Genomic DNA, 72089 nt, shown 5'->3' with positions numbered 1-72089 from the left:
AAAGGTATTGCGTAACACGCAGGGAATTATTGGCGATTGTTCAGTTTGTGCAGTTGTATCGACCATACTTGTACGGGTGACAGTTTTTGGTCCGCACCGACCACGCGGCATTGCAGTACTCCTTGCGGATCGATCAACCCTCGGGCCAAATGGCCCGCTGGCTTGAGGTCCTGCAGGGATACTCATTTACGGTCCAGCACAGGAAGGGTACGCGTCACGTTAACGCGAATGCTCTGTCCTGGTTGCCTCAGGCATCGGGCTCGTGTCGGTGCTCCGAGGGATTGCCGCGTTGTGGGCCGCCGCTGCAGAGCGAGCCGAGAATGGCCGCTGCAGCTAATTCAAACCGGGTTGACGAGACACCGGATACTGAGCCTGGGTTGTTGGGTTTGTCACGGGGGCGTTGGGTGCGGTTGCAAATAGACGATCTATCGCTTACCAGGATGAGGCTACGGGCCTCTCGCTCCAAGCAGTCGGATGATCGGCCTTTTCTCCAACTCATTGACGACCTCCTGGTCAGATGGGATGTCGTCCTACAGAAATGTTGTATAGTGGTGCCGCTGTGTTTACGAGGGAAACTCATTTCCGACACGCACGCGCGGTTGATGCACTTTGGGGAGAAGAAAACCGCTTTGACTTTAAGTAATGATTTCTATTGTCCGGGGTTGCAGAATGACGTTCATTTGTACATTAAAGCTTGTCACGAGTGTGCACGGCGGAAGGTGCCAGCCCAACCATATCGGGTACCATTGCAATCGATACGTGTTTCGCGGGTTAACAAAATTGTGGCCTTTGATATTTTGGGACCGTTCCCCGTTACCCCGCGGGGTCACAAATACTTGCTCGTGGGGGTCGAATACTTAACTCTGTGGCCTATGGCATGGCCGTTAGTGGACCAATCAGCGGGATCAATTGTGGAGGCCGTTCTGCAGGGTTACGTTTTCGATAAAGGGGCCCCGGAGCACCTGCTTACAGACCAGGGAAAAAATTTTCGTCCCGCCTTTTGAAGGAGGTGTGTGACGCAGTGGGTAAGAGAAAAATCCGGACATCCCCATACCACCCGCAAACCGACGGGATGGTCGAGCGTCTTCATCGAACATTGACATCTATGTTGTGCCAGCAGGTTAATTCGGCTCAGACGGATTGGAATTTACATGTCCCGGCGGCTTTGGCCGCTTATAGATTGGCCCCACACGCTTCTACAGGATATTCGCCCTTTTATGTGATGTATGGGCGTGAACCAGAAGCCCCGGCCTTGGTCAGGCTGGGTGTGAAATCTAAGAGCAAGTCGCCAGTGGTGGCTGTCCCCATGCGCGATTCATTGGATCGGTTGAACGAGGCCAGGGAGGCCTCGCTGCGGAATACGGAACAAAGGCAAGCAGCTAATGAGCGTCTGCACGGGGGGCAGCCTCCACGGGAACCATGGCAAGTGGGGGACAAGGCTTGGTTACATTGTCCGATGGTGCCGGTGGGCACGTCACCAAAGTTCCACCGGCCCTGGCAGGGGCCCCTTGAGATTGTGGAAGTTCGTCGGGATCAAAGTGTAAGGATTCGCTACGGTCGACGGTTGTGGCACATTCACCCGTCACGGTTGAAAAGATATGTTGTGCCATATGATGCGTCATCTCCAATCCCGGAACGGCCTGTATTGGATGTGTCCAATGAGTGTCCTGGGGGGCGATGGGAAGATGCACCTCAGCGGTTTACCCCCCGTGTGCCTGCAGGAACACCATCTTTGAAGCGACGGACACGCCGGGACGCACAAGGCCGTGGGTGGCTCTCGTCGAGAGATGGACAGGGGGATGGAGATGGATGCACGGTTCGGGCAGAACGCTGCCCTGTGGCCATGGACGGGGATGCCCTAGCCCCTGTTCCATTGAGTCGGGGAGACGGACCGGCCGCGGGAATACGTTCACGACGATTAATTTTAACTTAAATTCCTGGGACTCGGGGTTGTATATATATTGTGCATCTGTTGAACTTTTCGTGACCCTGTGGGTTTCGCGTTTCGCGTTGTTTTAGCCGGGATGGCTAGTTTTTTTCACAGGGGGGGGGGGGGTGATGTAGGGCTTGAGTATAGAGCGCCACGCATCCCCCGCCTCTGTTGCTATGCAAGCAAGCACAGTACAGTGGGGTGATGTGAGTTAATGGTTGTTGTGACTTTAGGCGAAGTGGGTCGTTAAGGGTTGAAACAGGTGTAGTACCGTTGAGGACGCGTGGACACCCGAGTAGAGGCACACGTATTTATTTCACAACAGTCACTGGGGACATACAGTACTGGAGGGGGTATCGGCCCCCTCACCCGGATAGCTGGGAACACACGGCCTTCAAGAGTTTACTTAACCATTCTGCCCCGAGCCCTCTGACACATCCCCCTTTATACTCCACCCCCGCTGAGGGGTGGGGCCCCGGGCTGCCTGGTGCGGACGTCGTTGAGAGCACCCCCCCCGTGCACTCACGTAGCCCCGCCCACTGTGTTTGTTTCCCATAAGCTGCCATGCATAACGGCTCTCTCTCTAACACCCCTACACATACAGCTCCTCCGTAACACCCCTACACAGGTGTCAGGGTAGCCGGGAGGACTCAGGCCAGTGATTGGCTGGAAAGGTAATTGGGCATTAGCTGGCGTCGCTCCGGCGGCGAAAACAAGGCCATGTGACACGGGGGGCCAGGGGGCGAGCGATAAGCGGGGAGTAGAGATAATTAGGGAGATTAATTGGTGTGGGGATATAAGCCAGAGCGCAACAGAGAGAAGGGAGTCCTGTACGAGTCGGCGTCGTGGATGGAGCTGCAGTAACGGTGCCCGGAGAGTCGCAGAGCAAGTGATAGTAGAGTAAAGCGTAGAGACAGTGTTAGTAGAGTAAAGCACAGAGAGACAGTGGTAGCGAGAACGCAGTGAGTAACCAGGGTAGCCATGCATCGGAAGGATGCAGAGTAGGAGAAACCATAGAGACGACAAGCGTAGCGATAGTGAGGTAGAGGGCACGGAGAGACGCGGAGCGGTGGCGCAGCAGAGAGACGTGGAGCGGAGCGAGGCAGCGCCGAGACGCGGAACGGTGGCGTGGCGAAGGTGGACTCTAAGAGGAAAATAAAGAGGAGAGAAAGACAACCCTTGTACGAGTCCTACACATGGTTAATAACATATTTCCAATGATTACTCAGTTTGTACCCATCATCATGGTTGAAGTTATGTCTGTGTTTGTATATCTGGATGGCTTCGTGTACAAACCTTTGATGGTACGCCAGAAGGTTTGCAGAGCACCTTGGTCTCGGAAAAGACAATATCATGATAGCCCACAGCGTTATAGCAATGATCGGCAATGGTGGAAAACTCAATTTTGCCACGTTTCAGATCTGACTTGTGCTCGAGGACACGATCGGATACATGACGTTTCGTTTCCCCAATGTAACAATCACCACAGCTGCAACTCAGTTTATAGACTCCAGGGTATTGCAAGTCAGGAATGACATTTTGTACAGATGGGATTAGATCACGGATTTTATGTACTGTACTGAATCGGACTTAGATCTTATGTTTGTTTAGAATTTTGGAGATCTTTTTGGTCACGCCTGCTATGTATGGCAACGTGATAGTTTTGATCAGAGTTTCAAGTGGTTGTTTCTGTATGGTGGGAGAAACAGCTTGGTGGATAGTACTGTCAGAGTATCCGTTCATCTTGAGGGCCCGATGTATATGTTTTAATTCACTGGCCAGGTGGTGTTGGTCAGAGATGCCATGAGCTCTGTGGTATAGTGTTTTAATGAGAAAATTCTTTTGAGCCAGGTGGTGGTGGGAATCAGGTTTCAAGTAGGAATCTGTGTGGGTGGCTTTCCTGTAGACAGAATGTCCCAAGGATACATCAGGTCTCCTCTCAAACAGAACATCTAAGAATGGTAGTTTGACATCTTTCTCCACTTCCATGGTGAATCTGATGGATGGGTGTCTGGAATTGATGTGGTCCAGGAAATAGTTAAATGCTGGGAGGCCATGTGGCCAAATAACAAAAGTGTCATCCACATACTTCTTCCACAGGGAAGGACGCAGGGTGGACGTCTGGATGGCGTCTGATTCAAACTTTTCCATGAACACATTGGCTATCACTGGTGACAAGGGGGAGCCCATAGGGATACCTTCATTCTGTTTGTAGAAGGTGCTATTCCAGGTAAAATAAGTGTTGGTGAGGCAATGCCTAACCAGCGCAGGTACATCCGAATGCAATCCATGTTGGACCAAGTCCTCAATTATTGTTTGGGTGTCAGGCACTGGGACTTTGGTAAACAGAGATACCACATCAAAACTGACGAGGATATCGTCAGGAGATAGTATTATGTCCTAGACCATAGAGACCAATTGGGTTGAATTAAGTACTGCTGAAGAGATCTTGCCAGTGAAGGCAAGCAGAGTATCTGATAGAAAACGGGCTAGTTTGTAGGTAGGAGAGTTGATCGTGGACATGATGGGCCGTAGTGGGGTGCCTTCTTTAGGGAGGGACGTTTGGTTGGTTCGATTAGGGAAGTCGTACTCGTGATGATTTTGTTGGTTTTTGTCGTTAGGCTGTTAGTAGGATCGCTTTTTAATTGTTCTATTTTAGCCCCGCCCACCCCCCCCCAACACGTTCCATTCCCTGGCTACCACATTCAGATAAGCCCCCCCCCCCCCCCCCTTAACTTGTATTTAATAGCTTGTTTGTTGGAGTTTTGCCTCACTTGATACAGTAAATTTAGCTGTGACGGTCCCACCTGATGACGGTGACTTGTGTTGCCTCCGAAACGTCGTGATTTATTATTTTATTTCTATTATTATTTCTATTATTTTGTTATTTACTTTTTACCTACGTGACTTTACCGAAAAAACCTAAGAGTATGACATTTTGAGCATATTTTAATATTGGGGTGGGGGGGGGGGGTCCCGGCCTTGCAAGGGTGACGGTAGAAAAGGGAGGGCTGGCGAGGTTAGGAAGGGGAAGGGGGAGGATGGTGAAGGCTTTAAGGACAAGGACAGGAAGTCGTCGAGGGATACGCTATTGAAAGAAGATGAGTCTTAAGGGAGGAACGAAAAATGGTATGGGATATCATCTTTGATGCACGTACGGGGGAAGAACTTTTCCACCCACCCTGCCAAAGAGATGAATGTTCATCACAATCTTTTTTCACTTTAAGAAATGCTTTTTAGCCAAATTAAATTATGGAAACAAATATTATGAATTTGGTTGAATGTTCAGTCGCTGGTGGATGGGCTGAGACCATTAACTGAGGTCATCAGCACAGCATCGGTCACCGCATTGCACGCTTTCACATGCACGTCTGCGGCCGTCTGGAACCTTCTTCCTTCCGAAATTAGAGAGCCACTGAAGCTATGCACTTTTAAATCTCCATTGAAAACTAATTTATTTTGAACGGCATGTTGTTGTGTTTAGTTTGTTGTTCTTCCCCCACACATCCGATTATCACGGTTGGCTACTTACGGTGCGAAAAATAAGTCGAACATACACTGGAAATCCAGTTTACTCACAGGCCCGAATTCGAGCCCAGATTTAGGCAGTGCTAGCCCAGTATTCTGACCTTTGCGCCACCTAGCTCCATCAGAAAGTGAAGGGCTACATATGAGGTGTGTCAAACGATAACCGGTCAACCAGTAACTGCTTTCAGATTTGGTTACCAGTTAAAAAAGATACGAACCAGTAACCGATCCCAGTATAATTATTGCAATGAATACGCTGATTGGAAAGCGTGGACGTGCTGGGTGGACGCGCTGGGTGGACGTGTGAGGTGGACGTGCGGGGTGGATGTGTGGGGTGGACGTGTGGGGTGGACGTGCGGGGTGGACGTGCGGGGTGGACGTGCGGGGTGGACGTGCGGGGTGGACGTGCTGGGTGGATGTGCGGGGTGGATGGAGGGAAGGCTTTAAGACGTTTAATCCGCCGATGCGAGGTCATCTTCGCAGTAGCAACTTTTGGCTAACCATCGAACAAAGATGGTCATTGCATCGCGCGCGTTGAGATGCGGTTCTGCAGCCGTCTGGAACGCTCTTCCTTCCAATATTAGCAAGCCACCGGAGCCATGCACTTTTAAATGATCTACATTGAAAACTCATTCCTTTAGAACTGCTTTTATTTTTGCGTGTGTTTAGTCTGTTGTCCTTCCATCGCACCTCCGATTCGCACGGCTGGCTTCGTACGGTGCGAAAGAAGTCCAACCTACAGACACACGCGCGCGTGCGTGCATGCGCGCGTGCGTGCGAGATTGCGAGCGAGGCTCCCGTGGCCCGGGACGGCATCGGCGGTGGCAGCGAGCGGTTCTGGCCGCGCCGTTCCCCGCCGAGACGGCGCGCGTGAGAGGAGCCCCCCGCACGGGGATCGTCTGCCCAGCCGTGACAAAAGCCAGGAAATTAATGCGAGGCTCCCAGCAGCAGGACATGCTGTCATGCCATTTGTTTATGGGAACGGCTTTTATGAACTTCATCAATCATCTGTCAGGATGTGTCATTAATTATGCAAATGAGTTGCTGCACACTTTGCAAGTAACTTCATTTTCGGTTGTTATTTACCAAAGGGCTGCTGTCTGAAAGTGAAAAAAAAACGCTTCAGGACAATACAACTTCGCGCACATCTGCCGAGTTATTAATGCACAATTAAATTTTCATAAGTCAAAAGCAATGAACTGAAGTGCGTTCTAAATCATATCTGTCACACAGCGCTCGGCAGAAACTCTCGACGGCCACAGAGCGCGGAGCGCGCTCCGCGTGCGCGTGACGGAGTCAGAAGTTCACGAGAGGTGATACGAAGCACGCAGCTGAGTGGGTGGAGAGCACAACGATGATGATTATAATGATGACGACGATGATGGTGACAACGACGATGATGGTCATGACAATTATGATGACGATGATGATAGTGGCAGCGACGACGATGATGATGATGACAATAATGATGATGATAGTGACAACCATGATACTCATGACGATGATGACAGTGATTCACACTGGCGCGCCGCGGTGGCTAGGAGATGATAACTCTCTCGCCTCGTCTACAGGAGGCCGTGGGTTCGATCCCGGCCCTGACGCCTGCTGCTGCATATTGGGAGTTTGCATGTCTCTCTCTCCCCGTGGTCGCGTGGATTTTGCTCGGGTCCGGGTTTTACCTCCACAATTAGAATCAACATCACGCGTTTAGAGTATTTCGCTGCTCATCATTTCCACGTGATGAGTCACTTTGTTGAGCTGTCATTTGTGGTCAGGTTGCTTCTGAAAAAGAGCTACATAGTTTAGTGGGACTTAACTTGGGAAGAAATTGTTGAGTTTAGTGAATCATTGTTGCCCGAATACAATCAGGACATGGCCACCCACCGTCCCCGGGACCGTTGAGCGGGCGGTGTGGTTGTGTGGCAGTCTGGAGTGGGCTCTGCTTGAGGACACCCGAGTGGAGAGAGAGGGAAACCGAGGGAGATGATGCAGTAGAGATGTTTTTTTTACGGAGTATGGCACGTGGGCAAGGAATAACAAGATGGCGTTTCAACACGAGATTTGTTGTAATCCCAGGCCAAGAGAGTGGAAGTCATCATCATGGGCGATGTGGAGCAGAGATATAACTGCTCAGCCCGAGCTATAAATGCTCTGATACATGCATTGTATTTGTGCTGTTGGCCTTTTGGAGTTCTCTAGTCTGACACTGGTGAGACAAGGCCATAAAGAAGGCTGTCTCTGGTGTAGGTCAATCAGTTTCAAAGACAATGCCATATATTATCAGAGCATGTTTGTTTTCATGTTCACCACAAGTACATGTGGCTAATGCCGACTTGATTCCTTGCAAAATGTACCTATTTGGTGTTTGAACATCTTAACACCTGTTTTATTGCCAGAAAGGGTAAAACCTATTCTTATTTTTCATACAGAGATATCTTCATTTGAAGATATGTCTCCTGGACATCTAATGAAAAAGAGCTTTTTAGCTCATCGGATTCTCCCAGTATAAATATTCCGATTACATTTTTTTTACACAGTTGCTGAGCACAGGCTCAGAACCTCAAGGGGACAGTAACGACGAGCAATGGAGAAGTTGCAAGATCCCGGGAAAAAAAGAGGCTATGAGTTGAAACCTCTTCTTGTCTATGAGTAGTGTGCTCCTGTCAATGAGAAAGCACATTCACGGACGAGAGCAGTTTGAGCCCGTGTTCGAGTATCTGCTGTAATTGTCAATGGTGGATCAAACTGCCATATGATCCCTCGTTTCCACTCTTATTATGATTATTATGATTCTGCTTGTTTACCCAGGAGAGTCTCACCGAGTCTGAGGACTCCTTTCCCCGCACCTCCGATTAGCGCGGTTGGTTACGAATGGTGCGAAATAAGTTCGACATACAAACTTTCCAGGAAGGTTCTGACATATTTTCATAGTAGGAAAAACATTACCACGTGTAATCTTAATTTCAGCAGTGGGTGTTTGTCCGATATCGGAAAACCTGGAGGAAACCCGTGCAGAACACGGGGAGCTCATACAAAATTGGCAGAGAAAGGTGCCCGAGTCGGGAATCGTGTTAGACCAGAAGACGCAAAAATGCGAACTTTTGGCGTCCTCTGGTCTAAAACTGTTTGAGACGAGGCTCTAAAGAAAGCTGTCTCTGGTGTGGACCAATCAGTTTCAAAGACAATGCATATACTATCAGAGCATGTTTTTTGTTGTTTGCATGTTCAACACAAGTATATGTGGTTAATGCAGACATGATTCTTTGCAAAAGGTTTCAGTTTGGTGTTTAACATCTTAACACCATCTAGATTTGAAGCTTTCGTGACTGCAGGAATCCATACTCTCTGGTTTTGTCGGTAAAGTCACGTAGGTAGAAAATAAAATTATTTTTATTTAAAATAATTTTTATTTTACGTAGGTAGAAAATAAAATTATTTTTATTTAAAATATTTTTTATTTTGTACCTACGTGACTTTACCGAAAGAACCAGAGAGTATCTTAACACCTGTTTTATTGCCAAAAAAGGGTACAACCTATTCTTATAAGTTCTTACATCTTGGCGGCAGGGGTGGTGGCGCAGTGGGAACACTTCGATTCCCAATATCAGTTGCATAAAGTCTAACTCGTATTGGCCAAACATCCACATACCGAGACATTACCTGTAAATTACTCAGTTTGGATTACACACAGCAACAACAATTGCCCCGTGAAGAGGAAAAACAACCTTGGTCAGGACCCTCCTGAAAAAAAGTCTTGAGACTCAGTGAAACTTTGCTGGGTAAACAAGTGTAATAGTAATGATACACGATCATCATACCCATCATAAACACCGTCGTTGTATCTATTTTACAGGCTTAGAACGCCCTTGGAGCATGCTTTTAATCCAGTATTACGTTTGAAACACACATAGGCAAGGGCAATTAGTCGAGCATGTTTCACCTCAGTAGAAGAATATCTTTGGTTTAAAAGGTGCTCTTCCATCTTCCCTTCTATCTCAACCTGGCACCTCGTTTGATAAAATTAATCATGGGTGATTTGAATGCCTTGTATGAATGATGTTGCAATCCAAAAGAAGCAACTGACTTGGCCATAACACGTTCCAAATGTTGCGGAAAGGCTTGGTACAATGTCGTTCGTCTGCCACTTGAATTACAGTGGTTGCTGGCAGTTCGAAGGCGCGGCCAGAAAATGTGGATGATGACTTTTCAGCTATTACGCAGCTTAGGGCCACTGCTTTTGGCAAAAATTGTTTAAAAAAATTACGATGAGCGTCACCACCTTTTCCACTGTGGACCAGGCAGCCTAGGGAATATCGACACTGTGCAGCGGTCTGCTGCAATAAAGTTCAACGCAATTCCCGGTACCACATCTCAGTTAAAATCTACTCCTGCTGCCAAAACACAAACGCCAGTTCCTGGACTGTCCAGATCAAACCTAGAGATGTGGCAACCCTAGTGGGTGAGCGAGCGAGTGAGTGGTTTAGTGAGTGGGTTAGTTACTGAGTGACTTGGCAAATCAATGAGTGAATTAATGAGTGGGCAAGTGGCTAAGTAGGTGGCTGGTTGGGTTTGGGGGAGGTGGTGGCAGCGCGGTTAGTGCGCTGCGCTATGAATCTGACGACCAGAGATCAATTCCTGCTCATGGCCAACACCAATGACGATTATCTGAACCGGTCCTGGGCCTCCCCTAGGTCGACTCAGCTTCAAGTGGGTGCCTGGTGCGGTGAGTACCAAAACATTGCCACTGGGGAGACAAAGGCGGCCTGGCGTGGTGCTGGCCACCCATATCCTCGTGTGCCGTGCCGACCTTCATAGGTGCTTGCTAACAGCACTTGCTCCAACAGTCTGTTACAGGCTTAACGGGGAATCGTTGTCTTTGGGTGGGTGAGTGGGTGGGTAGGTGAGTGAACTGAGTGGGTGCGAGAATGGGTGAGTGGCAGTATGGGTAGGTGGGTGAGTGGTAGGGTGGGTTTCCACCTTTTCTACGGATCCACACTGGGACATATTTCCATGCCTATAAACGCCTTATCAGTGCCAACTTTATTACAGGCCAATTCAGACCTCATTGGTCACCCCTTGCTCTTATACATCTCAACGTTCATCCTACAAAGTCCCATCACAAGGGAGAAACACAAAGACAAAATAAATTGCCCGTATTGAAACGGCTCTACGTCGTATGGACCTGAAAACTCAATTTCCCTGTACAAGAAGACGGATGTAGTGACTAACTCGGAGACACTAAGAGTTGGAGTCACTTCTTTATTAACAAGCACCATCGGGGTTAACATTTTTCGAATAAGTCCGTCTATGGTTGGTGACGTTACTCAGTCAGGACAGTTGGTAGGCTTCCTGACTGGTGACGCCCCGAGATGGTGAAGAGGGAGACGACGACAAGAAGAATGGTGAATAACGACAAGAAGGATGGTGAAGAACGACAAGAAGGATGGTGAAGACTTGACCCACTCTATACGACAGCCCTGAGGTCCCCTAAAGGGGCACTTCCTATACTGTCAGCGTGGCCTGGCTCCGCCCCCGGCCACGCCCCCTTTCTAAAACCTACCAGCGGGTTCTTGGTGTATCCCTTCTATCACCGTTCCCCTTGATCCCCCTCTGGTGTATAACCTGGCCTGCTGACGTCAGAGCTGCTGTGAGCCGCAGATCCCCGCCAGCAGCCAGCGCTATGCTGCTACATTACTATTATTCTATGCCACTACACGAGTAAACCGTATGAGTTGACAGCTACGTGTTTCTCGGTCAGAAACTCCGTCTGTTATTAAAACTGCGTGGTAAAACTGCAAAAAAGTTCAACCCTATACAAGTACACCAGTTCTCGCTCCGCACAGAATCAATTCCTGCCACCCGACACACGGACGCCAATTTCCCGGACAGCCTGACTCGAACGCAGACACGTGGCAACCCTGGTTGACGTTGGCAATGGGCGATGGCGACCTTTATCAACCCACTCGCTTATCATTTCTCATTTGTGTTACGTTCATGATGATAACTTTTAAACGGGTATGATTTGGCCCTCAATTCGCATTCATCAAAACGAGAAAAATGTATTTGCGCGAACCGAAGGAAAAATAACGCAAATTTTCATGTAGTGTATATCAAAACAAAAAATGAATTGAACTTCATCACACGCATAGAAGCGGCCGTTAAACCGTCACGTGTGAAGTGCTGACATTTTCAAACCGAATGCAAGTTTTTTTTTGCCTAAGCACAGATGGTGAAGGAGGCTACCCCGAGGCGGTGGCGGCGTCTCTGCTGGGGAGTGCAGCAGTGCGACCGTGCGGACTGCAAATTAGCACCGCAAAGTGCAAAATAAAATAATTAAGTCTTTAAAAACAGAAAATGTAAATAACAACCCCCCCCCTCTATTTGATTGCACCTCATCCAAAGTACCAAACACCCGCGACGGCCATTCCAGCTCCTGCACCATCGTACAACGTTGACAAGTGCCTCCGTCAACCCCCAGACGGAAATTATCTCTGTCTGGTACCTGCCGCATTATCAGAGGCAGTGACCACGGCTCTAGGTCACTCAAAATATAAACAAACATTGAAAACCTGCCAGCCTGACAACGGTCGACGTTTCGCACCCAATGCCCAGATAAAATACACAGTTCTGCAACATATGTGACTGCAAGTTTAAGGAGTGCAGGATTGTCACATTGCTGAGGTGGTGCTGCGATTAGAGTGGTTCAAGTTTTGAAATAAACTTGGGCTGGCAATGATGGAGATGTGCCTCAGTGCTAACACGTGTGTGTACATCGCAGCAAAAAGCGCCTGGGTTCGAATCCCGACTCGGAAATCTTTATTAGCGGAGTTTGTAAGTTATCTCTCTCGTCTTGCTTTACAACGTAAAACCTGTATTTAGGACCAACATTCCAATGCTGAAAATAAAATCTGCAATTGCACTCGATTGGGATAACACATGGCAGCAACATCGCCCCCTACTGCCACAACTGAGTCTCCTGCCAAAAAGAGTTTGAGGCTTCCGAGGTAAACAGGCGTAGTAATAATACTGCACGTGTAGCAGTGCAGTACTGATAACGTGGAAACCGTAGGTCATAACAGGAGTCGACTGGCAGTGAGAACGCAACGAGTTAATATCCTGATTGGAAGTTGACTCGGCCGATGATTTTTTCTGTAGTAATTCAACTATTGTTTATCTTTGTGTAATGCGGGCGTAAACGGCCTTGCGGATATGACGTAACGGGGGGAGGGGTTAGGTCACGTGGGGGAGAGGGGTAAGCTCTTAAGGGCGGTAACCGGAAGAGACGGGGGGAGAGTGTAAGAATAAAGACGGGAGGAGGCCACGCAGGGCAGAGGGTGGAGAGTGGCGCGATCGCCACAGGACGGGACTCGGCACCGTTGGCCAGCGGTGTCCGGGCACGGGGGAGACGGAGAGCAGCGGTGGGGCTGCAGCGAGAGCAGCTGAGAGAATACACAAAGGCGGAGAGGCTAAGAGGGAAGCCAGCAGCGGAGCTGCATCGGGAGCGGGGAGAAAAGGCTACGTGAGCGACGGCAGCTGTCAAGCTGCCAAGCGGAAGGCTCTGAGCGAGGGCAGTGTGGGGCAAAGTTGTAAGAACCCAAATAAAGGACAACGGAGACAGACACAGTGAAAGAGTCCTTTATTACATTTGTATAGACATCGCAGGATGTCAATGTGTAGTGCCGGCCCTAGAGAGGCACGGTGTGCGCTGGATGGCACCACGCTTTGCGTGCAGTGCCAACCCTACAGGACAGGGTGTGTGGGTGGATGAGGTTACTCGAGGCCATGGCACTCTGGTTGACCTGGGAGGCACGTGACCAGTTAAGTCTACAAAGAGGCCCCAAGTGCGGGCTAGGGGTGGTCACGTGGTTAAGTTACAGATCCTTCCCGAGGATGGTGGTCATGGCCAAGGGTGGAGCTGGCAACGCCATAGGGAATATAAGCCGGGTCCCGAGAGGGACCGGGGTTGTTATTCATCCTGGAAGAAACCCTTCGTCTCCGTTCAACGAGTCTCCAACACGTGGACATCTTGAACCTCCGATGGACAGACAAAACACGGCAAGAAGAGCGATGGATGGACAGCAAACGGCAAGTCGAGTTTTGGATGGACAGCACACGGCAAGAAGAGCGATGGATGGACAGCACACGGCAAGAAGAGCGATGGATGGACAGCACACGGCAAGTAGAGCGATGGATGGACAGCACACGGCAAGTAGAGCGATGGATGGACAGCACACGGCAAGTAGAGCGATGGACGGACAGCACACGGCAAGTAGAGCGATGGATGGACAGCACACGGCAAGAAGAGCAATGGACGGACAGCACACGGCAAGAAGAGCGATGGACGGACAGCACACGGCAAGAAGAGCGATGGATGGACAGCACACGGCAAAAAGAGCGATGGATGGACAGCACACGGCAAGTAGAGAGATGGGTCCGTGTCGTACACCCCTCTCTCGCAATCTCTCTTATGAATTATTTTATGGTTTAGGAAGCATCCGACCAAGTGTGGGGCACGAGGAGTCAAAAACACGGAGCAGCCGATCGTCATCGTCGCTAGGCTGGGTGCTGCTATGCGGCAACAGGCTGTGAAGCGTCTTCGTGTTCAGCCGCTCATATAAACGTTCGTCTATTCGACTGCTTCGACATCACGAGAACTGATTCTGATTCGCACTACCACCACCACCACCACCCCGGAAATATTTTCTGACCCGGGTTGTGAATCGCGGGAAAATAATAATTATTGCGAATAATTTGATCGTTTTTACTATGCCATAGGTGTACCCCCGATACTGTTCATGTATAGCAGTAGCCAAAGACTCTAAACGCGTGATATTGATTATAAATGGGGAGGGAAACACCGGAGAAAAATCCACGCGACCACGGGGAAAGACACCGCAGACTACAAATATGCAGCAGGCGTCAGAGTTGGGATTGAACCCACGATCACCTGCATACGAGGCAAGGGAGTTAACATCTCGCCCCCGCGGCGCCCCGACAATCACACAGCCAAGGGAGGAGTGCATGCCTCTCGTGGCGTACTCCCCGTGTCGCGGCATGCAGAGCGGCAATGCAAGGAGGATGATAACGATGAGCCCGGGTTACCTCGAGACGATATCTCGGCGAGCGAAGAGCACCAGGGATCGTGCAAACGCCATTGCGGTCACGGTGCAACAAAGGAGGCGATGTGTGCATCATCATCATCGTCACCACCAGCAGCAGCAGCGCTCTCGAGATGCATCACTCCGTGTTGTTGCTATTGCTGTTGAACCCAGTGCCATGGGATGGGATGAATCTTAAGAATAAAACACCCTCGACCGACGCAGGATACGGTGACGTACGGTACAATACTTGACATACAAATTGTACAATAGAATGGCCGTGCCCTCAATGCGTATGTTCTCTTTTCTTTGCCGGAGTCTGTGTTGCTGATCTCCTGCTGGTTGAATACCTCCTCAAGGCGGTCGCCATCTCCTCGCGGTCTGGCGAGGGAGAAAGCCATTAAAAATTAATTTAAAAAAAAATAGAAATAATAATAAAAATAATAGAAATAAAATAATAAATCACGACGTTTCGGAGGCAACACAAGTCTCCGTCATCAGGTGGGACCGTCACAGCTAAATTTGCTTTATCAAGTGAGGCAAAATTCCAAGAGACAAGCTATTATTATTTTTATTTCTATTATTATTTATATTATTTTTATTATTTATTTTTACCTACGTGACTTTACCGAAAAAACCTAAGAGTATAAATCATTGCAGTCACGAAAGCTTCAAATCTAGAGGTAGAAAGCCGTCCAGCTCCTGCCCATGAGGTGAGAGCTCATCCCTCATCCGTGCAGCAGGCAACTCTTGGATCTATGACTTCCTTTGGCTGCTACCGTGATCTCAGTTTCAACCGTCGAACGCCACCATCTCACCCAGGCCCACTTTTCTTCACAGTCAACATGATATGTCTCTGACTTGCGTGTTGTTCTTTAATCCACGTGTTCCTCTGCCTGTCTCCAATGCGGCCCCTCACAGTGCTTCTTTGCACAATTTTAAACTTACGTTACATTTTATTTTCCAGAGCCAATAATTGCCATGTGTATCATCATCAGTCCTGATCTATCCACTGCTGGATCAACGTCTCCCAATTTTCCACAGTCTGGCAATGTAGCAGTCCATCTAGCACCGGCACACGAGCCAATTTCATCACTTCGCTCCATCTCCTGGGTGCGCGTATTTCAGGCGTGCTCCTTCCTTTGACTGCTTCCCTCATTTGGCTGGGGGTGTCGCCGTGGCTAGGAGATGTTAAGTACATCGCCTGGTACGCAGGAGTTCGTAGTTTTGATCCTAACCCTGACACTTGTATATTTGGAGTTTGCATGGCTCTCTCCCCGTAGTCGTGTGGATTTGTCTCTGTGTCCTCTGGTTTTACCCTCCACACTTAGAAACGTGCGTTTAAAGTATTTGCGATAAATGTCCACGCGATAAGCCACTTCGCTGCGCTATCATTTGTGGCCAAGTCGCTTCTAAAAAAACCCGGCTATATAGCTCAGTGGGCCTTACCAGTTAAAATAAAAATAGTTTAGTTTTATCTTGCTACTCTGTCGTTGGTTTTGACCACGTCCCGTCACGGATCCTTCCCAAGCCACTCTTGTTCACGATGTGAACGTCTCGTTCGTCTGTTTTCTGATCTACGTTGCTCCTCCTACCTCTCAATGTCGTTCCAAGCGCACAACAATATGTGTGTGTTCCTTTGGGCACCTGCTCGGTGCTTCTTCAATTTTTAAAATTCAGGTTTCGCTCGTGGTTTCTTGTCCTTATGCCATAGCGGGTAATACTCAATCGCACACTCCCTCATGGGTTTCACCAGGTGTACCTTTTTTTGCTCATCAATCTTTGTGTCGTTCTAATTCAAATTCAATAATTAACATCACTGTCGCCAGCGACACAAACAGAGAATGCTTTGTCTGAAAGCACAAACTAGGTGGAACTGAGGAGGAGAGATGCAGAGGGAGGAAATGCCAAACAAAAGAGATGAGGTACGGATTTATGTCAATCGATTTTTAAAAGTATGACTGAAGATGTCACAGCAAGAAACTGGAGCTTGAAGGAGGCTGAGGATTGCTCATTCACGAATGGGCAGCAGGGTGGTGGTGCAGTGGTGACATCCGTGCCTCACAGCAAGAAGAACCTGGGTTCGACTCCTGGCTCGAGCGCCTTTCAGTGTGGAGTTTGTAACTTTTCTTCACTCATTGGCGTGGGTTTCTTACTGGGTTCTCAGGTTTACTGTCGTAGATGAAGTCATAACATGTAACTGGTATTGGCCAATTACCCCGCAGATTAATCTATTGGGACCGCACACGGCAGCACCTTTTGAACGACGTCACGGGATCTTTAGCGTCCACGGTGAAGCAGGCGACGCAACACCTTGCGGTGAATACACCCCGCTGTGATTACCAGGGGCGAGCGGGCGGGCGGCCTGCCAGATTCAAACCACGAAGTCCTCAACAAGCGGAGAATGCGCTCCCTCGGGGTCACGCCACTGTGGCGAGATGTTAACGACCTCGCCTTGTGTACAGGAGGTCGTGGGGTCGACCCTGACGCCTGCTATATATTTGGAGTTTGCGTGTCTCTCTCCCCGTGGCCACGTGGATTTTTCTCCGGGTCCTCCGGTTTTTTCCTCCACATTTGAATCAACACGCGTTTAGAGCATTTGTCTGCGGTAAATTTCCACGTGATAAGCCACTTCGTTGAGCTATCATTTTTGATAGCCAGGTCGCTTCTGAAAAATAGCTATAGAGCTCAGTGGGCCTTACCTGTTAAAATAACAAATAGTTCGTTTTAATTTTAAGTCATATCCCAGGGGAAAAAAAAACATTTTGTCAAATGAACGTGAGGAATTTCTGGATGTCATGCAGGAAAAAGCCAACTGTGCCTTGCGCAGTGTGGAAAAGGGGGAAACGCTTCATTGGAGTAACAAGACGCAAAACGAACTGACGAATATATGAATTGTAATCCTTATGCATCCGTGTTGAGTAAAGGTGGATGAAACGGTGGTGTAGTGGTGAGCAAACTGCCCGAGCAATTCTGTTACCTGAGTTTGAGTCCCATCCGTGGTTCCCATCAGTGGCAGCTGATATCTGAAATGGCTTTGCCGCCCGCCTCCTTCGCCAATCTACCTTGACTAGTTTTGATGAAGTATGGTCGATCGTGATCAGCGCTCCTGCGTTTAAAAACAACTTCCCAAGACGAAGGCAAATAATGCAATGAGAGTTTGTGGACAAAATTTTGTCCAACAGGGCAACTGAGCTTCGCACCTCTGGCCACTACCAAAACAAAGTGTTCGGCTGACAAATGTAACGCCTGCACGGGCAGGAACAGCACGCTTTTCAATTTCACTGTTACACTCCATTGAACATTGAGAGCGTAAATATCTTGAGGGTCGATTTCCTCATTTCTGAGCAATTTCAATGCACACCGCCAAGTATCCACGCTCACGGGGGCAGCAGCAGCAGGGACGGCAAGGGAGGTATGCCCCACTCATTTAAATTAAACGAAACTGTTTTTTATTTTACCAGGTAAGACCCCACTGAGCTATGCTATAGCTCTTTTTCAGAAGCTACCTGGCCACAAATGATAGTGGCTTGTCGCGTGGAAATGTATAGCGGCCAAATACTCCAAACTCACGTTGATTCTAAATGTGGAGGGAAAACCCGGAGGACTCGGAGAAAATTCCACGCGACCACGGGGAGAACATAGAAACGCCAAAATGTAGAGGCATCAGGGTCGGGATCCAACCCAAGACCTCCTGCATACCAGGCGAGGTAGTTAATATCTCACCACCAATTATGTTTTTGTAACATAAATTCCTCGACCACTGACACCACCGTAGCTCGCCGAGCAGAGACACTGCAGCGTCTCCCTCGTTGGCACAATAGCTGATGCTTTTCTGCAGTTTTTTAGAAGAATGTCGCTCACTGAGAAGCCGCAGTGAGTGGCACGCGGTGATGTTGCCCTGAGCACGAAGCAAGAACCGCAAGGCACGCTGAGTTATCATCCGTTCTCTGGCTCAATCACCTCAATGTAACATTACTGCTACTACTCTGCGTCAACATCGGTCGTACCAAGAGGACGTCATGCATGTTATTTAATCACGGCTGTCAAAAAAACACAATTAACGACACTGAGACCAACAAGCTTGCGGATATAACATCTACTGCCACATGCACTTGTGTTAGACTGTGGCATCCAGAGATAAACTACACCTATGCGTTTCCCAAAGCCTCATGGAATGGCACGCGGGGGCTTTGGCCCAGCTCTAGAAAGGGCGCTTTTCACTTCATTGCATTCTAGAAGTTTTCATGAATAAGAATAATAATGAAAATACTTTAGTCCATCAGGTGTCCCGCGCCATTCATACAAAGTGCACGGCTATCACGAACGAGGGCCCTGTGTTTCACAGACGGCGTGGCTCTGTGTAATCCCAATTGAGTAATTTGCAGTACATTTTTCAAACTTGGCAAAATTGGACCGCGATGCCAGCAGCACGCAACATCCGGCTCATTTCGAACGACGTCGCGGGATCTTTAGCGTCCACGGTGAAGCAGGCGGTGCAACCCTTTGCGGGAGGCAGTGTATTAATCCAAGACAAGAATCCAAGTCCCGGGCGAGGCCGGGTAGTAAAGCTAGTTTAGTTAAATAACAACACGAGCATTTCCATCTCCTAGATCCGTCCGCCGCCTTCTCCTGTGCACGGTGGTTCGCTCGACTGTCTCACTGCATCTCAGCGGCCATTCCCTTCGCTTTGACACCGCAGAGACAGTATCAGGCTGGATCCGAGCGAGCCTCGATCTCCGCTTTTGAACGTCAAGAAATTTCTGCTTTGGAAACACAAAATACTTCGCCGCATTTCTTGCCCGAGATACTTAACCAAACTTTTATTTTTAACGCTGCGTGCGATTATTAAACATCGCCTACAGTTACTGAATTTGCGCTTCATTTGGGTCATTTTTATGCACGGCGTTACGTAGCAGGTAAAGTGTTGTTTTTTTGTGCTGGTGGATATTAATAGACGTCTGCATATTTGTTTCCATGTCATTAATTCACCTTGAAGTATTAATTTGTTTTCCCAGCATGCCGTGTGGCCAGGAAGCTGGCAAGAACCCTCAGCCCAGCAGGGTGACGGAGACCCCGCTGGGGCAGTGGATCGCGTCTCATCTTCCATCAGCAGCCCATCCGTACGCCAGTTGCGCTCGCTGAATTTAACACTTGTCAGGCACACCAGTGGCACGCACCGACTGTGCACGCAGCACATACTCACCACTGCGCCCAACTACCACACCAACACGACCAGCTACACTCGCCACACTCACCACTGCGCACCACTACCACACCAACACGGCCAGCTACACTCACCACACTCACCACTGCGCACCACTACCACACCAACACAGCCTGCTACACTCACCACACTCACCACTGCGCACCACTACCACACCAACACAGCCAGCTACACTCACCACGCTCACCACTGTGCACCACTACCACACCAACACGGCCAGCTACACTCACCACACTCACCACTGCGCACCACTACCACACCAACACGGCCAGCTACACTCACCACTGCGCACCACTACCACACCAACACGGCCAGCTACACTCACCACACTCACCACTGCGCACCACTACCACATCAACACAGCCAGCTACACTGACCACACTCACCACTGGGCACCACTACCACACCAACACAGCCAGCTACACTCACCACACTCACCACTGCGCACCACTACCACACCAACACGGCCAGCTACACTCACCACACTCACCACTGCGCACCACTACCACACCAACACGGCCAGCTACACTCCCCACACTCACCACTGCGCACCACTACCACACCAACACGGCCAGCTACACTCACCACACTCACCACTGCGCACCACTACCTCACCAACACGGCCAGCTACACTCACCACACTCACCACTGCGCACCACTACCACACCAACACAGCCAGCTACACTCACCACACTCACCACTGCGCACCACTACCACACCAACACGGCCAGCTACACTCACCACACTCACCACTGTGCACCACTACCACACCAACACAGCCAGCTACACTCACCACACTCACCACTGCGCACCACTACCACACCAACACAGCCAGCTACACTCACCACACTCACCACTGCGCACCACTACCACACCAACACGGCTAGCTACACTCACCACACTCACCACTGCGGACCACTACCACACCAACACGGCCAGCTACACTCACCACACTCACCACTGCGCACCACTACCACACCAACACGGCCAGCTACACTCATCACACTCACCACTGCGCACCACTACCACACCAACACAGCCAGCTACACTCACCACACTCACCACTGTGCACCACTACCACACCAACACAGCCAGCTACACTCACCACACTCACCACTGTGCACCACTACCACACCAACACAGCCAGCTACACTCACCACACTCACCACTGCGGACCACTACCACACCAACACAGCCAGCTACACTCACCACACTCACCACTGCGCACCACTACCTCACCAACACGGCCAGCTACACTCCCCACACTCACCACTGCACACCACTACCACACCAACACAGCGAACTACACTCACCACACTCACCACTGTGCACCACTACCACACCAACATGGCCAGCTACACTCACCACACTCTCCACTGCGCACCACTACCTCACCAACACAGCCAGCTACACTCACCACACTCACCACTGCGCACCACTACCACACCAACACAGCCAGCTACATTGACCACACTCACCACTGCGCACCACTACCTCACCAACACAGCCAGCTACACTCTCCAAACTCACCACTGCGCACCACTACCACACCAACACAGCCAGCTACACTCACCACACTCACCACTGCGCACCACTACCACACCAACACAGCCAGCTACACTCACCACACTCACCACTGCGCACCACTACCACACCAACACAGCCAGCTACACTCACCACACTCACCACTGCGCACCACTACCACACCAACATGGCCAGCTACACTCACCACACTCACCACTGCGCACCACTACCACACCAACACAGACAGCTACACTCACCACACTCACCACTGCGCACCACTACCACACCAACACAGCCAGCCCCGTCAGCACTACCACATTGCTGAGAGGCACGAGGAGTTCATAGCCTTCCCCAAAAAAGTGCTGATTGCTGTGGAGTCAGAGGCCTAATGCACGGTCGAACTGCTGCCAACACTTCAGTATTTGCACCCCCGATTAGAACGGTTGGCTATGTACGGTGCGAAAGAAGTTCAACGCACGTACATTCATTCGTCAGTATTGCAGCTGCATGACAAAGACGAGACGTGTAATCTCATTCCATTTTCCGACGGAGCGGGGCAAGGTGTTTGTGATCAGCTTTCAGCAAAAAAAAACAGGCAAGGGAGGGACTCTCGTGGTGGCTTCTAGCGGCAACGTCCATCGCCCGAGACCTCTGAGCCGCCCCGGCCATTTCTCTGCCGTCCCGTCAGAGCCGCAATGGGCCTCGAAACATGAGGGACCTGCTCGAGGTATTTGGCAATCTCCACTTTTACGGTTTCGCTTGCAGGTGGGAGGAGTGCCTCGAGAAGCATGCACAGCAGTGCGTAGAACTTAATTTGCACCGTACGTCGCCGACCGTGCCAATCGGAGGTGCGAATGCCGACGTGTCGTGAGCAGGTCGACCACGCGTCGAGAGAATACCCCGTGCGCGCGTGCACGAGCGACTCACGAGATCCCGTGAGCAAAAAATATGCCGGGCTCGTGGGGTTGATCCCAGGTCGCAGTTCTAAACGGCCCGGACAAGCAGCGCGCTCGCCCCCAGAGTGAAAGCCGAGCGGCTAATTGGGGCCGACAGAAACAACGCCGCCCTCGTTGCCGAGCACCCGGGAACACGAGCGCTGACTGACTGGGCGCCGTCGATGCCCTCCCGCTGCACGCCACTCCCGTAATTAAGATATCAGTGGAGTGTAGTTGCACTTGTGCCACGGAAGGTCTAATTTCTTCCAACAAAAAAAGCGCGTCGACTCTCCGAGTGCGTCGTCGTTTTTAATTGCCGTCTGTGGTGGTAACGTTCCATTATCGTTGAACTCCCGATCGAGGCTGCTCTGCTCAGGCACCAAGAGATGTCACCGCACCTCGCTCGAACACGCCCCAGATTCGGCCCAATCGCTGCTCGGCGCTGATGGGAATCACTGGTGCAAGTAGGTCACTGGTGTCTGGACGTAAATGGTGATGCTACACAGTGACAATAATTTAATATATTATTTTATGAGATTTTATAATTTATCTTTTAATAAGAATTTGTTTATTTCGTCGTAAATACCATTTAAAATTATTATTATATTTGTAACTATTCATCTGCCAATTAATAAAAATGGGCATCATAAAACATTTTTTTAAATCTAATTCTTCTCAGGCCCCATAGTGTCATTGTTCAGTCTCCAACTACGATGTTCCACTCTGTCTCTCTGGCCTCTCCAAAATCCACGAAGTCTTCCACTTTCTCCACTCATACTACCAACACCTTTGAGGAATGGCAGTCATCCCTAACGAATTTCATCGACTCACCGGATCCCAGAAGCTAAGCAGGTATTTCCAGCCTTGTTAATACTTGGATGGGCGACCACCAGCCGTTGCCGGGTGCTGGAGGCGTGGGTCACTGAGGTGTACGGGAAATTGCAGTGCCAAGTGTCACCCGTTCATGTGCGGGGTTTTTTCTTCCACGCACTGCAGTTTCTTCCCACTTGCGACTTGGTGACGAAGGGTTAAGAAGCAGTGAAACCGTCTATTTGCGGTTGAGCCAAAGTCAAATACGAAGAACTGAAATAATAAACTACAAACACAGTGGAAGTAGGCGGCACGCGGATGCTGTATGGTTGTTTCCACAGAGTGAACGTAACGTTACGCCATTGCACGATCACCGGACTCCAATCGGAGGCCATTGCACGCGATGGTCATCTGCATACTCGACCCTGCAGCCAGAACTCACCGCAGCACCCAGATGCTGCACCACTGCCCGTCTGTCAATGCAGTTGTGGCACGGGATCTGGAAAACTCAAATCAAGATTAAACTAAACAATGTTTTATTCTACCAGGTAAGGCTCACTGAGCTACATAGCTCTTTGCCAGAAGCGATCTGGCCATCGCAAATAATATCTAAATGAAGTGGCTTATCGTCCCGTGTAAATTTACAGCAGCCAAAGAATGAAGGCATGCTGATTCTAAATGTGGAGGGAAAAACCGAAGGCCCCGGAGAGACGCGAAAACTCCAAATATACAGGCGTCGGGGTCGGGATCGAATCCACGACCTCCTGTATACCAGGCGAGGTAGTTAACATCTCGCCGCCGATGTGACACCCATCCACGGTACAGCACGCTAATGTCACTCGCGAGGAATGCAATCGAGTAACTCGACTTGTGTGTTTTTAAAAACACAAAACAAAGAACGGCACCAGGCGAGGTTGCCTGCTGAGCTCCTGGGTTCAAATCTGAGCAACCACTCGCAATTAAACCTGGCTTGCAAGTGGTCATCATCGACACTGCTGCATTCATTGCACAACATCTTATCTCCGATAATTGCAGATGTTAAGCTTTTTTTAGGGAATTTAGCAACAATGTGCGTGACTTGACGTGGTAAACAGCACGGTACGAGCACTAAATTGAACCGCCTCTGGACATTCCATATTCCCATGGCAGGGGCCATCCTATCCATAGGATGACCGCTGATTGCATTCCTTTAGACCACCGACTGGGATTTTAACTTGGAATCTTGAAATTGTGAGCGTGAGCGTTCTCATCGCAGTTGTCACGTAGCCAAGAGAGCAATGTTGCGATCTAGTTCGTATCATTCTCGGCTGTTGTCCTCAGCCAGAAGTTCATTTTACAACGGGCAAATACCGTGATTGACAACTGAATCGGTGAAAATCTAAATGAATATTGTTTTTGGCTCATTCATCATGGTGTGGCGTACATTAATGCATTGTTTCTTTGTGTATTTAATATGTTGTTACAGTGGGAAAGAAAAACACTCGTAAAACCCCTAGGTTTGTTGTGCTATCCATCAGTCAGGCACACAAGACACAAATCACATTAACAATGCTGAGATCCAGATGTTATCCTTCAATAAATTAACTTTAATGAGAATTTTGGGGTGAAAAAAAAATCACAAATGAGGCAAGATTGGTATCCGGTTCACATATGCAGGGGAGAAAAGAGAGACTACGTAGTGATTCACAGACACCGGTGCGTAAATACCAAACCTCACATTTCATACATTGCGAGTTCACGTGAACGCCATACCATCTTTGATTTGATAACTTTTATTGTTGTTTTTTGTTTGTTTTGGCGCCACTTCATTTGTTTATTCATTTCTGATTTTGCTCGGTAGTAGTAGGGGTTTTCAATTGCTCAGTACGTACGTGTGCATGTTGGGCTTCTTTCTCGCCGTGCATAGCCGACCGCGTGCATGGGATTCGGTCCTTATATATATGATTAATGTACAGCGTTGTGGGATGATGTTGGCATGAATGACGACGCTATATAAAGATGAAATGAAAATGTTACATTCCGGGCTATATTGCCCTTCAGAGCCCACTGGGCAGAGAGTTTGACTTGCCTTAATTGTTGGAGGTTACACTTCACAGCGCGGTGGCCGGAGAAAAATTGGGAAATGCCCGAGGGTGTAGAACAACCAACAACACAAGCCAGTCGGGACACGCGGAGCACCACGCATCACCGCACGTCGCTGGGTTCGCGTGAACGTCGTCCGATCCACTTCACCGCGTCGCCAGCAAATGCTGTGCCGTTGGCCATGATACATCGGACGTCCGGGAGACAGGACGAACGCAACTTGTTCAACAGTCGGTGCGTGTCCTCGATGACGCGTAGAGTGCAGCGGCTTCTCGCTTGAATCCAAACAAATTTAAGCGGGGAGTGATTTTCTGCTCAAATGAGCATTGAGGCGGCGCTCGTCTTCTGTTTGCAGCCCTGAATGAATCGGGAAACGACAAAGAAATCCCCGTCATCATCATGCCCATCATCATCATCCCCATCATCCCCATCATCATCCCCATCATCATCATCATCATCGTCATCATAACTAGAGGATAACAGTGCAGGCCCGGAGAAGCACACGTTTCGAGCAACGCACAGAAACGTGCGGAAAGCGCACAGCCTCCGTGCTTCATGCGAGACACCGTCGGCATTTGATGATTGTTGGCATTCGCGAAGCAGATGGGCGCTGTATTGTGGACGTGCGGACTCAACATGCACGGTTTGCAGAAGGCAGACTTTGCAGGAGTGTGAGAGTCGTCGTTTGGGTTTGGTTTAGAATCCTGATAATAGTGTTGATGCGCATTCCCAATAATTTCTGTATTAAATTCCAGTCTAACTCAGCATGTACCGACCATATACCGAGTGAAGCGACGTTTGTTGGAAATTGGATGATCGCGTGTGTTTAAATACACCACGCCGAGATCCAATCCCGAGTTGCAAAACCCAGGCCACCTCTGTTTGCTGTGAACATCACACCAAGCGCCCGTGTCGATTCAGCCCTCATGGCATAGGCATTTTGAGCAGCGCCGAATAAGTAATGATTATTATTAACTCATGAGGAGACGTCACGCTGGGCCGCAAAAAAACCTGTCTGGTATCGATTTACAGAAATGTTATTGTTAACGTACACCAGCAGAGCTCTTTTTATGCACAGCAATGAGGCCTCAATCAGAAGGCCGCGTGGCCGATGGGATGTGCAAACAAAAATACTTAAATATTTGTAGGTTGAGAAACAAGCGTGGGGATGTGTCATTTTGTGCGCTTATGTATTTTGTTCCTTATAATAATAATTTTGATGTATAAAGCGCCCTTAATCGTTCTCAGCTAGCTATGAGGTATTTTCCATCGTACTGCGCCAAGTGATTTGTGGATAATGCCAAATGGGTCACCATCTGTACCGGGTTTGAGCCGTGCAGTCCCGGAATCGGCATCCGTGTGTCGGACGGCAGGAATTGGTTCGCACGGTGATCTCATACCGGTGTTGTTTTGAGCTTTATTACACTAGACTTCTATGCAGCTTCATTAACAGACTAGTGATGGCTGAGATAATATGCGCGGGTTTGATCTACAGTATAAAAAGATGGCAAGCCTAATGCCAAACCTTACATCCTCTTGTGTTTAGAGAGCTTCATGCAATGCAGTGGAGTACAGACCACTTGGAGGAACACGAAATGTCACGGGGAGAGGCTGGGTTGCAGCGTTGGCTGTAGATAAAGATGTGTTGTCAGCTTTCCACGTGCATTGATCCTTCAATTACCGTGATCAGTTATCGATCAATCTAGGCAGCGCATTCTTGACGGTGTGTGCCGAGAGCTCAAACCTTATGGCGCAACGTGAGGTGGCGTCTTTTCTTTTTTAACGTACAGAACGATCAAGTAAAATAAGCCGAACATCGGGAACGCTCTAACGAGTACGTCGCAGCTGCCAACGTGAACATTGTCCCCTACAAGTTTATTCCACAGAAGCCATCCTGGGGGACTCTGCTTCGTTGACGTCCTTTGGGGAGTTATAACTGTCACACGTATTCGCTTGGGCTGAGTTATTCACACACCACAGAGCTGCCGAGAGGATCATGTGAACCCATTCACACACACACACGTAGCAGAATCAAGCAGCAATAATAATGATTTATTTTCAAGTCGCATCATTCATGCAAATTGAATCTAAAATCGCTGCTGTAGAATTTGTAAATTTCTGTTGTTGCTGCACGCATGCTCGGGGGAAACCTCAGACTAGCAGGAATGCAACCAGAGCCAGAGACCCATCAATTACTAAACCTCTGCGGTCCTATGCTGCGATGTTTTGCCAACTCCATTATTGAGTGTTTTTGCAAGCGTGAGGAAACCAGAGTACCCGGAGAAAACCCATGTAGGACTCACCAACTAACTTTACTTTTAATTTTACCAGGTAAGGTACACTACGTGATATAGCTCTTATTCAGAAGCGACCTGGCAACACATGATAGCTCAACGAAGTGGTTTCTCACGTGGAGATGTATTGCAGCCGAATGCTCCAAACGCGTGTTGATTCTAAATGTGCAGGGAAATCCCGGAGGACCCTGAGAAAAATCCACGCGACCACGGCAAGAGAGACACGCAAACTCCAAATATACAGCAGGCGTCAGGGTCGGGATCGAACCGCCGACCTCCTGTATACCAGTCGAGGCAGATAAAATCTTGCCACCGAGGCGCCCCATTGCCACGGACAAACTGAAATCACCGCCGCAAAGATTTTTGTCTGAAATGTTCGACTGCGCATCGGCATGGCCGCTGTGCGTCCCGACGTCGAGCGGTGGAGCCATCCCACTGTCAACTCTTCCCACGGCATCCCCGCAGGGACGGCTCGGAGATTCTCACGCTGGCGATCCGCGCAGCCTCGCTCGCTGCTGTTCCAAACTGCGCGCGACGCTGTGGATCCTCAGTGAGTCGTCGGCGCGACGTGGATCTATGCAGTTGTCGACAAACCAAAACGGTCGTGCTCGTGTTTTAATTTTGATATAGACATCAAGGACGGAAACACGGTGTTACGAGTGCGTAACGAACCCAGAGCGATATTCCCTGAAATGAGGGACCCGTTGGAGGCACTTTGTCTCACTGCCCTGCCACAGGAGGGGCAACGATGGGGGTGGGGGTAGCGTGTTTTAGTTTCACGCTGATTTCTCGCAGAGCAAACTATACTCAACGGCAGCCGCCCCGATTGTGCGTAGTGATGGCGACGGTTGCCGTGCAGAGGAGAGAGGCTTTTTAACAAGCAGTGCACATTGAGAACAGCTGTTGAGCATCATTATCATCATTATGAGCTATGTTCTATCCACTTTTGGATGAAGGCCTCGACGCCCCCTCCCCATCCGACACCTTACAGCGGTGCTACAATCATCCTCACTCGAATGCGCGAGCCGCCGTCATTTCTCTCTCTCTCTCTCTGCGGTGGTCATCCTCTCCGACACGTCCTCTACCTCGCGTCCTCCTCCTCGCTTCCTCTCCCGCCCGTCCTCTCCTCTTGCTGCCATTCCATCACTCGTCTCTTCCATCACCCCTTCTAGCGACGCGTCCTGCCCGGCCCACTTCTCCCCCCTAACGCGTCAATCAGAGATCTCTGATTAAATGTGGTTGCTGCTGTGATTCGCGTGTTCCACTTTCGGCCCTGCACCGCAATTTCCGTGTTTCCACTTTGACCGCTTGTTGTTGCAGAGGGTCATGATTCGAGTCCAGTGGCCCGCCCTCATTAACACTGCGCGCGCGTTATCCATAAAATGCGCGCCGCCTGAGTCACGGTGGATGTCAAGAGATGCCGTGATGTTGTTAAAAACGAGCAGGCCGTCTTGTGCCGGCGTCACGGTCCAACATTTGCCAAGTTGGAAAATTAGACGAATTTGCTTAATTGGGATTCCACACGTGGTAGCAGCATTGCCCCTGCTCCGAAACACGGCGGCGTCGTCTTTCGCGATAGCCCTGTGCGATAAGAATGATCGGGTCAAAACCTAAAGCACTTACTCATTATTCTAGTTATAGTATAGCGGCACAGAGGTAGTACTGAAAGCAAATTGACTTTGCCACGGCCCACGCCGCTTCATGACGAGTAAAAACGCATTGTGCGCACACACCGTTTATTTGGAAATCTTGTGAATCCTCTGGTGAGTCTCAGATGGCAGGAAGAGCGATGTTAGAGGGTGGTCCCTGCTGCACGCAGAGCGAGAGTCATTGGCGGGAGGGCGCTCGTGAGTGAACGATGGCCGTGGGACTGGCTGCTAAAACTATTTGTGAAACTTTAAACTATTTTACTATTTTTATTTTACCAGGGAAGGACCATTGAGATATGTAGCTATTTTCCAGAAGCGACCTGGCCACAAATGATAGCTCAACGAGGTGGCTGATCACGTGGAAATATATGGCAACCAAATACTCTAAACGCGTGTTTCTAAATGTGGAGGGAAAAATCAGAGGCCCCGGAGAAAAATCCATGCGACCACGGGGAGAGAGACACGCAAACTCCAAATATACAGCAGTAGGCGTTAAGGTCGGGATCAAACCCATAACCTCCTGTATACCAGGCGAGGGAGTTAACATCTCCTAGCCACCGTAGAGGCCGGTGGCCATGCGCGGAGCTCTGGCAGAAACCACGCGCACACCCAGACCCCACTCACAGTGCTCAACCAGACCCCACTCACAACGCACTCACCCAGATCCCACACACAGCGCACTCACCCAGACCCCACTCACAACTCACTCACCCAGACATCACTCACAGCACACTCACTCAGACCCCACTCACAGTGCACTCACCAGACCCCACTCACAGTGCTCACCCAGACCCCACTCACAGCACTCACCCAGACCCCACTCACAGCGCACTCACCCAGACCCCACTCACAGTGCTCACCCAGACCCCACTCACAGCACTCACCCAGACCCCACTCACAGCACTCACCCAGACCCCACTCACAGTGCACTCACCCAGACCCCACTCACAGTGCACTCACCCAGACCCCACTCACAGTGCTCACCCAGACCCCACTCACAGCACTCACCCAGACCCCACTCACAGCGCACTCACCCAGACATCACTCACAGCACACTCACTCAGACCCCACTCACAGTGCACTCACCCAGACCCCACTCACAGTGCTCACCCAGACCCCACTCACAGCACTCACCCAGACCCCACTCACAGCGCACTCACCCAGACCCCACTCACAGTGCACACCCAGACCCCACTCACAGCACTCACCCAGACCCCACTCACAGCACTCACCCAGACCCCACTCACAGTGCACTCACCCAGACCCAACTCACAGCGCACTCACTCAGACCCCACTCACAGTGCCCTCACCCAGACCCCACTCACAGTGCACTCACCTAGACCCCACTCACAGTGCTCACCCAGACCCCACTCACAGCACTCACCCAGACCCCACTCACAGCACTCACCCAGACCCCACTCACAGTGCACTCACCCAGACCCCACTCACAGTGCACTCACCCAGACCCCACTCACAGCACTCACCCAGACCCCACTCACAGTGCACTCACCCAGACCCCACTCACAGTGCACTCACCCAGACCCCACTCACAGTGCACTCATCCAGACCCCACTCACAGTCCTCACCCAGACCCCACTCACAGTGCACTCACCCAGACCCCACTCACATCACTCACCCAGACCCCACTCACAGTGCATTCACCCAGACTCCACTCACAGCACTCACCCAGACCCCACTCACAGTGCACTCACCCAGACCCCACTCACAGTCCACTCACCCAGACCCCACTCACAGCACTCACCCAGACCCCACTCACAGCACTCACCCAGACCCCACTCACAGCACTCACCCAGACCCCACTCCCAGTGCACTCACCCAGATCCCACTTACAGTGCACTCACCCAGACCCCACTCACAGCACTCACCCAGACCCCACTCACAGTGCACTCACCCAGACCCCACTCACAGCACTCACCCAGACCCCACTCACAGTGCCCTCACCCAGACCCCACTCAGAGCACTCACCCAGACCCCACTCACAGTGCACTCACCCAGATCCCACTCACAGCACTGACCTAGACCCCACTCACAGTGCACTCACCGAGACCCCACTCACAGTGCACTTATCCAGACCCCACTCACAGTGCACTCACCCATACCCCACTCACAGTGCACTCACCCAGACCCCACTCACAGCACTTACCCAGACCCCACTCACAGTGCACTCACTCAGACACCACTCACAGCACTCACCCAGACCCCACTCACGGTGCACTCAACCAGACCCCACTCACAGTGCACTAACCCAGACCCCACTCACAGCACTCACCCAGACCCCACTAAAAGTGCCCTCACCAAGACTGCACTCACAGCACTCACCCAGACCCCACTCACAGCACTCATCCAGACCCCACTCACAGCACTCACCCAGACCCCACTCACAGCACTCACCCAGACCCCACTAACAGCACTCACCCAGACCCCACTCACAGTGCACTCACCCAGACCCCACTCACAGCACTCACCCAGACCCCACTCACAGCTCTCACCCAGACCCCAATCACAGTGCCCTCATCCAGACCCCACTCACAGGGAACTCACCCTGACCCCACTCACAGCACTCACCCAGACCCCACTCACAGTGCACTCACCCAGACCCCACTCACAGTGCACTCACCCAGACCCCACTCACAGTGCACTCATCCAGACGCCACTTACAGTCCTCACCCAGACCCCACTCACAGCACTCACCCAGACCCCACTCACAGTGCACTCACCCAGACCCCACTCACAGCACTCACCCAGACCCCACTCACAGCACTCACCCAGACCCCACTCACAGCGCACTCACCCAGACATCACTCACAGCACACTCACTCAGACCCCACTCACAGTGCACTCACCCAGACCCCACTCACAGTGCTCACCCAGACCCCACTCACAGCACTCACCCAGACCCCACTCACAGCGCACTCAATCAGACCCCACTCAGAGTGCTCACCCAGACCCCACTCACAGCACTCACCCAGACCCCACTCACAGCACTCACCCAGACCCCACTCACAGTGCACTCACCCAGACCCCACTCACAGCGCACTCACTCAGACCCCACTCACAGTGCCCTCACCCAGACCCCACTCACAGTGCACTCACCTAGACCCCACTCACAGTGCTCACCCAGACCCCACTCACAGCACTCACCCAGACCCCACTCACAGCACTCACCCAGACCCCACTCACAGTGCACTCACCCAGACCCCACTCACAGTACACTCACCCAGACCCCACTCACAGCACTCACCCAGACCCCACTCACAGTGCACTCACCCAGACCCCACTCACAGTGCACTCACCCAGACCCCACTCACAGTGCACTCACCCAGACCCCACTCAGAGCACTCACCCAGACCCCACTCACAGTGCACTCACCCAGATCCCACTCACAGCACTCACCTGGACCCCACTAACAGTGCACTCACCGAGACCCCACTCACAGTGCACTTATCCAGACCCCACTCACAGTGCACTCATCCAGACCCCACTCACAGTCCTCACCCAGACCCCACTCACAGTGCTCACCCAGACCCCACTCACAGCACTCACCCAGACCCCACTCGCAGTGCACTCACCCAGACCCCAATCACAGCACTCACCCAGACCCCACTCACGGTGCACTCACCCAGACCCCACTCACAGTGCACTAACCCAGACCCCACTCACAGCACTCACCCAGACCCCACTCACAGCACTCACCCAGACCCCACTAAAAGTGCATTCACCAAGACCCCACTCACAGCACTCACCCAGCCCCCACTCACAGCACTCATCCAGACCCCACTCACAGCAGTCACCCAGACCTCACTCACAGCACTCACCCAGACCCCACTCACAGCACTCACCCAGACCTCACTCACAGTGCACTCACCCATACCCCACTCACAGCGCACTCACCCAGATCCCACTCACAGTGCAATCACCCTGACCCCACTCACAGTGCACTCACCCAGACCCCACTCACAGCACTCACCCAGACCCCACTCACAGCTCTCACCCAGACCCCAATCACAGTGCCCTCATCCAGACCCAACTCACAGGGAACTCACCCTGACCCCACTCACAGAACTCACCCAGACCCCACTCACAGTGCACTCACCCAGACCCCACTCACAGTGCACTCACCCAGACCCCACTCACAGTCCTCACCCAGACCCCACTCACAGCACTCACCCAGACCCCACTCACAGTGCACTCACCCAAACCCCACTCACAGCACTCACCCAGACCCCACTCACAGCACTCACACAGACCCCACTCACAGCAATAGCAGACCCCACTCACAGTGCACTGACCCAGACCCCACTCACAGTACTCACCCAGACCCCACTCACAGCACTCACCCACACCCCACTCACAGCACTTACCCAGACCCCACTCACAGTGCCCTCACCCAGACCCCACTCACAGCACTCACCCAGACCCCACTCACAGCACTCACCCAGACCCCACTCACAGTGCCCTCACAAAGACCCCACTCACAGTGCACTCACCCAGACCCCACTCACAGCGCACTCACCCAGACCCCACTCATAGCACTCACCCAAACTCCACTCACAGTGCCCTCACAAAGACCCCACTCACAGCACTCACCCGGACCCCACTCACAGCACTCACCCAGACCCCACTAACAGTGCACTCACCCAGACCCCACTCACAGCGCACTCACCCAGACCCCACTCACAGCACTCATCAAGACCCCACTCACAGCACTCACCCAGACCCCACTCACAGCACTCACCCAGACCCCACTCACAGCACTCACCCAGACCCCACTCACAGCACTCACCCAGACCCCACTCACAGTGCACTCACCCAGACCCCACTCACAGCACTCACCCAGACCCCACTCACAGCTCTCACCCAGACCCCAATCACAGTGCCCTCATCCAGACCCCACTCACAGGGAACTCACCCTGACCCCACTCACAGCACTCACCCAGACCCCACTCACAGTGCACTCACCCAGACCACACTCACAGTGCACTCACCCAGACCCCACTCACAGTGCACTCATCCAGACCCCACTCACAGTCCTCACCCAGACCCCACTCACAGCACTCACCCAGACCCCACTCACAGTGCACTCACCCAGACCCCACTCACAGCACTCACCCAGACCCCACTCACAGCACTAACCCAGACCCCACTCACAGCGCACTCACCCAGACATCACTCACAGCACACTCACTCAGACCAAACTCACAGTGCACTCACCCAGACCACACTCACAGTGCTCACCCAGACCCCACTCACAGCACTCACCCAGACCCCACTCACAGCGCACTCACCCAGACCCCACTCAGAGTGCTCACCCAGACCCCACTCACAGCACTCACCCAGACCCCACTCACAGCACTCACCCAGACCCCACTCACAGTGCACTCACCCAGACCGCACTCACAGCGCACTCACTCAGACCCCACTCACAGTGCCCTCACCCAGACCCCACTCACAGTGCACTCACCTAGATCCCACTCACAGTGCTCACCCAGACCCCACTCACAGCACTCACCCAGACCCCACTCACAGAACTCACCCAGACCCCACTCACAGTGCACTCACCCAGACCCCACTCACAGTGCACTCACCCAGACCCCACTCACAGCACTCACCCAGACCCCACTCACAGTGCACTCACCCAGACCCCACTCACAGTGCACTCACCCAGACCCCACTCACAGTGCACTCATCCAGACCCCACTCACAGTCCTCACCCAGACCCCACTCACAGTGCACTCACCCAGACCCCACTCACATCACTCACCCAGACCCCACTCACAGTGCATTCACCCAGACTCCACTCACAGCACTCACCCAGACCCCACTCACAGTGCACTCACCCAGACCCCTTTCACAGTCCACTCACCCAGACCCCACTCACAGCACTCACCCAGACCCCACTCACAGCACTCACCCAGACCCCACTCACAGCACTCACCCAGACCCCACTCCCAGTGCACTCACCCAGATCCCACTTACAGTGCACTCACCCAGACCCCACTCACAGCACTCACCCAGACCCCACTCACAGTGCACTCACCCAGACCCCACTCACAGCACTCACCCAGACCCCACTCACAGTGCCCTCACCCAGACCCCACTCAGAGCACTCACCCAGACCCCACTCACAGTGCACTCACCCAGATCCCACTCACAGCACTCACCTAGACCCCACTAACAGTGCACTCACCGAGACCCCACTCACAGTGCACTTATCCAGACCCCACTCACAGTGCACTCATCCAGACCCCACTCACAGTCCTCACCCAGACCCCACTCACAGTGCTCACCCAGACCCCACTCACAGCACTCACCCAGACCCCACTCACAGTGCACTCACCCAGACCCCAATCACAGCACTCACCCAGACCCCACTCACGGTGCACTCACCCAGACCCCACTCACAGTGCACTAACCCAGACCCCACTCACAGCACTCACCCAGACCCCACTCACAGCACTCACCCAGACCCCACTAAAAGTGCACTCACCAAGACCCCACTCACAGCACTCACCCAGACCCCACTCACAGCACTCATCCAGACCCCACTCACAGCACTCACCCAGACCCCACTCACAGCACTCACCCAGACCCCACTCACAGCACTCACCCAGACCCCACTCACAGTGCACTCACCCAGACCCCACTCACAGCGCACTCACCGAGACCCCACTCACAGTGCAATCACCCTGACCCCACTCACAGTGCACTCACCCAGACCCCACTCACAGCACTCACCCAGAACCCACTCACAGCTCTCACCCAGACCCCAATCACAGTGCCCTCATCCAGACCCCACTCACAGGGAACTCACCCTGACCCCACTCACAGAACTCACCCAGACCCCACTCACAGTGCACTCACCCAGACCCCACTCACAGTGCACTCACCCAGACCCCACTCACAGTCCTCACCCAGACCCCACTCACAGCACTCACCCAGACCCCACTCACAGTGCACTCACCCAGACCCCACTCACAGCACTCACCCAGACCCCACTCACAGCACTCACCCACACCCCACTCACAGCACTTACCCAGACCCCACTCACAGCACTCACCCAGACCCCACTCACAGCACTCACCCACACCCCACTCACAGCACTTACCCAGACCCCACTCACAGTGCCCTCACCCAGACCCCACTCACAGCACTCACCCAGACCCCACTCACAGCACTCACCCAGACCCCACTCACAGCACTCATCCAGACCCCACTCACAGCACTCACCCAGACCCCACTCACAGCACTCACCCAGACCCCACTCACAGCACTCACCCAGACCCCACTCACAGTGCACTCACCCAGACCCCACTCACAGCGCACTCACCGAGACCCCACTCACAGTGCAATCACCCTGACCCCACTCACAGTGCACTCACCCAGACCCCACTCACAGCACTCACCCAGAACCCACTCACAGCTCTCACCCAGACCCCAATCACAGTGCCCTCATCCAGACCCCACTCACAGGGAACTCACCCTGACCCCACTCACAGAACTCACCCAGACCCCACTCACAGTGCACTCACCCAGACCCCACTCACAGTGCACTCACCCAGACCCCACTCACAGTCCTCACCCAGACCCCACTCACAGCACTCACCCAGACCCCACTCACAGTGCACTCACCCAGACCCCACTCACAGCACTCACCCAGACCCCACTCACAGCACTCACCCAGACCCCACTCATAGCAATAGCAGACCCCACTCACAGTGCACTCACCCAGACCCCACTCACAGTACTCACCCAGACCCCACTCACAGCACTCACCCACACCCCACTCACAGCACTTACCCAGACCCCACTCACAGTGCCCTCACCCAGACCCCACTCACAGCACTCACCCAGACCCCACTCACAGCACTCACCCAGACCCCACTCACAGTGCCCTCACAAAGACCCCACTCACAGTGCACTCACCCAGACCCCACTCACAGCGCATTCACCCAGACCCCACTCATAGCACTCACCCAAACCCCACTCACAGTGCCCTCACAAAGACCCCACTCACAGCACTCACCCGGACCCCACTCACAGCACTCACCCAGACCCCACTAACAGTGCATTCACCCAGACCCCACTCACAGCGCACTCACCCAGACCCCACTCACAGCACTCATCCAGACTCCACTCACAGCACTCACCCAGACCCCACTCACAGCACTCACCCAGACCCCACTCACAGCACTCACCCAGACCCCACTCACAGCACTCATCCAGACCCCACTCACAGCGCACTCACCCAGACCCCACTCACAGCACTCACCCAGACCCCACTCACAGTGCAATCACCCAGAACCCACTCACAGTGCACTCACCCAGACCCCACTCACAGCACTCACCAAGACCCCACTCACAGCGCTCATCCAGACCCCAATCACAGTGCCCTCATCCAGACCCCACTCACTGCACTCTCCCAGTCCCCACTCACAGTGCACTCACCCAGACCCCACTCACAGGGAACTCACTCTGACCCCACTCACAGTGCACTCACCCAGACCCCACTCACAGCACTCACCCAGACCCCACTCACAGTGCACTCACCCAGACCCCACTCACAGTGCACTCACCCAGACCCCACTCACAGTGCACTCATCCAGAACCCACTCACAGTCCTCACCCAGACCCCACTCACAGTGCACTCACCCAGACCCCACTCACAGTGCACTCACCCAGACCCCACTCACAGTGCACTCACCCAGACCCCACTCACATCACTCACCCAGACACCACTCACAGTGCATTCACCCAGACCCCACTCACAGCGCACTCATACAGATCCCACTTACAGTGCACTCACCCAGACCCCACTCACAGCACTCACCCAGACCCCACTCACAGTGCACTCACCCAGACCCCACTCACAGCACTCACCTAGACCCCACTCACAGTGCCCTCACCCAGACCCCACTCAGAGCACTCACCCAGACCCCACTCACAGTGCACTCACCCAGATCCCACTCACAGCACTCACCTAGACCCCACTCACAGTGCACTCACCGAGACCCCACTCACAGTGCACTTATCCAGACCCCACTCACAGTGCACTCACCCATACCCCACTCACAGTGCACTCACCCAGACCCCATTCACAGCACTTACCCAGACCCCACTCACAGTGCACTCACCCAGACCCCACTCACAGCACTCACGCAGACCCTACTCACGGTGCACTCACCCAGACCCCACTCACAGTGCACTAACCCAGACCCCACTCACAGCACTCACCCAGACCCCACTCACAGCACTCACCCAGACCCCACTCACAGCACTCACCCAGACCCCACTCACAGCACTCACCCAGACCCCACTCACAGTGCCCTCACCCAGACCCCACTCACAGCACTCACCCAGACCCCACTCACAGCACTCATCCAGACCCCACTCACAGCACTCACCCAGACCCCACTCACGGAACTCACCCAGACCCCACTCACAGCACCCAGACCCCACTCACAGTGCACTCACCCAGACCCCACTCACAGCGCACTCACCCAGACCCCACTCACAGTACGATCACCCAGACCCCACTCACAGTGCACTCACCCAGACCCCACTCACAGCACTCAACCAGATCCCACTCACAGCACTCACCCAGACCCGACTCACAGCACTCACCCAGTCGCCACTCACAGTGCACTCACCCAGACCCCACTCACAGGGAACTCACCCAGACCCCACTCACAGTGCACTCACCCCACTCACAGTCCTCACCCAGACCCCACTCACAGCATTCACCCAGACCCCACTCACAGTGCACTCACCCAGACCCCACTCACAGCACTCACCCAGACCCCACTCACAGCACTCACCCAGACCCCACTCACAGCAATCAGGCAGACCCCACTCACAGCACTCACCCAGACCCCACTCACGGAACTCACCCAGACCCCACTCACAGCACCCAGACCCCACTCACAGTGCACTCACCCAGACCCCATTCACAGCGCACTCACCCAGACCCCACTCACAGTACGATCACCCAGACCCCACTCACAGTGCACTCACCCAGACCCCACTCACAGCACTCAACCAGATCCCACTCACAGCACTCACCCAGACCCGACTCACAGCACTCACCCAGTCGCCACTCACAGTGCACTCACCCAGACCCCACTCACAGGGAACTCACCCAGACCCCACTCACAGTGCACTCACCCCACTCACAGTCCTCACCCAGACCCCACTCACAGCATTCACCCAGACCCCACTCACAGTGCACTCACCCAGACCCCACTCACAGCACTTACCCAGACCCCACTCACAGCACTCACCCAGACCCCACTCACAGCAATCAGGCAGACCCCACTCACAGTGCACTCACCCAGACCCCACTCACAGCACTCACCCAGACCCCACTCACAGCACTCACCCAGACCCCACTCACAGCACTTACCCAGACCCCACTCACAGTGCCCTCACCCAGACCCCACTCACAGCACTCACCCAGACCCCATTCACAGTGCACTCACCCAGACCCCACTCACAGCGCACTCACCCAGACCCCACTCATAGCACTCACCCAGACCCCACTCACAGCACTCACCCAGACCCCACTCACAGCACTCACCCAGACCCCAATCACAGTGCCCTCATCCAGACCCCACTCACAGGGAACTCACCCTGACCCCACTCACAGAACTCACCCAGACCCCACTCACAGTGCACTCACCCAGACCCCACTCACAGTGCACTCACCCAGACCCCACTCACAGTCCTCACCCAGACCCCACTCACAGCACTCACCCAGACCCCACTCACAGTGCACTCACCCAGACCCCACTCACAGCACTCACCCAGACCCCACTCACAGCACTCACCCAGACCCCACTCACAGCAATAGCAGACCCCACTCACAGTGCACTCACCCAGACCCCACTCACAGTACTCACCCAGACCCCACTCACAGCACTCACCCACACCCCACTCACAGCACTTACCCAGACCCCACTCACAGTGCCCTCACCCAGACCCCACTCACAGCACTCACCCAGACCCCACTCACAGCACTCACCAAGACCCCACTCACAGTGCCCTCACAAAGACCCCACTCACAGTGCACTCACCCAGACCCCACTCACAGCGCATTCACCCAGACCCCACTCATAGCACTCACCCAAACCCCACTCACAGTGCCCTCACAAAGACCCCACTCACAGCACTCACCCGGACCCCACTCACAGCACTCACCCAGACCCCACTAACAGTGCATTCACCCAGACCCCACTCACAGCGCACTCACCCAGACCCCACTCACAGCACTCATCCAGACGCCACTCACAGCACTCACCCAGACCCCACTCACAGCACTCACCCAGACCCCACTCACAGCACTCACCCAGACCCCACTCACAGCACTCATCCAGACCCCACTCACAGCGCACTCACCCAGACCCCACTCACAGCACTCACCCAGACCCCACTCACAGTGCAATCACCCAGAACCCACTCACAGTGCACTCACCCAGACCCCACTCACAGCACTCACCAAGACCCCACTCACAGCGCTCATCCAGACCCCAATCACAGTGCCCTCATCCAGACCCCACTCACTGCACTCTCCCAGTCCCCACTCACAGTGCACTCACCCAGACCCCACTCACAGGGAACTCACTCTGACCCCACTCACAGTGCACTCACCCAGACCCCACTCACAGCACTCACCCAGACCCCACTCACAGTGCACTCACCCAGACCCCACTCACAGTGCACTCACCCAGACCCCACTCACAGTGCACTCATCCAGAACCCACTCACAGTCCTCACCCAGACCCCACTCACAGTGCACTCACCCAGACCCCACTCACAGTGCACTCACCCAGACCCCACTCACAGTGCACTCACCCAGACCCCACTCACATCACTCACCCAGACCCCACTCACAGTGCATTCACCCAGACCCCACTCACAGCGCACTCATACAGATCCCACTTACAGTGCACTCACCCAGACCCCACTCACAGCACTCACCCAGACCCCACTCACAGTGCACTCACCCAGACCCCACTCACAGCACTCACCTAGACCCCACTCACAGTGCCCTCACCCAGACCCCACTCAGAGCACTCACCCAGACCCCACTCACAGTGCACTCACCCAGATCCCACTCACAGCACTCACCTAGACCCCACTCACAGTGCACTCACCGAGACCCCACTCACAGTGCACTTATCCAGACCCCACTCACAGTGCACTCACCCATACCCCACTCACAGTGCACTCACCCAGACCCCATTCACAGCACTTACCCAGACCCCACTCACAGTGCACTCACCCAGACCCCACTCACAGCACTCACGCAGACCCTACTCACGGTGCACTCACCCAGACCCCACTCACAGTGCACTAACCCAGACCCCACTCACAGCACTCACCCAGACCCCACTCACAGCACTCACCCAGACCCCACTCACAGCACTCACCCAGACCCCACTCACAGCACTCACCCAGACCCCACTCACAGTGCCCTCACCCAGACCCCACTCACAGCACTCACCCAGACCCCACTCACAGCACTCACCCAGACCCCACTCACAGTGCACTCACCCAGACCCCACTCACAGCACTCACCCAGACCCCACTCACAGCACTCATCCAGACCCCACTCACAGCACTCACCCAGACCCCACTCACAGAACTCACCCAGACCCCACTCACAGCACCCAGACCCCACTCACAGTGCACTCACCCAGACCCCACTCACAGCGCACTCACCCAGACCCCACTCACAGTACGATCACCCAGACCCCACTCACAGTGCACTCACCCAGACCCCACTCACAGCACTCAACCAGACCCCACTCACAGCACTCACCCAGACCCGACTCACAGCACTCACCCAGTCGCCACTCACAGTGCACTCACCCAGACCCCACTCACAGGGAACTCACCCAGACCCCACTCACAGTGCACTCACCCCACTCACAGTCCTCACCCAGACCCCACTCACAGCATTCACCCAGACCCCACTCACAGTGCACTCACCCAGACCCCACTCACAGCACTCACCCAGACCCCACTCACAGCACTCACCCAGACCCCACTCACAGCAATCAGGCAGACCCCACTCACAGTGCACTCACCCAGACCCCACTCACAGCACTCACCCAGACCCCACTCACAGCACTCACCCAGACCCCACTCACAGCACTTACCCAGACCCCACTCACAGTGCCCTCACCCAGACCCCACTCACAGCACTCACCCAGACCCCATTCACAGTGCACTCACCCAGACCCCACTCACAGCGCACTCACCCAGACCCTACTCATAGCACTCACCCAGACCCCACTCACAGCACTCACCCAGACCCCACTCACAGCACTCACCCAGACCCCACTCACAGTGCACTCACCCAGACCCCACTCACAGCGCACTCACACATACCCCACTCACAGCACTCACCCAGACCCCACTCACGGTGCACTCACCCAGACCCCACTCACAGCACTCACCCAGACCCCACTCACAGTGCACTCACCCAGACCCCACTCACAGCACTCACCCAGACCCCACTCACAGTGCACTCACCCAGACCCCACTCACAGTGCACTCACCCAGACCCCACTCACAGTGCACTCATCCAGACCCCACTCACAGTCCTCACCCAGACCCCACTCACAGTGCACTCACCCAGACCCCACTCACATCACTCCCCTAGACCCCACTCACAGCACTCACTCAGACCCCACTCACAGTGCACTCACCCATACCCCACTCACAGTCCACTCACCCAGACCCCACTCACAGCCCTCACCCAGACCCCACTCACAGCACTCACCCAGACCCCACTCAAGCACTCACCCAGACCCCACTCCCAGTGCACTCACCCAGACCCCACTCACAGTGCCCTCACCCAGATCCCACTTACAGTGCACTCACCCAGACCCCACTCACAGCACTCACCCAGACCCCACTCACAGTGCACTCACCCAGACCCCACTCACAGCACTCACCCAGACCCCACTCACAGTGCCCTCACCCAGACCCCACTCAGAGCACTCACCCAGACCCCACTCACAGTGCACTTATCCAGACCCCACTCACAGTGCACTCACTCATACCCCACTCACAGTGCACTCACCCAGACCCCACTCACAGCACTTACCCAGACCCCACTCACAGTGCACTCACCCAGACCCCACTCACAGCACTCACCCAGACCCCTCTCACGGTCCACTCACCCAGACCCCACTCACAGTGCACTAACCCAGACCCCACTCACAGCACTCACCCAGACCCCACTCACAGCACTCACCCAGACCCCACTCACAGCACTCACCCAGACCCCACTCACAGCAATCACCCAGACCCCACTCACAGTGCACTCACCCAGACCCCACTCTCAGCACTCACCCAGACCCCACTCACAGCACTCACCCAGACCCCACTCACAGCACTCACCCAGACCCCACTCACAGTGCCCTCACCCAGACCCCACTCACAGCACTCACCCAGACCCCACTCACAGCACTCACCCAGACCCCACTCACAGTGCACTCACCCAGACCCCACTCACTGCACACTCACCCAGACCCACTCACGGCACTCACCCAGACCCCACTCACAGCACTCATCCAGACCCCACTCACAGCACTCACCCAGACCCCACTCACAGCACTCACCCAGACCCCACTCACAGCACTCACCCAGACCCCACTCACAGTGCACTCACCCAGACCCCACTCACAGCGCACTCACCCAGACCCCACTTACAGTGCAATCACCCAGACCCCACTCACAGTGCACTCACCCAGACCCCACTCACAGCGCACTCACCCAGACCCCACTCACAGCTCAATCACCCAGACCCCACTCACAGTGCACTCACCCAGACCCCACTCACAGTGCTCACCCAGACCCCGCCCACAGCGCGTGGATTCTCAGAATTCAGAAGACTAATTGATTTACTACGCTAATGAGATTATCGATCGTGCAAAGCATTTACGATGCGTCCGAGTAATTGCAGCACCATTAGATGCAGCCAGAATCAGTGAAAGCGACGCTTAACACATTATTCTTCGGGGAAAAAAAAACTTGTCAGCCAAATTGATGTTCGTGGCCATTTTTTTCAACTTTTCATTATTATTTTTTGCTTGACACTGAAAAGTCAAAGTTTACATTGAACTCCGCTGCTGCATTCCGGATGAAAAAGTTCCTCACCAAGCCGTAACTATTACTCCACCGTGTGCAGGGACCGAGCACCGTAAATCACGTGACAATCAGGGTAATTGCTGATGCAAATGAGATGCAAATGAGGTGTTACGCCGTCACAACGCCCGCGTAACGAGTGGCGGCAGCGTGTTATCGAAGTGGGGAGCGGTGGCGCAGTGGTTAGCGGCAGCGCGCTACGAACCCGGCGACCCGAGTTCGATTTCCGCTGACGGCCAACGCCAGTGACAATGATGAACCGGTCCTGGGCCTCCCCGAGGTCGACTCAGCCTCAAATGCGGTGTGTGAACGTCGCAAACTGGGGAGGCAAAGGCGGGCGGGCGTGGTGCCGGCCACCCACACCCCCGTGGTGCCGTGGCGGCCTTCGCAGGTGCATCCCTAACGGCACTCGCCCTGACGGCCACTTCGAGGCTACCCGGGGCACCCTCTGGCCTCTGCCGCCGCAGGCACGCACTGGCAACACCGCCGCCTGCCACCGCGCCATCGCGTGGCAGGCGCGCGTGGCCACGCGGCCCCCTTCATTAGCGCCCTCAGCGAGACGACACTTACCCAACCCGCCCTCAGCCGCGGCTGATTTATCAGAGAGTCTCTGCGATGAAAGTACCTTCACGTACCTGCGTGGACCAGATGGCGGTGTAAATTATGCCGCATAATGGTTCGGCGAGCAGCCGATTATGGCCATTGTGATTGCGAGCGCCGTGTCTTTTGGGGGGTTTTGTTTGTTGTTGTTTTGCGTCGCGCTCGTTTTTCTTGTGCAATCACGAAGCCGTGTTGGCTCTGCCGCATAAATCACGGCGGCGGCTGCTAATGCGAACATCCGGAGGCTGGTGCAACTCATTTGCTGGGGATGCGTTCGCATTAAAGTGTCCAGATGTTCAATGGTACGTAATTATGCGACGTTGCTATTATTTAGCCTCCACTTCATTAACGTGTTTCGCGAAGAGTCGAGAGTGCGGCCGTGCTTTGAGCGCGTGCGTCCACATGCGCGCGTCTCTGCCTGGGTCTGCGGCTTACGGGGACACTTTTTGGCTCGCAAATCGCTCGAGAGATGCGCAGCTTTACGTAACCGTGGTGAACGGCACGGAAGCACGACGAATCGTCGCCAGCTCCGGTGCGATGTAATATCCACCGTGTTGCATCTTTAAAAGGAAGCGGGATCGGCAGAGTGGCTGACCCCCCCCTCCTCCTGGTTCAGCCGGGGAGGCATTCCCCTCCATGCCGCTCCGCAACGGCGAGACTCCAGGCGACGACTCGAGGTTCCCAGTGAGTGCATTAACACGCTGCACCCACGTGTCCCCTCAAGGTCTCTAAGATGTGGGGATTCAGATCTTCTCTGCATTCCCAGGTCGAGGTTTCGGCTTATTGGCGACCGAGATTTTTCCCGTGTAGCCCCCAGGCTACGGAATGCTCTTCCACGATATATCAGGGATCTCAGTCTGTGGACATTTCAATAATTAGTTTAAACATTCTTCTTTGGTTCTTTCGGTTAAGTCACGTCTAAAAATAAAATAATAAATTAAAATAATAGCGACGTTTCGATTGCAACACAAGCAATCATCATCAGGCATAAAAGAAATAGCAATAAAAATCTAACTAGAAAACTATAGACAGACATAAGCAGACAGACATCACAAGGACACACAGCGAGAGGACACATATTGGCACAGAGAGAGGGGTCGTTTCTGTGACGGTCCCTTAAATATAGAGAGGGGGGGCGGGGACGGAGAGAGGGAGGGGGCAGAGAAAATTGGCATATCAATGAGTGTACGGCAACGTGTTGCTGCTGCGCAAGTAAGATGACGACGTGGCACGGCACACAAGCTTGAACATTAGGAGAAAGGCACACTAAAATTAAATAACCTCGCAAAATATCGAAATGTGATGTAATACAACACAAAGAGTCGGTCAACACACAATTAACGCATAGCCTGGTTGATTACGTCTTTCAAAGATTGCTAAGTTAGAATTTAAGTGTGAACATTCCAAAAGAGAGGACACAGGCAGAGAGAACAAATAGCCAAAGAGAGAAAAAAGATACGCTTAAACGGCAACGTGTTGCTGCTGCGCAAGTAAGATGACGACGTGGCACGGCACAACAAGCTAGTGCCGTGCCACGTTCTAACTTAGCAATCTTTGAAATACGTAATCAACCAGGCTATGCGTTAATTGTGTGTTGACCGACTCTCTGTGTTGTATTACATCACATTTCGATATTTTGCGAGGTTATTTAATTTTAGTGTGCTTTTCTCCTAATTTTCAAGCTTGTGTGCCGTGCCACGTCGTCATCTTACTTGCGCAGCAGCAACACGTTGCCGTACACTCATTGATATGCTAATTTTCTCTGCCCCCTCCCTCTCTCCGTCCCCGCCCCCCCTCTCTATATTTAAGGGACCGTCACAGAAACGACCCCTCTCTCTGTGCCGATATGTGTCCTCTCTCTGTGTGTCCTTGTGATGTCTGTCTGCTTATGTCTGTCTATAGTTTTTTAGTTAGATTTTTATTGCTATTTCTTTTATGCCTGATGATGATTGCTTGTGTTGCAATCGAAACGTCGCTATTATTTTAATTTATTATTTTATTTTTAGACGTGACTTAACCGAAAGAACCAAAGAATAATTCCTGCAGTCACGAAAGCTCCAAATTAAGATAGTTTAAACATATACGCTTTCGCGACCAATATCCACAATAGAGTTGTTTTGGATTAGATGGCGTAAATATATAAATGTGTCGTTAAAACCTGCCACCACCCGACAAAGCCAAATAGTAAGGGTTGTCACGTAAACAGAACATGGCCAATTCGTCACTAGTACAGCACACCGGTGTGTTGGAGAGCCAAGTCACAACATTTACAATCTGAGTACGACGTTTCGCCAGTAATTACAACTAGCTTCATCAGGCGACAGCCAGATTTGTGGAGAAGTATAATTGTATCGTTCCTTATATATAAAAAAAAATCGCCTTAAAACCTACTTATACACTTCCGCTTATGAAACTTTTAGTTTATTTAGTTCATTTAGTAAATGGATTAAATAATGCCTATGCTGAGTGTCTGCTGCTGCTGTGTCCTGTACAGCTCTATGAGATCATTGATGAGAAGCGCTTTATACATGGCATTATTATTATTATTGCAGCCTGCTTTGAATTGCTGCAATCTAACGCGACGCTCATTTACCCAGGCAACTCTCGCCGAGTCTCAAGACTCTTTTAAGATTATTTGGTTCTTTTCGGTTAAGTCACGTCTAAAAATAAAATAATAAATTAAAATAACATATTACGACGTTTCGATTGCAACACAAGCAATCATCATCAGGTATAAAAGAAATAGCAACAAAAATCTAACTAGAAAACTATAGACAGACATACAAGCAGACAGACATCACAACGGCACATAGAGAGAGGACACACATCGGCACAAAGAGAGGGGTTGTCTCTATGACGGTCCCTTAAATATAGAGAGGGGGGGCGAGAACGGAGAGAGGGAGGGGGCAGAGAGAATTAGCATATCAATGAGTGTACGCCAACGTACTGCTGCTGCTGCAAGTAAGATGACAATGTGGAACGCGCACGCAAAATTGAAAACTAGGAGACAGGCACACGAAAATTAAATAACCCATCAAAATATCGAAATGTGATGTAATACAACACAGAGAGTCGGTTAACACACAATTAACGCATAGCCTGGTTGATTACGTGTTTCAAAATTTGCTAAGTTAGAATTTTAAGTGTGAAAATTCCAAAGAGAGGACACAGGCAGAGAGAGCAAATAGCCAGAAAGAAAAAGGATAAGCTTAAAACTTCCCCGTAGAAGTGGTTCAATCTTAATTTAGGAGCTTTCGTGACTGCAGGAATTATTATTTGGTTCTTTTCGCTCCCTCTCTCCGTTCTCGCCCCCCCTCTCTATATTTAAGGGACCGTCATAGAGACAACCCCTCTCTTTGTGCCGATGTGTGTCCTCTCTCTGTGTGCCGTTGTGATGTCTGTCTGCTTGTATGTCTGTCTATAGTTTTCTAGTTAGATTTGTGTTGCTATTTCTTTTATACCTGATGATGATTGCTTGTGTTGCAATCGAAACGTCGTAATATGTTATTTTAATTTATTATTTTATTTTTAGACGTGACTTAACCGAAAAGAACCAAATAATAATTCCTGCAGTCACGAAAGCTCCTAAATTAAGACTCTTTCAAGACTATGCCCAGTTGGCACAGTAGGGGGCGATGCTGTTGCTGCACGCGATCCCAATTGAGTAATTTTTCGATAAGTTTTCAGCACGGTGATGTTTGACCAATACCAAGGCCACTTTGGGTTTTTGTTTTAGCTATTGGAGGAAACTCACGCAGACAAGGGGCTGAGAATGTACAAACTACACGCAAAAAGGTGCCCACGTCAGGAATTGAACCCAGGACCCTTTTTGCTGTAAAGTCGCGAGCATTACCACAGCACTGTCACCCTGCGGCCCTGCCTCCTTAGTGCAGAAAAGTCTGGTAATCTTACAACGCGGAATGTACCCCGTTATAACACAGTACGCGCACCCTTATAACGTCGGAACGCGCACCGTTATAACGCGGAACGCGCACCACAATAACGCAGTTCATGAGCGGTCGACGACGAACTACTTTCTCGAGCTACGCAGCTGAGCGATACGATACAGCTAGCGGAATGATACAGTAAGCACGGCGGTGTTGTCAGTCCCGCCAGCTCACCGCGTGTACGGGCATCGTATCTCGCCAAACTGATGAAGGAAAATAGTTTTTTTTTCGCTTAACGCATTACCTCTCAGGAACGCGTCGCATTAAATGAGGACTCTCGTTCAACGAGGGCTTCTGCATCCTCGGTGTTGTGGTTCGATGCTCCTGGCTAGACCGCTGGCTCTGTAGCCGGCGGGAGATCGTGGACCGCTCACTGTTCCCAGTCGTCCGCCAAGCAGCGCCACATCCACCGACTGCCTCCCTCGTTCCTGTCTAAATGTCGTTGCGGTACAGCCAATGAGCCCAGGAGCAGGTATCGAACTTGTCGGTTACCACCTCAATGGTTCGTATGCCTCTAATGTGGGCCGTGACGGTGACTTGCGCGATTAACCGGGTTATCGGACAGCTCGCTGTTATTGGGCACGTAAATAAATCGGTACGACAGACGTGTTGCTGCCCACGTGCGGTGGTGCCGATTTCCCGTGTGGCCCCACGGACTAATGGGAATAGGAACCTGAAGTGCCGGTGAGGTGAACCGTCGGGTACCAGCGTGATGATTACCCCACGAAGTATGTACGTTGAACTTCTTTCGTACCCTACGTAGCCCACCGCGCTCATCGGAGGCGCAGGGGGGAAGGACAACAAACTACGGTAAACACAAAAAAGCAGTTCTAAGGAAATTAGTTTGCAGAACGAGGTGATTTAAAAAGTGCATACGCTCCAGTGTCTTCCTAATATCGTGTGACGGATAGCAGGCACCCAGAGTGAGTCACGTTGGCATTTCAACTTTTTTGCTATTTTGGCAGGAAGGGGCCCAAATGGAGATCGTAGGTGGCCAGGAAACAAACGCGGACGTAAGAAGGTTCAGGCGGTCGTGGTGGATGGAGCGCGTGGGCAGGACGGGGGGGGGGGGGCAAGCAGGTAACGGGACAGGACGCTGGGGCGAGGGGGGAGAAACTGGAGCTGAACGCTGTGACGCAGCCGGAGCGCGCCGTGTGGTAGTCGTGCGTCAACTTGCGCAAAAGTTGGGGACGCCGTGGAGCGGCGGGCGGTCTCCGTGACGACCTCCACCTCCCCTGGAATCGATTTCTCTTGGCCTCGTTCAGGTCACCGCATGAGCGGCTGCGCGTGGGTTTCTCGGGTCAAGCCCCATAGATCGACGCCGGGAAGTTGTTGGCAGTCGGCAGGCCCCTCTCACCGGGAGGTGACCGCGGGCGGCGGAGGTGATGCTCTCTCTCTCTCTGTGTTACCTGCGGGGCTCACGCGTGGAAGAGGTCTGCTTGTGGAGGCCTGCGCAATGGTGCCGCGTTATTTGGAGGCCCTGCTCCTGCGTTGGCAGTGGTGCACGAGCAGAAATAACAAAAACTCAACATGTTTGCAAGTAACGCCGTGGCATTGAAAGGAACAAAATATATATAACAGGCGACATTTCAAGAAAAATCCCGATGATTTGTGCTTTGAAGAAGGTCAGTTTGCCTATTATATATTCTATTGCTTTCAAGGTAATGGTGTAAATAGCTGTAACTTTCGTTTTTTTTTCATCAGCTTACAAAATTCACATTGGAATAGACAACTGAAAATGTTCATTTGAATTGGGTGCTCGTATCAAAGAATGAGAAACAACTCCGTGCAAACACGCGTGTGTGTCTCTCAGCTCGATATAATAGGCGAAGTGTGTACGTCGGGGGGAGTGGCAACGTAGTGGTTAGCGCACTGCGCTCTCACCCTGGCCTACGGCTGCCATCGGTGGTGGTGCGCGACATTCCCTTCTCTTCCCCAGACTCGCACTGACCCGTGGTGTGGTGAAGTATAGTCACACAACTCTCACGAATAGCTTGGTGTGTGCTATACTTCATCCGCAGTGGCGAGATGTTGAATACCTCGCCTGACATACAGGAGGTCGTGGGTTCGATCCTGACTCTATATTTGGAGTTTGCATGTTCTCCCCGTGGTCGCGTGGAATTTTCGCCAGGCCCTCCGGTTTTCCTCTGCACATTAAGAATCAACGTCACGCCTTCAGAGTATTTGGCTGCTATACATTTCCACGTGATAAGCCACTTCGTTGAGCCATCATTTTTGGGCATGTCGCTTCTGAAACAGAGAGCTATATAGCTCAATGGGCCTTATCTGGTAGTAAAAAAAATCCAGCAGTAGTTTGAATAGGGGTGAATATATTTTTTTAAAATAATTATAATGTTGCTGTTTGAATGTGAATGAAACCTGACTGATAAACAAAGGAATGCTCCTCGATGGGGTGGCACTAACACGATGTCGACACACGGAGCGATGTCCACACACGGAGCGATGTCCACACACGGAGCAATGTCCACGCACAGAGCGATGTCCACGCACGGAGCGATGTCCACGCACGGAGCGATGTCCACACACGGAGCGATGTCCACGCACGGAGCGATGTCCACGCGTGGAGCGATGTCCACACAGAGAGCAATGTCCACACACAGAGCGATGTCCACGCACGGAGCGATGTCCACACACAGAGCGATGTCCACAGACAGAGCGATGTCCACGCATGGAGCGATGTCCACACACAGAGCGATGTCCACACACACAGCGATGTCCACACACGGAGCGATGTCCACGTACAGAGCGATGTCCACGCACGGAGCGATGTCCACGCACGGAGCGATGTCCACACACGGAGCGATGTCCATGCATGGAGCGATGTGCACACACGGAGCGATGTCCACGCACGGAGCGATGTCCACGCATGGAGCGATGTCCACACACGGAGCTATGTCCACGCACGGAGCGATGTCCACACACGGAGCGATGTTCACACACGGAGCGATGTCCACACACGGAGCGATGTCCACGGACGGAGCGATGTCCACACACGGAGCGATGTCCACACACGGAGCGATGTCCACACACAGAGCGATGTCCACACACGGAGCGATGTCCACGCACGGAGCGATGTCCACGCATGGAGCGATGTCCACACACAGAGCGATGTCCACACACAGAGCAATGTCCACAAACAGAGCGAGGTCCACGCATGGAGCGATGTCCACACACAGAGCAATGTCCACAAACAGAGCGATGTCCACGCACGGAGCGATGTCCACACACACAGCGATGTCCACACACGGAACGATTTCCACACACGGAGCGATGTCCATGCATGGAGCGATGTCCACACACGAAGCGATGTCCACGCACGGAGCGATGTCCACACACGGAGCGATGTCCACGCAAGGAGCGATGTCCACGCACGGAGCGATGTCCACTCACGGAGCGATGTCCACGCACGGAGCGATGTCCATGCACGGAGCGATGTCCACGCACGGAGCGATGTCCACAGACGGAGCGATGTCCACGCACGGAGCGATGTCCACACACGGAGCGATGTCCACACACGGAGCGATGTTCACACACGGAGCGATGTCCACACACGGAGCGATGTCCACGGACGGAGCGATGTCCACACACGGAGCGATGTCCACACACGGAGCGATGTCCACACACGGAGCGATGTCCACGCACGGAGCGATGTCCACGCATGGAGCGATGTCCACACACAGAGCAATGTCCACAAACAGAGTGATGTCCACGCACGGAGCGATGTCCACACACAGAGCAATGTCCACAAACAGAGCGATGTCCATGCACGGAGCGATGTCCACACACGGAGCGATGTCCACACACGGAGCGATGTCCACACACGGAGCGATGTCCACACACGGAGCGATGTCCACGCACGGAGCGATGTCCACGCACAGAGCGATGTCAACAGATGGAGCGATGTCCACGCACGGAGCGATGTCCACACACAGCGATGTCCACGCACGGAGCGATGTCCACGCACGGAGCGATGTCCACAGATGGAGCGATGTCCACGTACGGAGCGATGTCCACGCATGGAGCGATGTCCACGCACGGAGCAATGTCCACGCACGGAGCGATGTTCACACATGGAGCGATGTCCACGCACGGAGCGATGTCCACGCATGGAGCGATGTCCACACACGGAGCGATGTCCACGCACGGAGCGATGTCCACAAACAGAGCGATGTCCACACACGGAGCGATGTCCACACACAGAGCAATGTCCACGCACGGAGCGATGTCCACACACAGAGCAATGTCCACGCACGGAGCGATGTCCACGCACGGAGCGATGTCCACGCATGAAGCGATGTCCACAGATGGAGCGATGTCCATGTACGGAGCGATGTCCACGCACGGAGCGATGTCCACGCACGGAGCAATGTCCACGCACGGAGCGATGTCCACACATGGAGCGATGTCCACGCACGGAGCAATGTCCATGCACGGAGCAATGTCCACGCACGGAGCGATGTCCACGCACGGAGCGATGTCCACGCACGGAGCGATGTCCACGCACGGAGCGATGTCCACGCACGGAGCGATGTCCACACACGGAGCGATGTCCACGCACGGAGCGATGTCCACACACGGAGCGATGTCCACGCACGGAGCGATGTCCATGCACGGAGCGATGTCCACACACGGAGCGATGTCCACGCACGGAGCGATGTCCACACACGGAGCGATGTCCACGCAAGGAGCGATGTCCACGCACGGAGCGATTTCCACGTACGGAGCGATGTCCACGCATGGAGCGATTTCCACGTATGGAGCGATGTCCACGCACGTAGCGATGTCCACACACGGAGCGATGTCCACGCACGGAGCGATGTCCACGCACGGAGCGATGTCCACGCACGGAGCCATGTCCACAGATGGAGCGATGTCCACTCACGGAGCGATGTCCACACACAGAGCGATGTCCACGCACGGAGCGATGTCCACGTATGGAGCGATGTCCACACACAGAGCGATGTCCACACACGGAGCGATGTCCAAGCATGGAGCGATGTCCACGCACGGAGTGATGTCCACACACGGAGCGATGTCCACACATGGAGCGATGTCCACGCACGGAGCGATGTCCACGCACGGAGCGATGTCCACGCATGGAGCGATGTCCACACACAGAGCGATGTCCACACATGGAGCGATGTCCACGCACGGAGCGATGTCCACGCACGGAGCGATGTCCACACACGGAGCGATGTCCACACATGGAGCGATGTCCACGCACGGAGCGATGTCCACGCATGGAGCGATGTCTACACACGGAGCGATGTCCACGCATGGAGCGATGTCCACAAACAGAGCGATGTCCACACACGGAGCGATGTCCACACACGGAGCAATGTCCACGCACGGAGCGATGTCCACGCCCGGAGCGATGTCCACGCACGGAGCGATGTCCACGCACGGAGCGATGTCCACGCACGGAGCGATGTCCACGCACGGAGCGATGTCCACGCACGGAGCGATGTCCACGCACGGAGCGATGTCCACACACGGAGCGATGTCCACGCACGGAGCGATGTCCACACACGGAGCGATGTCCACGCACGGAGCGATGTCCACGCACGGAGCGATGTCCACACACGGAGCGATGTCCACGCACGGAGCGATGTCCACACACGGAGCGATGTCCACGCAAGGAGCGATGTCCACGCACGGAGCGATTTCCACGTACGGAGCGATGTCCACGCATGGAGCGATTTCCACGTATGGAGCGATGTCCACGCACGTAGCGATGTCCACACACGGAGCGATGTCCACACACGGAGCGATGTCCACGCACGGAGCGATATCCACGCACGGAGCGATGTCCACAGATGGAGCGATGTCCACTCACGGAGCGATGTCCACACACAGAGCGATGTCCACGCACGGAGCGATGTCCACGCATGGAGCGATGTCCACACACAGAGCGATGTCCACACACGGAGCGATGTCCACGCATGGAGCGATGTCCACGCACGGAGTGATGTCCACACACGGAGCGATGTCCACACATGGAGCGATATCCACGCACGGAGCGATGTCCACGCACGGAGCGATGTCCACGCATGGAGCGATGTCCACACACAGAGCGATGTCCACACATGGAGCGATGTCCACGCATGGAGCGATGTCCACGCATGGAGCGATGTCCACACACGGAGCGATGTCCACACATGGAGCGATGTCCACGCACGGAGCGATGTCCACGCATGGAGCGATGTCTACACACGGAGCGATGTCCACGCATGGAGCGATGTCCACAAACAGAGCGATGTCCACACACGGAGCGATGTCCACACACGGAGCAATGTCCACGCACGGAGCGATGTCCACGCCCGGAGCGATGTCCATAAACAGAGCGATGTCCACAGACGGAGCAATGTCCATGCACGGAGCGATGTCCACACACGGAGCGATGTCCACACACGGAGCGATGTCCACGCACAGGGCGATGTCCACACACGGAGCGATGTCCACACATGGAGCGATGTCCACGCACGGAGCGATGTCCACGCATATAGCGATGTCCACGCATGGAGCGATGTCCACGCACGGAGCGATGTCCACAAACAGAGTGATGTCCACACACGGAGCGATGTCCACACACGGAGCAATGTCCACGCACGGAGCGATATCCACGCACGGAGCGATGTCCACACACAGAGCGATGTCCACACACGGAGCGATGTCCACACACAGAGCGATGTCCATGCACGGAGCGATGTCCACACACGGAGTGATGTCCACACACGGAGCGATGTCCACACACAGAGCGATGTCCACGCACGGAGCGATGTCCACGGACGGAGCGATGTCCACGCACGGAGCGATGTCCACGCACGGAGCGATGTCCACGCACGGAGCGATGTCCATTCACGGAGCAATGTCCACGCACGGAGCGATGTCCACGCACGGAGCGTTGTCCACACACAGAGCGATGTCCACACACGGAGTGATGTCCACACACGGAGCGATGTCCACACACAGAGCGATGTCCACGCACGGAGCGATGTCCACGCACGGAGCGATGTCCATGCACGGAGCGATGTCCACACACGGAGCGATGTCCACGCACGGAGCAATGTCCACGCACGGAGCGAGGTCCACACATGGAGCGATGTCCACGCACGGAGCGATGTCCACGCACGGAGCGATGTCCACGCATGGAGCGATGTCCACACACAGAGCGATGTCCACACACGGAGCGATGTCCACGCATGGAGCGATGTCCACGCACGGAGTGATGTCCACACACGGAGCGATGTCCACACATGGAGCGATATCCACGCACGGAGCGATGTCCACGCACGGAGCGATGTCCACGCATGGAGCGATGTCCACACACAGAGCGATGTCCACACATGGAGCGATGTCCACGCATGGAGCGATGTCCACGCACGGAGCGATGTCCACACACGGAGCGATGTCCACACATGGAGCGATGTCCACGCACGGAGCGATGTCCACGCATGGAGCGATGTCTACACACGGAGCGATGTCCACGCATGGAGCGATGTCCACAAACAGAGCGATGTCCACACACGGAGCGATGTCCACACACGGAGCAATGTCCACGCACGGAGCGATGTCCACGCCCGGAGCGATGTCCATAAACAGAGCGATGTCCACAGACGGAGCAATGTCCATGCACGGAGCGATGTCCACACACGGAGCGATGTCCACACACGGAGCGATGTCCACGCACAGGGCGATGTCCACACACGGAGCGATGTCCACGCATATAGCGATGTCCACGCATGGAGCGATGTCCACACACGGAGCGATGTCCACACATGGAGCGATGTCCACACACGGAGCGATGTCCACACATGGAGCGATGTCCACACACGGAGCGATGTCCACGCATGGAGCGATGTCCACACACGGAGCGATGTCCACGCATGGAGCGATGTCCACACACGGAGCGATGTCCACACATGGAGCGATGTCCACACACGGAGCGATGTCCACACACGGAGCGATGTCCACACACGGAGCGATGTCCACACACGGAGCGATGTCCACACATGGAGCGATGTCCACACACGGAGCGATGTCCACGCATATAGCGATGTCCACGCATGGAGCGATGTCCACGCACGGAGCGATGTCCACAAACAGAGTGATGTCCACACACGGAGCGATGTCCACACACGGAGCAATGTCCACGCACGGAGCGATATCCACGCACGGAGCGATGTCCACACACAGAGCGATGTCCACACACGGAGCGATGTCCACACACAGAGCGATGTCCATGCACGGAGCGATGTCCACACACGGAGTGATGTCCACACACGGAGCGATGTCCACACACAGAGCGATGTCCACGCACGGAGCGATGTCCACGCACGGAGCGATGTCCACGCACGGAGCGATGTCCACGCACGGAGCGATGTCCACGCACGGAGCGATGTCCATTCACGGAGCAATGTCCACGCACGGAGCGATGTCCACGCACGGAGCGTTGTCCACACACAGAGCGATGTCCACACACGGAGTGATGTCCACACACGGAGCGATGTCCACACACAGAGCGATGTCCACGCACGGAGCGATGTCCACGCACGGAGCGATGTCCATGCACGGAGCGATGTCCACACACGGAGTGATGTCCACACACGGAGCGATGTCCACACACAGAGCGATGTCCACGCACGGAGCGATGTCCACGCACGGAGCGATGTCCACGCACGGAGCGATGTCCACAGACGGAGCGATGTCCACGCATGGAGCGATGTCCACAGAGGGAGCGATGTCCACGCACGGAGCGATGTCCACACACTGAGCGATGTCCACACACGGAGCGATGTCCACGCATGGAGCGATGTCCACACACGGAGCGATGTCCACACATGGAGCGATGTCCACGCACAGAGCGATGTCCACGCATGGAGCGATGTCCACGCACGGAGCGATGTCCACGCACGGAGCGATGTCCACAAACAGAGCGATGTCCACAAACAGAGCGATGTCCACACACGGAGCGATGTCCACACACGGAGCAATGTCCACGCACGGAGCGATGTCCACGCACGGAGCGATGTCCACACATGGAGCGATGTCCACGCACGAAGCGATGTCCACAGATGGAGCGATGTCCACGTACGGAGCGATGTCCACGCACGGAGCGATGTCCACGCACGGAGCAATGTCCACGCACGGAGCGATGTCCACACATGGAGCGATGTCCACGCACGGAGCGATGTCCATGCACGGAGCGATGTCCACACACGGAGCGATGTCCATGCACGGAGCGATGTCCACGCACGGAGCGATGTCCACGCACGGGGCGATGTCCACACACAGAGCGATGTCCACGCACGGAGCAATGTCCACGCACGGAGCGATGTCCACACATGGAGCGATGTCCACGCACGGAGCGATGTCCATGCACGGAGCGATGTCCACACACGGAGCGATGTCCATGCACGGAGCGATGTCCACGCACGGAGCGATGTCCACGCACGGGGCGATGTCCACACACAGAGCGATGTCCACGCACGGAGCGATGTCCACGCACGGAGCGATGTCCACGCACGGAGCGATGTCCACAGACAGAGCGATGTCCACGCATGGAGCGATGTCCACAGAGGGAGCGATGTCCACGCACGGAGCGATGTCCACACACTGAGCGATGTCCACACATGGAGCGATGTCCACGCACGGAGCGATGTCCACGCATGGAGCGATGTCTACACACGGAGCGATGTCCACGCATGGAGCGATGTCCACAAACAGAGCGATGTCCACACACGGAGCGATGTCCACACACGGAGCAATGTCCACGCACGGAGCGATGTCCACGCCCGGAGCGATGTCCATAAACAGAGCGATGTCCACAGACGGAGCAATGTCCATGCACGGAGCGATGTCCACACACGGAGCGATGTCCACACACGGAGCGATGTCCACGCACAGGGCGATGTCCACACACGGAGCGATGTCCACACATGGAGCGATGTCCACGCACGGAGCGATGTCCACGCATATAGCGATGTCCACGCATGGAGCGATGTCCACGCACGGAGCGATGTCCACAAACAGAGTGATGTCCACACACGGAGCGATGTCCACACACGGAGCAATGTCCACGCACGGAGCGATATCCACGCACGGAGCGATGTCCACACACAGAGCGATGTCCACACACGGAGCGATGTCCACACACAGAGCGATGTCCATGCACGGAGCGATGTCCACACACGGAGTGATGTCCACACACGGAGCGATGTCCACACACAGAGCGATGTCCACGCACGGAGCGATGTCCACGCACGGAGCGATGTCCACGCACGGAGCGATGTCCACGCACGGAGCGATGTCCACGCACGGAGCGATGTCCATTCACGGAGCAATGTCCACGCACGGAGCGATGTCCACGCACGGAGCGTTGTCCACACACAGAGCGATGTCCACACACGGAGTGATGTCCACACACGGAGCGATGTCCACACACAGAGCGATGTCCACGCACGGAGCGATGTCCACGCACGGAGCGATGTCCATGCACGGAGCGATGTCCACACACGGAGCGATGTCCACGCACGGAGCAATGTCCACGCACGGAGCGAGGTCCACACATGGAGCGAAGTCCACGCACGGAGCGATGTCCACGCACGGAGCGATGTCCACGCATGGAGCGATGTCCACACACAGAGCGATGTCCACACACGGAGCGATGTCCACGCATGGAGCGATGTCCACGCACGGAGTGATGTCCACACACGGAGCGATGTCCACACATGGAGCGATATCCACGCACGGAGCGATGTCCACGCACGGAGCGATGTCCACGCATGGAGCGATGTCCACACACAGAGCGATGTCCACACATGGAGCGATGTCCACGCATGGAGCGATGTCCACGCACGGAGCGATGTCCACACACGGAGCGATGTCCACACATGGAGCGATGTCCACGCACGGAGCGATGTCCACGCATGGAGCGATGTCTACACACGGAGCGATGTCCACGCATGGAGCGATGTCCACAAACAGAGCGATGTCCACACACGGAGCGATGTCCACACACGGAGCAATGTCCACGCACGGAGCGATGTCCACGCCCGGAGCGATGTCCATAAACAGAGCGATGTCCACAGACGGAGCAATGTCCATGCACGGAGCGATGTCCACACACGGAGCGATGTCCACACACGGAGCGATGTCCACGCACAGGGCGATGTCCACACACGGAGCGATGTCCACACATGGAGCGATGTCCACGCACGGAGCGATGTCCACGCATATAGCGATGTCCACGCATGGAGCGATGTCCACGCACGGAGCGATGTCCACAAACAGAGTGATGTCCACACACGGAGCGATGTCCACACACGGAGCAATGTCCACGCACGGAGCGATATCCACGCACGGAGCGATGTCCACACACAGAGCGATGTCCACACACGGAGCGATGTCCACACACAGAGCGATGTCCATGCACGGAGCGATGTCCACACACGGAGTGATGTCCACACACGGAGCGATGTCCACACACAGAGCGATGTCCACGCACGGAGCGATGTCCACGCACGGAGCGATGTCCACGCACGGAGCGATGTCCACGCACGGAGCGATGTCCACGCACGGAGCGATGTCCATTCACGGAGCAATGTCCACGCACGGAGCGATGTCCACGCACGGAGCGTTGTCCACACACAGAGCGATGTCCACACACGGAGTGATGTCCACACACGGAGCGATGTCCACACACAGAGCGATGTCCACGCACGGAGCGATGTCCACGCACGGAGCGATGTCCATGCACGGAGCGATGTCCACACACGGAGTGATGTCCACACACGGAGCGATGTCCACACACAGAGCGATATCCACGCACGGAGCGATGTCCACGCACGGAGCGATGTCCACGCACGGAGCGATGTCCACAGACGGAGCGATGTCCACGCATGGAGCGATGTCCACAGAGGGAGCGATGTCCACGCACGGAGCGATGTCCACACACTGAGCGATGTCCACACACGGAGCGATGTCCACGCATGGAGCGATGTCCACACACGGAGCGATGTCCACACATGGAGCGATGTCCACGCACGGAGCGATGTCCACGCATGGAGCGATGTCCACGCACGGAGCGATGTCCACGCACGGAGCGATGTCCACAAACAGAGCGATGTCCACAAACAGAGCGATGTCCACACACGGAGCGATGTCCACACACGGAGCAATGTCCACGCACGGAGCGATGTCCACGCACGGAGCGATGTCCACACATGGAGCGATGTCCACGCACGAAGCGATGTCCACAGATGGAGCGATGTCCACGTACGGAGCGATGTCCACGCACGGAGCGATGTCCACGCACGGAGCAATGTCCACGCACGGAGCGATGTCCACACATGGAGCGATGTCCACGCACGGAGCGATGTCCATGCACGGAGCGATGTCCACACACGGAGCGATGTCCATGCACGGAGCGATGTCCACGCACGGAGCGATGTCCACGCACGGGGCGATGTCCACACACAGAGCGATGTCCACGCACGGAGCGATGTCCACGCACGGAGCGATGTCCACGCACGGAGCGATGTCCACAGACAGAGCGATGTCCACGCATGGAGCGATGTCCACAGAGGGAGCGATGTCCACGCACGGAGCGATGTCCACACACTGAGCGATGTCCACACATGGAGCGATGTCCACGCATGGAGCGATGTCCACACACGGAGCGATGTCCACGCACGGAGCGATGTCCACATACAGAGCGATGTCCACACACGGAGCGATGTCCACACACAGAGCGATGTCCATGCACGGAGCGATGTCCACACACGGAGTGATGTCCACACACGGAGCGATGTCCACACACAGAGCGATGTCCACGCACGGAGCGATGTCCACGCACGGAGCGATGTCCACGCACAGAGCGATGTCCACAGACGGAGCGATGTCCACGCATGGAGCGATGTCCACAGAGGGAGCGATGTCCACGCACGGAGCGATGTCAACACACTGAGCGATGTCCACACACGGAGCGATGTCCACGCATGGAGCGATGTCCACACAAGGAGCGATGTCCACACATGGAGCGATGTCCACGCACGGAGCGATGTCCACGCATGGAGCGATGTCCACGCACGGAGCGATGTCCACACACGGAGCGATGTCCATGCACGGAGCGATGTCCACGCACGGAGCGATGTCCACGCACGGGGCGATGTCCACACACAGAGCGATGTCCATGCACGGAGCGATGTCCACACACGGAGTGATGTCCACACACGGAGCGATGTCCACACACAGAGCGATGTCCACGCACGGAGCGATGTCCACGCACGGAGCGATGTCCACGCACGGAGCGATGTCCACGCACGGAGCGATGTCCACGCACGGAGCGATGTCCATTCACGGAGCAATGTCCACGCACGGAGCGATGTCCACGCACGGAGCGTTGTCCACACACAGAGCGATGTCCACACACGGAGTGATGTCCACACACGGAGCGATGTCCACACACAGAGCGATGTCCACGCACGGAGCGATGTCCACGCACGGAGCGATGTCCATGCACGGAGCGATGTCCACACACGGAGTGATGTCCACACACGGAGCGATGTCCACACACAGAGCGATGTCCACGCACGGAGCGATGTCCACGCACGGAGCGATGTCCACGCACGGAGCGATGTCCACAGACGGAGCGATGTCCACGCATGGAGCGATGTCCACAGAGGGAGCGATGTCCACGCACGGAGCGATGTCCACACACTGAGCGATGTCCACACACGGAGCGATGTCCACGCATGGAGCGATGTCCACACACGGAGCGATGTCCACACATGGAGCGATGTCCACGCACGGAGCGATGTCCACGCATGGAGCGATGTCCACGCACGGAGCGATGTCCACGCACGGAGCGATGTCCACAAACAGAGCGATGTCCACAAACAGAGCGATGTCCACACACGGAGCGATGTCCACACACGGAGCAATGTCCACGCACGGAGCGATGTCCACGCACGGAGCGATGTCCACACATGGAGCGATGTCCACGCACGAAGCGATGTCCACAGATGGAGCGATGTCCACGTACGGAGCGATGTCCACGCACGGAGCGATGTCCACGCACGGAGCAATGTCCACGCACGGAGCGATGTCCACACATGGAGCGATGTCCACGCACGGAGCGATGTCCACGCACGGAGCGATGTCCACACACGGAGCGATGTCCATGCACGGAGCGATGTCCACGCACGGAGCGATGTCCACGCACGGGGCGATGTCCACACACAGAGCGATGTCCACGCACGGAGCGATGTCCACGCACGGAGCGATGTCCACGCACGGAGCGATGTCCACAGACAGAGCGATGTCCACGCATGGAGCGATGTCCACAGAGGGAGCGATGTCCACGCACGGAGCGATGTCCACACACTGAGCGATGTCCACACATGGAGCGATGTCCACGCATGGAGCGATGTCCACACACGGAGCGATGTCCACGCACGGAGCGATGTCCACATACAGAGCGATGTCCACACACGGAGCGATGTCCACACACAGAGCGATGTCCATGCACGGAGCGATGTCCACACACGGAGTGATGTCCACACACGGAGCGATGTCCACACACAGAGCGATGTCCACGCACGGAGCGATGTCCACGCACAGAGCGATGTCCACAGACGGAGCGATGTCCACGCATGGAGCGATGTCCACAGAGGGAGCGATGTCCACGCACGGAGCGATGTCAACACACTGAGCGATGTCCACACACGGAGCGATGTCCACGCATGGAGCGATGTCCACACAAGGAGCGATGTCCACACATGGAGCGATGTCCACGCACGGAGCGATGTCCATGCATGGAGCGATGTCCACGCACGGAGCGATGTCCACGCACGGAGCGATGTCCACAAACAGAGCGATGTCCACACACGGAGCGATGTCCACACACAGAGCAATGTCCACGCACGGAGCGATGTCCACGCACAGAGCGATGTCCACAAACAGAGCGATGTCCACACACGGAGCGATGTCCACACACGGAGCAATGTCCACGCACGGAGCGATGTCCACGCACGGAGCGATGTCCACGCACGGAGCGATGTCCACGCACGGAGCGATGTCCACACACGGAGCGATGTCCACGCACGGAGCAATGTCCACGCACGGAGCGATGTCCACACATGGAGCGATGTCCACACACGGAGCGATGTCCACGCACAGAGCGATGTCCACATACAGAGCGATGTCCACACACGGAGCGATGTCCACACACAGAGCGATGTCCATGCACGGAGCGATGTCCACACACGGAGTGATGTCCACACACGGAGCGATGTCCACACACAGAGCGATGTCCACGCACGGAGCGATGTCCACGCACAGAGCGATGTCCACAGACGGAGCGATGTCCACGCATGGAGCGATGTCCACAGAGGGAGCGATGTCCACGCACGGAGCGATGTCAACACACTGAGCGATGTCCACACACGGAGCGATGTCCACGCATGGAGCGATGTCCACACACGGAGCGATGTCCACGCACGGAGCGATGTCCACGCATGGAGCGATGTCCACGCACGGAGCGATGTCCACGCATGGAGCGATGTCCACGCACGGAGCGATGTCCACGCACGGAGCGATGTCCACAAACGGAGCGATGTCCACACACGGAGCGATGTCCACACACAGAGCAATGTCCACGCACGGAGCGATGTCCACGCACAGAGCGATGTCCACAAACAGAGCGATGTCCACACACGGAGCGATGTCCACACACGGAGCAATGTCCACGCACGGAGCGATGTCCACGCATGGAGCGATGTCCACGCACGGAGCGATGTCCACGCACGGAGCGATGTCCACAAACAGAGCGATGTCCACAAACAGAGCGATGTCCACACACGGAGCGATGTCCACACACGGAGCAATGTCCACGCACGGAGCGATGTCCACGCACGGAGCGATGTCCACACATGGAGCGATGTCCACGCACGAAGCGATGTCCACAGATGGAGCGATGTCCACGTACGGAGCGATGTCCACGCACGGAGCGATGTCCACGCACGGAGCAATGTCCACGCACGGAGCGATGTCCACACATGGAGCGATGTCCACGCACGGAGCGATGTCCACGCACGGAGCGATGTCCACACACGGAGCGATGTCCATGCACGGAGCGATGTCCACGCACGGAGCGATGTCCACGCACGGGGCGATGTCCACACACAGAGCGATGTCCACGCACGGAGCGATGTCCACGCACGGAGCGATGTCCACGCACGGAGCGATGTCCACAGACAGAGCGATGTCCACGCATGGAGCGATGTCCACAGAGGGAGCGATGTCCACGCACGGAGCGATGTCCACACACTGAGCGATGTCCACACATGGAGCGATGTCCACGCATGGAGCGATGTCCACACACGGAGCGATGTCCACGCACGGAGCGATGTCCACATACAGAGCGATGTCCACACACGGAGCGATGTCCACACACAGAGCGATGTCCATGCACGGAGCGATGTCCACACACGGAGTGATGTCCACACACGGAGCGATGTCCACACACAGAGCGATGTCCACGCACGGAGCGATGTCCACGCACAGAGCGATGTCCACAGACGGAGCGATGTCCACGCATGGAGCGATGTCCACAGAGGGAGCGATGTCCACGCACGGAGCGATGTCAACACACTGAGCGATGTCCACACACGGAGCGATGTCCACGCATGGAGCGATGTCCACACAAGGAGCGATGTCCACACATGGAGCGATGTCCACGCACGGAGCGATGTCCACGCATGGAGCGATGTCCACGCACGGAGCGATGTCCACGCACGGAGCGATGTCCACAAACAGAGCGATGTCCACACACGGAGCGATGTCCACACACAGAGCAATGTCCACGCACGGAGCGATGTCCACGCACAGAGCGATGTCCACAAACAGAGCGATGTCCACACACGGAGCGATGTCCACACACGGAGCAATGTCCACGCACGGAGCGATGTCCACGCACGGAGCGATGTCCACGCACGGAGCGATGTCCACGCACGGAGCGATGTCCACACACGGAGCGATGTCCACGCACGGAGCAATGTCCACGCACGGAGCGATGTCCACACATGGAGCGATGTCCACACACGGAGCGATGTCCACGCACAGAGCGATGTCCACATACAGAGCGATGTCCACACACGGAGCGATGTCCACACACAGAGCGATGTCCATGCACGGAGCGATGTCCACACACGGAGTGATGTCCACACACGGAGCGATGTCCACACACAGAGCGATGTCCACGCACGGAGCGATGTCCACGCACAGAGCGATGTCCACAGACGGAGCGATGTCCACGCATGGAGCGATGTCCACAGAGGGAGCGATGTCCACGCACGGAGCGATGTCAACACACTGAGCGATGTCCACACACGGAGCGATGTCCACGCATGGAGCGATGTCCACACACGGAGCGATGTCCACGCACGGAGCGATGTCCACGCATGGAGCGATGTCCACGCACGGAGCGATGTCCACGCATGGAGCGATGTCCACGCACGGAGCGATGTCCACGCACGGAGCGATGTCCACAAACGGAGCGATGTCCACACACGGAGCGATGTCCACACACAGAGCAATGTCCACGCACGGAGCGATGTCCACGCACAGAGCGATGTCCACAAACAGAGCGATGTCCACACACGGAGCGATGTCCACACACGGAGCAATGTCCACGCACGGAGCGATGTCCACGCACGGAGCGATGTCCACGCACGGAGCGATGTCCACACACGGAGCGATGTCCACGCACGGAGCGATGTCCACGCACGGAGCGATGTCCACACATGGAGCGATGTCCACGCACGGAGCGATGTCCATGCACGGAGCGATGTCCACGCACGGAGCGATGTCCACGCACGGAGCGATGTCCACGCACGGAGCGATGTCCACGCACGGAGCGATGTCCACGCACGGAGCGATGTCCACGCACGGAGCGATGTCCACGCACGGAGCGATGTCCACGCACGGAGCGATGTCCATTCACGGAGCAATGTCCACGCACGGAGCGATGTCCACGCACGGAGCGTTGTCCACACACAGAGCGATGTCCACACACGGAGTGATGTCCACACACGGAGCAATGTCCACACACAGAGCGATGTCCACGCACGGAGCGATGTCCACGCACGGAGCGATGTCCACGCACGGAGCGATGTCCACAGACGGAGCGATGTCCACGCATGGAGCGATGTCCACAGAGGGAGCGATGTCCACGCACGGAGCGATGTCCACAGACGGAGCGATGTCCACGCATGGAGCGATGTCCACAGAGGGAGCGATGTCCACACACGGAGCGATGTCCACACACTGAGCGATGTCCACACACGGAGCGATGTCCACACATGGAGCGATGTCCACACACGGAGCGATGTCCACACATGGAGCGATGTCCACGCACGGAGCGATGTCCACGCATGGAGCGATGTCCATGCACGGAGCGATGTCCACGCACGGAGCGATGTCCACAAACAGAGCGATGTCCACAAACAAAGCGATGTCCACACACGGAGCAATGTCCATGCACGGAGCGATGTCCACGCACGGAGCGATGTCCACGCATGGAGCGATGTCCACGCACGAAGCGATGTCCACAGATGGAGCGATGTCCACGTACGGAGCGATGTCCACGCACGGAGCGATGTCCACGCACGGAGCAATGTCCACGCACGGAGAGATGTCCACACATGGAGCGATGTCCACGCACGGAGCGATGTCCATGCACGGAGCGATGTCCACACACGGAGCGATGTCCACGCACGCAGCGATGTCCACGCACGGAGCGATGTCCACGCACGGAGCGATGTCCACGCACGGAGCGATGTCCACACACGGAGCGATGTCCTTGCACGGAGCAATGTCCACGCACGGAGCGATGTCCACGCACGGAGCGATGTCCACACACAGAGCGATGTCCACACACGGAGCGATGTCCACACACAGAGCGATGTCCATGCACGGAGCGATGTCCACACACGGAGTGATGTCCACACACGGAGCGATGTCCACACACAGAGCGATGTCCACGCACGGAGCGATGACCACGCATGGAGCGATGTCCACGCACGGAGCGATGTCCACAGACGGAGCGATGTCCACGCATGGAGCGATGTCCACAGAGGGAGCGATGTCCACGCACGGAGCGATGTCCACACACTGAGCGATGTCCACACACGGAGCGATGTCCACGCATGGAGCGATGTCCACACACGGAGCGATGTCCACACATGGAGCGATGTCCATGCACGGAGCGATGTCCACGCATGGAGCGATGTCCACGCACGAAGCGATGTCCACGCACGGAGCGATGTCCACAAACAGAGCGATGTCCACACACGGAGCGATGTCCACACACAGAGCAATGTCCACGCACGGAGCGATGTCCACGCACAGAGCGATGTCCACAAACAGAGCGATGTCCACACACGGAGCGATGTCCACACATGGAGCAATGTCCACGCACGGAGCGATGTCCACGCACGGAGCGATGTCCACGCACGGAGCGATGTCCACGCACGGAGCGATGTCCACGCACGGAGCGATGTCCACGCACGGAGCGATTTCCACGCACGGAGCGATGTCCACGCACGGAGCGATGTCCACAAACAGAGCGATGTCCACACACGGAGCGATGTCCACACACAGAGCAATGTCCACGCACGGAGCGATGTCCACGCACAGAGCGATGTCCACAAACAGAGCGATGTCCACACACGGAGCGATGTCCACACACGGAGCAATGTCCACGCACGGAGCGATGTCCAAGCACGGAGCAATGTCCACGCACGGAGCGATGTCCACGCACGAAGCGATGTCCACAGATGGAGCGATGTCCACGTACGGAGCGATGTCCACGCACGGAGCGATGTCCACGCACGGAGCGATGTCCACGCACGGAGCAATGTCCACGCACGGAGCGATGTCCACGCACGGAGCGATGTCCACGCACGGAGCGATGTCCACGCACGGAGCGATGTCCACGCACGGAGCGATGTCCATTCACGGAGCGATGTCCACGCACGGAGCGATGTCCACGCACGGAGCGATGTCCACGCACGGAGCGATGTCCACGCACGGAGCGATGTCCACACACGGAGCGATGTCCACGCACGGAGCGATGTCCACGCACGGAGCGATGTCCACGCACGGAGCGATGTCCACGCACGGAGCGATGTCCACGCACGGAGCGATGTCCACGCACGGAGCGATGTCCACGCACGGAGCGATGTCCACGCACGGAGCGATGTCCACACACGGAGCGATGTCCTTGCACGGAGCAATGTCCACGCACGGAGCGATGTCCACGCACGGAGCGATGTCCACACACAGAGCGATGTCCACACACGGAGCGATGTCCACACACAGAGCGATGTCCATGCACGGAGCGATGTCCACACACGGAGTGATGTCCACACACGGAGCGATGTCCACACACAGAGCGATGTCCACGCACGGAGCGATGACCACGCATGGAGCGATGTCCACGCACGGAGCGATGTCCACAGATGGAGCGATGTCCACGCATGGAGCGATGTCCACAGAGGGAGCGATGTCCACGCACGGAGCGATGTCCACACACTGAGCGATGTCCACACACGGAGCGATGTCCACGCATGGAGCGATGTCCACACACGGAGCGATGTCCACACATGGAGCGATGTCCATGCACGGAGCGATGTCCACGCATGGAGCGATTTCCACGCACGGAGCGATGTCCACGCACGGAGCGATGTCCACAAACAGAGCGATGTCCACACACGGAGCGATGTCCACACACAGAGCAATGTCCACGCACGGAGCGATGTCCACGCACAGAGCGATGTCCACAAACAGAGCGATGTCCACACACGGAGCGATGTCCACACACGGAGCAATGTCCACGCACGGAGCGATGTCCACGCACGGAGCGATGTCCACGCACGGAGCGATGTCCACGCACGGAGCGATGTCCACGCACGGAGCGATGTCCACACACGGAGCGATGTCCATTCACGGAGCGATGTCCACGCACGGAGCGATGTCCACGCACGGAGCGATGTCCACGCACGGAGCGATGTCCTTGCACGGAGCAATGTCCACGCACGGAGCGATGTCCACGCACGGAGCGATGTCCACACACAGAGCGATGTCCACACACGGAGCGATGTCCACACACAGAGCGATGTCCATGCACGGAGCGATGTCCACACACGGAGTGATGTCCACACACGGAGCGATGTCCACACACAGAGCGATGTCCACGCACGGAGCGATGTCCACGCACGGAGCGATGTCCACGCACGGAGCGATGTCCACAGATGGAGCGATGTCCACGCATGGAGCGATGTCCACAGAGGGAGCGATGTCCACGCACGGAGCGATGTCCACACACTGAGCGATGTCCACACACGGAGCGATGTCCACGCATGGAGCGATGTCCACACACGGAGCGATGTCCACACATGGAGCGATGTCCATGCACGGAGCGATGTCCACGCATGGAGCGATGTCCACGCACGAAGCGATGTCCACGCACGGAGCGATGTCCACAAACAGAGCGATGTCCACACACGGAGCGATGTCCACGCACGGAGCGTTGTCCACACACAAAGCGATGTCCACACACGAAGTGATGTCCACACACGGAGCGATGTCCACACACAGAGCGATGTCCACGCACGGAGCGATGTCCACGCACGGAGCGATGTCCACGCACGGAGGGATGTCCACAGACGGAGCAATGTCCACGCATGGAGCGATGTCCACAGAGGGAGCGATGTCCACACACAGAGCGATGTCCACGCACGGAGCGATGTCCACGCACGGAGCGATGTCCACGCACGGAGCGATGTCCACAGACGGAGCGATGTCCACGCATGGAGCGATGTCCACAGAGGGAGCGATGTCCACACACGGAGCGATGTCCACACACTGAGCGATGTCCACACACGGAGCGATGTCCACACATGGAGCGATGTCCACACACGGAGCGATGTCCACACATGGAGCGATGTCCACGCACGGAGCGATGTCCACGCATGGAGCGATGTCCATGCACGGAGCGATGTCCACGCACGGAGCGATGTCCACAAACAGAGCGATGTCCACAAACAGAGCGATGTCCACACACGGAGCGATGTCCACACACGGAGCAATGTCCACGCACGGAGCGATGTCCACGCACGGAGCGATGTCCACGCATGGAGCGATGTCCACGCACGAAGCGATGTCCACAGATGGAGCGATGTCCACGTACGGAGCGATGTCCACGCACGGAGCGATGTCCACGCACGGAGCAATGTCCACGCACGGAGCGATGTCCACACATGGAGCGATGTCCACGCACGGAGCGATGTCCATGCACGGAGCGATGTCCACACACAGAGCGATGTCCACGCACGGAGCGATGTCCACGCACGGAGCGATGTCCACGCACGGAGCGATGTCCACGCACGGAGCGATGTCCACACACGGAGCGATGTCCTTGCACGGAGCAATGTCCACGCACGGAGCGATGTCCACGCACGGAGCGATGTCCACACACAGAGCGATGTCCACACACGAAGCGATGTCCACACACAGAGCGATGTCCATGCACGGAGCGATGTCCACACACGGAGTGATGTCCACACACGGAGCGATGTCCACACACAGAGCGATGTCCACGCACGGAGCGATGTCCACGCACGGAGCCATGTCCACGCACGGAGCGATGTCCACAGACGGAGCGATGTCCACGCATGGAGCGATGTCCACAGAGGGAGTGATGTCCACGCACGGAGCGATGTCCACACACTGAGCGATGTCCACACACGGAGCGATGTCCACGCATGGAGCGATGTCCACACACGGAGCGATGTCCACACATGGAGCGATGTCCATGCACGTAGCGATGTCCACGCATGGAGCGATGTCCACGCACGAAGCGATGTCCACGCACGGAGCGATGTCCACAAACAGAGCGATGTCCACACACGGAGCGATGTCCACACACAGAGCAATGTCCACGCACGGAGCGATGTCCACGCACAGAGCGATGTCCACAAACAGAGCGATGTCCACACACGGAGCGATGTCCACACACGGAGCAATGTCCACGCACGGAGCGATGTCCACGCACGGAGCGATGTCCACGCACGGAGCGATGTCCACGCACGGAGCGATGTCCACGCACGGAGCGATGTCCACGCACGGAGCGATGTCCACACACGGAGCGATGTCCACGCACGGAGCGATTTCCACGCACGGAGCCATGTCCACGCACGGAGCGATGT

This window comes from Lampetra fluviatilis, chromosome 49 (assembly GCF_964198595.1).
Source record: "Lampetra fluviatilis chromosome 49, kcLamFluv1.1, whole genome shotgun sequence".
Classification (NCBI taxonomy): Eukaryota; Metazoa; Chordata; class Hyperoartia; order Petromyzontiformes; family Petromyzontidae; genus Lampetra; species Lampetra fluviatilis.
This window is presented reverse-complemented; position numbering follows the sequence as displayed.